This window comes from Miscanthus floridulus, chromosome 11 (assembly GCF_019320115.1).
Source record: "Miscanthus floridulus cultivar M001 chromosome 11, ASM1932011v1, whole genome shotgun sequence".
Classification (NCBI taxonomy): Eukaryota; Viridiplantae; Streptophyta; class Magnoliopsida; order Poales; family Poaceae; genus Miscanthus; species Miscanthus floridulus.
The window spans coordinates 89,311,499-89,383,587 of NC_089590.1; the positions used below are offsets into that span (position 1 = coordinate 89,311,499).

A 72,089-nucleotide genomic window follows, 5' to 3' on the forward strand; every position below is an offset into this window, starting at 1 on the left:
TGTGTGATCCTCATCTTTTGTTGATTGTGTGGCACCATATTGAGGGTTTGGCGTGTGATGCCAATTAGCGTGTGAACCTCCAAGTGAGTAAATCGCCACAACGAGGAGTAGCTTGCCGGCTAGCAAGTGAACCTCGGTAAAAAATTATTGTGTTCATTATTTGATTCCAATGTGATTGGTCTTCATTGATATTCATTCTTGTGATTGATTGGCTCCTTCCTTGACACGGCGGTATAAACAAATTGCTCACTCCCTTTACATTACCACAAACTAGTTATCAAACTCTTTAGTGTAGCTAGTTGTGGGAGCTTGTTAGTTTGATTAGTGTGGCTCTTTAGTTAGCGTTTGAGAGCACACTAACTTAGTGTAGTGACATAGTTTTTGTGTGGATAGAAACTACATAAACTAGAATTGTGGTAGGTGGCTTGCATTTTTAGTAGGCTAGCGTAACACTCACTTTGCCTCATAATTGTCTAATCAGTTTGTTAAGTGTTGTTGTAGAATTTTTTGATAGGCTATTCACCCCCCCCCCTCTATCCATTAGGACCTTTCACATGTGCATGACAAAGAGGGAGCCAAGGCGAGCTAGTGGTGTAGAGGAATTGGCGTGGGGTGAAGTGGTGGAGGCTGGCCACGACTTGGGTGGTGGCAGGCCTTAACGGCATGGTGGCAGGCAAAGCTCCAAAATTGGAGCTCGGTTGAGCCGCAATCAAGGCAGGTGGGGTCAACTAGAGAGGGGGTGTGAAGGTGGAGACGCGAGCACGAGGAATTGATGAGAGGCACTCGCTCTCTGACTCGCCGTGACGCGACACGACAGCGGCGGAAACAGAGGGAGAAAGAGGAAAGAGAGAGACGGCATGGCAGGTGGGCTCGGCTCGTCCATGCCTTGGTGGGATGCGAGCCGCAGGATCGAGAGGCCCACACACTCGTGCTAGCCGACAGGCGTGCGCACCCAACCGATGTGGCCCGCGCAGCGGCAATGCCTTAAACGACAAGGCGATGGTGGCTCGCCCACGTGCGTGTGGCAAAGACGACATGCACAGGGCCAACAACAGCACAGAGATGCAGCGGACTAGCATGGACGCGATGATGATGCGATGGCAGTGGCAGCGTTGTGACGCGAGGAGCAATGGCGGACGCGATGGCAGCGCAGCCTAGGACAGGGCAGGTGGCAGCAGTAGCGGCTCCACGTGGAGGGCTGGCGGCAGCTAAGCCATGGCTAGGCCAGAGGCGGCCACGGCTAGCCGCATGCGGTAGCACGCGCAAGCACATGCGTGACCAACACGGCGACGCTGAGCGCCCGAGCGCGATGATCGCAGCCACGTGACCAACCAGCCTGAAACCGGTAACACGCACGAATTTTAAAGCGCTCAACACGACCAAACGGTTGCTCCTAAACCTAAATCATCTTCACCATGGTCAAGATGGCACATGAGACTACCAAATCGAGCTATAACACTACATCACTCCTTAACCCAATCTCTCACAATAAATTGCTAAACATAGCAGTGTCTAACTGTTGGCACATTTGAAATTTTCTAAGTTTTTGAGATGAATTTGATTTCCATTTGCGATTTCTAAGCTAGTGGAAATATTAGCTAATAATATCATTTTTGGATCACAAGTATTTCATTGTCATCTACAAAGTTTGTACTTCAAACTTTATTTAAGTACCACATACATGTTCTATAGCATTTTTGCTTAATAAAAATTGGTTTTAAACCCTAAGTGATATAACATGACTATTGAATCAACTTTCGTTTCACATTTTTGTTGATCGTTTTGAGTTACGAAAATTGATCTACACACTTTATCACATGCATTAACACATAAACATGATGCTCATGACATGTTTTAGTAAATGATTTACGGTGTAACACCTGCGCCTCGTGCTGGACTCATTTCGCGCCGCATGCCCTAGCACCTCATGCCTCACGTGGATCCACCTCGTGCCGTGCACCTCGCCCACACCTCGCGTTGCGCTCCCCCTCGGCCGTATCAACGAGCCTTCATTAGACGTCAGCAAGTAGATGAGCAAATATTGCAACGGTATGTTTCATGCGTTCAGATATATGCTGCATATATTTCATGTGGATGTTGTAAAAGTAGATCTGGTGTTGTATATGTTGTAATGGCTATACATGTGTGTTGCAAGTATATGTTTTAAATGTTTTATCTATTTCAAACATATGTTACAAGTGTTTCATCTGGATGTTGCTTATGTTGTCGTGGCTATACACGTATGTTGCAATGCAATTGTGTTTTCAAAATGTTTCAACTGTTTCATCTGGATGTTGCATGTTTTCATCTGGATGTTGCATATGTTGCAGTGGCTATACATGTATATTGCAAATGTATGTTCCAAATGTTTCACCTATTTCAGACATATATTGCAAGTGTTTTATCTATATGTTGCATATGTTGAAGTGATTATACACATATATTACAAATGTATGTTATATATATAATCAATCAAGTAGAACAATTTCACGTGTGAATCCTATCGTATAAATGTGATAAAACTGATAAAATACATATAAAACAAATCTACAGATCAGATCGATTCTAACAAAAAGTATAATATTTCTTCAGCGGTCCACGTTGTGTAGCCGATTCAAACCATAAAACAAAGATGAAAATCATTTCCCAACTAACCAAAATCAACCATGCACGTGTCTTGCATCCTCCAGCATGTGCATAAGCAGTCACCTCCTCTGGTTCCTCCAGCACGCCTCACATATGTGCCTCCAGCTGCTTAGGATGGTGAGAGAGAAAGGAGAGAAACAAAAGTTGTTCACTGGTTCACTGTTGTGAGAGGATAAGAAATAAGGAGGCATGGAAATTGTTGCTGCCTGCCAGCAGAGTGGCTATGAAAATATTTGTAGGTGGACAAGAAATAAGTGAAGTGAATTTTTGTTTTTATGGGGAGAAGTAAAAGAAAAATTAGGGTCCGCTAACCAATATCATGGATTAGTCATGTTCAGCTGAATGTCGTGCTACCTTCTGTCTAAAGGATTTTAGTAGAAGTAAAAAAAATGGTAAGTTTATCTAAATATATAAAAGATTATATCCAAATTTCAGATACTTCGGTCTTTTCTTTTTAATTCTTAGAATGTTCTCGTGTCCTTGGTCTTTATATGATTGTAACTCGAGTTCAAACAACTCGCGTCTAGCGATGATACATAGTCCGATCTCAAGATGTTTCATGCACCATTGCAACGCACGGACACGATTGCTAGTTAAAATAATCCGTATAATGTGTAGATCTACGAGACTTGATATATTTGTGATTGTGATGCACCAGTAGAGAAATGACTTTTTGTCGATGGCCAAAAAACATTTAGTCCCGGTTTCAAATTGCAAACTAAGACTAAAGGAGGCATGGGACCTTTAGTCACGATTTGTAATACAGACTGGGACTAATTCCACCCTTTAGTTCTGATTTGTAACGGTTATCAAGACATGTCAATGCCGAAAGCTTTAGTCCTGGTTTGAAACATGAACCCAGATTAAAAATGTTACTTTTAGTCTCGGTTTGAGACACGAACCTGGACTATTCCCGGTTTGTGTCTCAAACCCGGACTAAAGGTGCCTCTAGAGTGAATTTAAAAGGAAAGCGTATCTTATCTAAGTTAGATGTGTGGTGGGAGTTGAGATAGCAATGCGCGTAAGGGCTGGAGTGGGAGATCTTGAGTTCGAATCTCCACAGTCACACCTTTTATGAAGACCTTTAGTCACGATTGCGTAGTCTCGATTAAAGGGGGTTGGGAACCCGGGCTAAAGCTAGCTTCTCTACTAGTGATGCGATGATGATAATGTTTTTGTAAGTCCATTGATGAACATAACAAATTTGAATTTAGATGGATGGAAGTTGAGAATCGTTGAGTGAGTGACTTTTTGAATACAAATTCGCACTGCCTAGTGACACTGGTTTAAGAGACCCACCAAAGACTTGCTTGTGTTGGTCTCCACATAAAAACCCTTGGGTTCTCGTTCTCAAGGAACTGATTTGGCGTAGAGTCGACAACGATAAAAATTCCAAAAAGCATATGACCCGCTCCAAAACCAAATGCATATGACCCGCTAGCCTACGTTCATTGAACGCCACCGTGCAGTCGTCGTCTCCATCCGCATCCCCTGCTCGCCGATGAATTGTGCGGCTATCGACCAAGGCTCTCCACCACCACTCGAGGAAATAATAGCGTCGGTGCCATCCCCCAATCCATCCTTGTCTCACTAAGGTACCAAATCTGCTTTGGATGTGAGATTGTTTCCTATCCCCTCGAATGTTTTGATCTATCGATGGCGATTAGATGTGCAAATAGATGCTTCCTAGGAAATCCTAGAGATGTGGGTCTAGGTTGGATCAATGGGCAATCAAAGGGGAAACCTAATCCCCACATGGAAATTGGTTACTTTTACTGAAGACAAGAGGATAATCGTTCTGCTCACGTTGTCAAAAGTTTTAGAATCTATCACAGGAATTAGCTTTCACTCTGTCGAGGACCTAATACTGGGGTACCTAATAAGGTGGAACTAATAATCATCGAGCGTTGATGCTTCTGGTCAGACAAGAACGCTACTATGCTTCTTGCCCGAATGATAGAAGATTGGTTCCACCTCGCTCGACCCCCGAGGGCTAGACTCCACCTCGCTCGACGTCCGAGGGCGGGTTTCGCCTTACCCGACCTCTAAGGATAGGCTCCACCCTGCCCGATGGTTGAGGGCTGGCTCCGCCCCACCCAATGTCTGAGGGCTAGTTCCGCCTCACCCGACGTCCGAGGGGGGGCTCTGCCTCGCCTGATGGCTAAGGGCACGCTCTGCCTCACCCGACAACCGACGGCCAGCTCTGCCTCGCCTAACATCCGAGGGCTGGTTCCGCCCCACCCAATGTCCGAGGGTGGGCTCCGCCTTGCCCAACGACTGAGGGCTGGCTTCACCTCGCTCGATGATTACACCCTGCTCCTTCTTGCTAACAAGCATAGGGTACGACAAGACATTTGAGTCAACCGCAGTACTGAGGACCATGCCCTGTATGCCTGCAGGAAGGTACCGTCAGGATACGATGGGACGGGCGCTTTAAGCCCTTTCTGACCTAACAGTGCTCAAATAGTGTTGTAGGCGCCGACTTTTATGCCATAGTGTTGTAGGGGCCGCCATTAGCCCTCGGGCGCAGATACTAACACAGGCATACGACAACCGCTGTAATCTAAGGAAGAACTCACATCATCTATAGTGACAGGCGTATAGTCATTTCCCTATCTACTCCCCGCAGAGTCATGGCTCGATGCCCTGACGCACTGCACCACACCATCTGCCGAGGAAGGATGGGACATGACCACTCACTGAAACAAAGTCAGAGATCGGCCCTATCAGGATCGGGAGAACATGCTATCCCTAGTGTGGCCTACCATGTTAGCAGGGTAGGCTCAAGGGAAAAGGAAGACCTAGTGCCCTCGAAGGACCTTCTCTGCCTTTGATTTTTTCCTCTTTCTCTCATCTGTAACCCCTGCTCCCCCCTTGGTCTATAAAAGGGAGGGCAAGACACCCCATGAAAGGGAGATTAGTTCGACACATCACACATAGCCAAGCAGCGACCGAGGTCTTGGTGTCCTTTCGACCATTCCATCAGAGAGTTGGGACCTTCCCCTCTCTTGATCGTTTGTATCCCCTACTGTGAACCTTTTTCGGCACTGATAACATGAGCAGCAGCAGACTGGACGTAGGGACATTCAACCCGAACTAGTATAAACCTTGTGTCCTTTAGTGCACCATCCGAGCCTAACGCGCAACAATTATAAATTTACTAGTCGGTGTTTGTTCAAAACACCAACACACTCTATTGTAGCAGTACACTATATTTTATTCTTCATGCACCAGATAATTTTCTCACCCTCCATGCTCATTTTCTTTTTGGCAGCTAAGCGGGGACAATGGAGCTTAGGTCCGAGCGTTGTTTAATGTGTAAAGTAATCCGCTGCTCCCCTAGGTCTGAACACGCGGCAAGGATAGGTGTCAAAAGGGCTCCCTGCTACTGCACTGTAGCCATGGTAGGGGCAGGCACCGAAAGGCTCCCCTATCGCACTGTAGCCACAGTAGGGGCATGCGCCAAAGTCAGCTCTGCTGTCACATCTAGTCACTATAGCAACATGGTAGCGTGACATGTCTGTGTACTAGGATTAGATGGGTAGAGTTATATTTATAGCTTCCCACTGCAACTCAGTAAAAAGAGTGAGTTAAGTTTTGCCATCTCCTCTGTAGAGCTCCAGCCAATGTTGGTGCTTGTGCTTTGTGTGTGCATACTCCGTTCTCTCTCCCTTCTTCTACCTCTAGCCATAGTGTGTGGTCGGCAACATCGATGAGCAGCCAGCTCACCCGTGTGGAAGATCCAGGGGCCAACAAGTGGTATCAGAGCGGCATGGCTGAGTGCAAGCCGTGCGTGACTCTGATGGAGGATCGGCTGAAGTTGATGAAGGCCAGTATCACAGCAAAGGTAGAAGTAACACTCTACCGGAGCATTGTCTACGGTCTACACTACCTAGTCAACACGAGGCCGAACATTGCATTCATCGTGGGCTACGTCAGCTGCTCCATGGAGGATCCTCGAGAGGATCACTGGACCATAGTAAAGCGGCTGTTGCGCTACATCAAGGAGACGGTGGATCAGGGGATCGTCTTCCCCAAGACCGGTGGAAGTGGGCTATAGCTTACTATGTTCAGTGATGCAGACATGGCGGGGGACACCGATGGATGGCGGAGTGTAACACCCTAGGTGTTTGTCACTAGTTAAGCAACAGGTTTAAGCTCAACCATGACATGTTAAGTGGTGTTGGAGATGTCAAGGTCAAACCTATGGAAATAAGCCCCAACCTAAACTCGGATATTACACCCTTGCTTTACATATAGGCCCATTTTAAGATATATGCTTGGCTGGTGTTATTGGAATATCTTCATGTGTCTCACATCAATACCCATCTAGATGGATCACTGGAAAAGTTTCATGAAGTTTGGAATCAAAAAGTCACATGAAATGATAAGTCATATCTTTGCATGAATTACTTTATCAAGTAGATGGAAACCTATGATGTCAACCAAACCTTGTAACCTTGCTCCAACAACTCTAATTGAACTCTACAACAAAAGTTATGAAGGGTTCGTGTTGAGCAAAGATGGTGAAAATATCCAAAAATCATGGAAACCCTAGATTCTATAACAAAAAGGGCTTTGCGTTGACCGAGAAATAAAGTTGACTTCTGGACCAGATATGAGGTTTGACCAAAAATGAAAATTGAATAAAAGTTTGATCATAACAAACTTTGTTAAAAGACCAAGTCATGATTTGGTTTCAAAATGGATCAAAATAAGGCTCAAAGTCTAATAGAAACGCTGAAATCAGCCCGACAGTGTTTGCAGTCCGGAATTCACTGACATCGACATTGACATCCCGCGTTCTCCAAATTTTGCTAAGCAACTTGAGTTGGTCTAAAAATAAAAGTTGAAGGTTATATTATGGAGAGGAGCATACAAAAAGTTGCACTGAGTTTGACCGAGTTTCGACCTCCAAAAGCGAGTTTCCGTGATCGCTGTTAACATATTGACACTATCATTTTGGAGCTTAATTATCCGCTGTTACATAGCTCCAATGGCCGGGCACCTTAAATAAGAAACATAGAGCAGGCCGAGGTGTACAAACTTCGTTTATGGTCCAATGTCTAATTCGGCCTGGAAGCGGCCCAAAACGGTGTTCCACTTTGCCCACGTCGCTGCCCACCACGTGCTCGGTTAAATGCCCCAATGGGCGGCGCGTGTCCAGGGCATGGCCGCCATGCATAGAGCACTCCCACCATGGCTGACGCACGTCCAAGCGCTACGCCACACGCTACCTGATGCCCTGCTCTTCCAAACTGAGTGCCCGAGCTGCTTAGCACTCATTCTCTCACCTTCTCGTCGCCCCTCTCGCTCCGACCGCGCGCCTGCTCGCGTGCCAGAGCGCGGCCGCCATGGCCGTCGCGGCCGAACTCCCTTGTGCCACTGTTCCTTCTCTTACAGCCCTCCTTCATTGCCTCCATGAATGCCTATGGCTCCGTGACCGACTCCCCAAGCCCTAGGCCGAGCCGTGACCCGTGTGCTCGCCGTCGACGAAGCTGCCACTGCCGGCAACGCTGGCCTGGCGAGGCTCTGTTGCGGTGCTACTGCTAGCCACAGCCAACCAAGGCCAGGGCTAGGCGTGGCCACGGCGGTCCATGGCCAAGCCCCAGCACGCCCCTCTGTGGCCGCCGACGCCCCTCCAGCCGGCCGAGTTGGCCGCTGGCCGGCAACAGAGCGTGCTCTGCGTCCGTCTGTGTGTTGGAGAAGAAGATGGACCTCGCGCGGCAATAAGGGAAAAGGCAGGGGGTTTTGTGAAGACTAGTGACTCCCATGAACAGTGCCAAAAAGGATCAATGTGTTCGTATTTAATTTGTGTTTTCCGCAGGGGCCCCGATGCAAGATTTCAATTTCCTTGTTTTCTCTGGTTTTTACAGTTTTGAATGCTACACTTTGAAAATCCGTATTAATTAGTAGAAAAATCCTAAAATAACAAATGTGGACTTTTTGGAATCCTTGTGAGATTCTCTATGTACTAGATCAATAATATTACATGTTTTAGTGTAAAGGTTTAGCCATAAAAATAGATTTAGGAAGTTAGGTTCTTAATGCTAGTCATGTCTTGTTCTTTTTATAACTACAGTTATTTTACTCAAATAAATGTGAAATTTTTATGGAGTGTTACTGATGTGATTAGTGATGTCTGGTAAAAATTTTAGTATTTTAGGCTTGAAATTTTTAGATCTATAAAAATAACAAATTACCTGTATTGCCTTACCCCTATTCTGAATAGGTCTGCAAGATTAAATTAATTGGCTTAGTTAAGTTATGAATCATGACTTTATGATAATACATGAGTTGTAGTACTTTTATTAAGATTTTCAAAAAGCTAAATATCATGGTTTTTGGTTAAGTAGATCTTGAGTTATACTTGCTTAAATATCAGTGGCTGTTTCTGCCCAAACTCTGACAGGGTTACTTTGTTGGTATTGTGGGGCCTTCTTAGTAGTAGAATTAGCTTTAGGTGCTTACAACAAAGTTGTTTATAATTTGCTAAGGTTTCTAAAAAGTCTAGAACCATATTTATTGGATATGTATAACTCCATTTATAGCTGTTTAAAGTGGCATGTCAGTTTCTGTTTATGTTTTGGACAGAGATGCAATTATTGGATTAATTGACCCTTCTAACTATAGAATCATCTTAAGATGATAATAACAAAGTTGTAGATAACTCACCTAACTAGCTTGTGTTAAATTTTCATGGCATGTGTCCAAGTAGTTTGTGAGTTATGACTGTTCTAAGTTGGTCTTTAGAAATTGTAGCTTTCTAGAATTTCTGTACCAGCCTTGATAAATGTGCCTGTTTAACCTTGTTAACTTTGGAATCATGCTGATAGGTTTAAATATGAATTGTAGACAATTTCATAAGATTTCTAGAATGTCTTCTTGCAAGTCATTTGGATTTATGTAGCTCCAGTTATAGCTAAATCTTGTAGCTGCTGTTTGCATGTCCAGAAATTGGCAGATTCCAATTATAGTGTTTGCTTGTATATTGTTAAGTGTGACTTATGCCTTGAATGATGACTGAGTTAGAGCACCTGAGATCTTGGGAAATTTGTGTCATGCTTGGTGTTGTCATCTTCTTTGCTATCATGGGATGATAAATTGTGCGATATTTAAAGTAGACAATGCGAAGTGCTTGTGCATGTTAATGTAACCTTGTGCTTGTCTTACTTACTGCATTGCGATGCATTGTCTATTGCACTTCCATGTATTCATACACTTGCATCTTGCATCTCACCTAGGTGCGCTAGATGAACCACGTGAAGGATGAGATGTTGGAGCCAAACCCAAAGACAGCATTTGATGGATCTATCCCAAAGATGGAAGGACTAAGCAAGTGCTAGGACCTGAGATGTCGCCAGGACGGTGCAACCTAACTGAACTGACTTATGTTGAATCCCAGGTAAGCCCCGGAGCATTCTAAGCCTCCAATGTTTTTACAAATATCTTGAGTCTCTTTTATTGTTGATGATGCATTAAGTATAGGAATTGGTTGGAACCAATTGTTGCGTTATATCCTTACCCTATCCAGATAAAATCCTATGAACCCTAATTAAGTGTAGGATCGAATGATGCTTAGTTATGCTTAGACCGGTAGAAGTCGGGTGATTTCCTGTCACCTGTGAGATGTAGGATGAGCTCTGGTCATGGTTGGCTATAATTGCTATCATAGAATAGAACCATGTGTTAATAATGAAAAGAGACCGAACGGGATGATGATAGTGCAGCAACAAGGCATGGAGGTCTTGGGTGTGAATCTATCCCCGTCTGTGTCGTTTAAGGACCGATTCGCTGTACGTCCTCATGTCATGTTGAACGCATGCCTATCACTTAGTTGGCCAGATAACTCATTCTGACCGCGAAGCCGAGTAGTTCAACTCAGGCCGGAAGACCGAGAAGTGAAAGTGCGTACCCTGGCGGTAGTAAGGATGTGCGGGGAGCTATTGGCGTAAGTCCGAGGTGAGATTGACCACCTGGCAGAGTGGACTCCCTGAGGGTGCGACGCTGCTCGGAGCCGCGATTCCTGAGATGTACCAAAGGTGACCCAAGGAAACCCTTGATCAGGTGGATTGGGTGAGTGTTAGGAATACCCCTCCAGCTGGATAGGAATCGATTCGAATCGCCGTCTCTCCCGGATAGTGAGAACTTGACTGAGCAGCGGCAACGTAGATTCACTAAATTTAATGATATGGTTAAATGATGATGATGACTATGATAATGAGCCATGAATTACCTAATATGGTTATTATTGTTTGTAACTTAATTAAGTGATTGATTAGTACAGGTGCTAATATAGATGGTAGGTAATGGCTAAAAGTCGATGCTAGTATAGGCGGATAATGCTAATGATTACTCAAGCTTTTATGCAAAAAGGTTGTCAGCTCTGCTCCATCAAATAAAGCCTTGCATAATCCTTGGTGTCACTTTATTTTGGTTTATGATGGGTAAGTCTAGCTGAGTACCTTCTCGTACTCAGGGTTTATCCCACCATGTTGTAGGTGAAGTTCTCGGCCTATTGAAGATGGTGGCTAACCACCGGTGGCTCGGTGATTCTATACTTACTTCTCATCTCCATGCTTTTGTCGGATGATGTCACTTATGCTAGCAATATATTTGGAACTTATATTAATGTAATCAATTGAAAGCTATGTTGTTTTCACTAAGCGGTTTTGAAACTCAAACTCATACTATTATTTGCAAATCCATTTGTAATATTATTTCTACTGCAACCCTGTGTATGTGATATGTATTTGCTTAATCCCGCGATCTTGGTTGTGATGTTGATTTACTGAGGTCTTTCGGGACACTCGGCGGACTACCGGGTTTATATGAGTGAAAGTATGTGCATGTCAATGTGTTAGCGGGGACAGCCGTACTTGATCTTGTATAAATTGAGCGGTTCTGTTACACGGAGCACCCCTAGCATGCTCGTCTTTCTTGGGTCGGCTCCAATCTCATGGCTGTCGTTGAAACAGAAGGTTGTGGCATTATCCACGTGCGAGGCAGAGTACATGGCGACAGCCACAGCAGTGTGCCAAGCTATGTGGCTGCGCCAGCTACTGGGAAAGCTGACCGGTGTGAAGCTCACCCACCAGCACTAATGGTTGACAACCAGCCCGCCATCACCCTCACAAAGAATCTAGTTCTCCATGACCGGAGCAAGCACATCGACATCAAGTTTCACTTCCTTAGGGACTGTGTCGATGGAGGGCAGATCGTTATCGAGTTCGTCAAAACTGGTTGACAACTCACAGACGTCCTCACCAAGCTGCTAGGCCATCTTCGGTTCACAGAGCTGAAGAAGATGATTGGCATAGTAGAGGTTCTAGGGTTAGCAGTAGGATTAGGGGAAGAATTATAAAGTAATCTGTTGCTCCCCTAGGTCTGAACGTGTGGCAAGGGCAGGCATCGAAAGGGCTCCCTATTGCTGACAGAGGAGGAGTGGGCTGTCCAGATGAAGAAGTCTGGGGAAGCCTCCTCTAGCCGTGGTGGTGATGGCAAGCGCTGTTTTCAAGGCTTCTTCTTCGAAGAAGAAGAAGAAGAAGAAGGTCGACCCCAACGCCTGTCGGTGCTACAGGAAGACGGGCCATTAGGCACAGGAGTGCTCAAATCATAAGCAGAAGAAGAAGGCTGAGGCTCATTTAGTGTAGGCTGATGAGGATGATGATACCACTCTCCTGATAGCAATGTCGTACATAGGTGAGCTATGTGACAGCTGCCTAGCCAGGAAGTAGAGGAGGCTACCGTTCTCAAAGGTGGCCAAGTATCGCGCGGCGGATGCTCTCAAGCTCATCCATGGTGATCTCTGTGGGCCAATCGCGCCAGGCACAAATGGTGGTCAGTGGTATTTCCTTCTTGAAAGGTCCTAATGGCTAGAGAGGGGGGTGAATAGCCTAATAAAATTTCTACAACAACACTTAACAAAACGGTTAGACAATTATGAGGGGAAGCGAATGTTGCGCTAGCCTACTTAAAATGCAAGCCACCTACCACAATTCTAGTTTAGATAGTGTCTATTCACACAATAGCAAAGACACTACCCTATGTTAGTGTGCTCTCAAAGACTAACTAAAGAGCTACACCAATCAAGCAAACAAGCTCTCATAACTAGTTACACTAAAGAGCTTGACAACTACTTTGCGGTAATGTAAGGAGAGTGATCAAGGAGGTTATACCGTCATGTAGAGGAAGGAGCCAATCAATCACAAGAGAGAATTATAATGGAGACCAATCACCTCGGAATCAAATGATGAACACAATGATTTTTACTGAGGTTCACTTGCTTGCTGGCAAGCTACTCCTCGTTGTGGCGATTCACTCACTTGGAGGTTCACGCGCTAATTGGCTTCACACGCCAAACCCTCAATAGGGTGCTGCACAACCAACATAAGATGAGGATCACACAAGCCACGAGCAATCCACTAGAGTACCTTTTGGCGCTCCACCAGGGAAAGGTCAAGAACCCCTCACAATCACCATGATCGGAGCCGAAGACAATCACCACCTCCACTCAACGATCCTTGCTGCTCCAAGCCGTCTAGGTGGCGGCAACCACCAAGAGTAACAAGCGAAATCCATAGCGAAACACGAACACCAAGTGCCTCTAGATGCAATCACTCAAGCAATGCACTTGGATCACTCACAATCTCACTATGATGATAAATCAATGATGGAGATGAGTGGGAGGGCTTTGGCTAAGCTCACAAGGTTGCTATGTTAATGAAAATGGCCAAATATGTGAGCCACAGCCGGCCATGGGGCTTAAATAGATGCCCCCACGAAATAGAGCCGTTGTACCCCTTTACTGGGTACACTGCACTCTAACCAGACCCTGGACTCAGTGTCTGGTCCACTGATGGACGCCATGCGTCACTAGCTTCAAACGTTGTTCGTTAGATTTCAACGGCCACGAAGCTGATCGGACGCTCTGGCAAAACTGACCGGACACTGAGGCCCCAGCGTTTGATCGTTTCCAGTAAGCTCCCCGAGGCGTATTTCTTCGACCGAACATGTCTGGTCCACCTTGACCGGACACAGTCCAGCGTCTGGTGGTTAACCCTAGGCATTGTGCCGTCTTACCAGTCCGATCGGACATAAGCAGCCAGCGTCTGGTGCTTTCAGACCCAGCGTCCGGTCATGAGACCAAAACGCACGTCCTCTACTGCCACTGATCGGACACTCCGGTCCAACCGAGGCTAGCGTCTGGTCACTTACAGTGACCTCCGTCTTTTCTGTCTAGGGTGCCGGTGGCACCGTCGGACTGTCCACACTCTACAAGCGGACACTCCGCCGATGGAGTTTCTTACCCTTGCACCTAAACTTCACCACCCTTGATCAAATGTGCCAACCACCAAGTGTATCACCTTGTGCACATGTGTTAGCATATTTTCACAAACATTTTCAAGGGTGTTAGCACTCCACTAGATCCTAAATGCATATGCAATAAGTTAGAGCATCTAGTGGCACTTTGATAACTGTATTCTGATACGAGTTTCACCCCTCTTAATAGTATGACTATCAAACCTAAATGTGATCATACTCTAAGTGTCTTGATCACCAAAACAAAATAGCTTCTACAAAATATACCTTTGCCTTGAGCTTTTTGTTTTTCTTTTTCTCCTTTCCAAGTCTAAGTACTTGATCATCACCATCATCATGTTATGATCTTTGTTTGCTTTGCTACTTGGAGTGTGCTACCTATCTCATGATCACTTGATAAACTAGGTTAGCACTTAGGGTTTCATCAATTCACCAAAACCAAACTAGAGCTTTCACTTCTGCTGTGGATAATTGCAACTCCTAACGAGCAAGGATGAGGTGGCAGAGGCGATCAAGAAGTTCAAGGCACGCGTGGAGGTGGAGAGCGGCAAGAAGCTACGCGTGCTGCAGACTGGTCGCGGTGGTGAATTCACTTAGGTTGAGTTCGCTATGTACTACATGGATCTAGGTGTGGTGCGACACCACACCATGTCATACTTACCATAGCAGAATGGCATGGTGGAGCGGTGGAATCAAATGGTGGTCGGCATGGCTCGATCCATGATGAAGGCCAAGAGCATGCCGACAAGGTTCTAGGGTGAGGCGGTCACCACAGTGGTGTTCATCCTCAACCGCACGCCCACCAAGGCCCTAAAGGGCAAGACGCCATTTGAAGCTTGGTATGGGCGCAAGCCAAGCATGTCCTTCCTCTAGACATTTGGCTACATCGGCCACATCAGGAAGACGAAGCCAGTCCTCACCAAGCTGGAGGACTGGAGCACACCAATGGTGGTCCTAGGCTACCAGGAAGGTACCAAGGCGTACCGGCTCTATGACCCACATGGAGGTGTTGGGAGTATGCCCTAGAGATAATCATAGAGATGATTATATTGCCTTGTATCCATGATATATTATGAGTTCATTGAATTTCCATTAAAGATAACCTATATCGATTAGCAATTATGTGAATTGTTTATGAAACTCTTTTACTTGTATGGTTATTCTAATGTTGTCCCTGGTCAGAGTTCGTATGAGGATACACATGAATAATGGATCAGCACATTATTAGTTGATGACTATGTTTCACAAGTCATAGACATGGAGATGTCAAACTAATAATGTGGGCACATGTATGACATGGGGCTGGACTGACCCAACATGAGATGTTGTTATTATCTCTATTCACATCATGTACGTTATGTCCTTAGACCTAAGATTGTTGTATGTATTCAAGATGTGAAACGACCTACTTAGGGACTATCAAACGCTACTCTGTAACAGGGTAGTTATAAAGGTGGTTTTTGGGTTTGCCGGAAAACATGCTATGAGACATAGACAATCAAGATGGAACTTGCCCCTCTATATATGAGAGAGATATCACTGGATCACTCTAATGATTAGATCAAGAAATACATGGCCGTGCTTGGGTTAAGTGTTAACCTATGAGTTGGACCAAATATCGTGAGGCAAGGGAATAACAAGTATGTGGTTTTATGGTGGTTTGTCTGATATGATCTTTGCGTACACATAGGAGTTGACATGCCTTGCTAGAGGCCGCTATCAACTAATGGCCGAGTAGGAGTACTCAGGCCATGTCTATGTGTGCGTGAACCCATAGGGTCACACGCTTAAGGGGCTGGAAGCATAATTCGGATTGGATCCGAGTTAGACAAGGCTTAGGGTTACTAATGGGCCTCCAACTTAGGAGCTCATTAGGGACGCCTATAAATATGTGGGGTGGGCAACGGGGCTAAGTAATCCCACGCCTTTTGGCAGACGCTACCACCGCTGCCCATCCTACGCCCACGCCTGCTGCTCCTCGTGAACCAAGCAGTCTAGAGGTGCGACGCTTCCTCCCTATACATGTGGATACCTCGGAGGTGCTGCATCTGGAGCACAAGGATGAACCGCACGAAGGGGACGGACGGACGAATGACCTTGCAACTGCACGACACTGCTACGACGTGTTCGACTACATCGAGTCGCTTCCGCTGCACCTACGTGTCTAGTGGTAATCCCATGATCTATAACTAGCAGTAGATCCTAGTTTATGAGGTCGAAATCTTTGTTTTCCCGGTAGCGTAGCATCCTCATAACCCTAACAAGAGGTAAGGTGGTTGTCTCGCACGACATCATGTTCGTCGAGAAGGTAGCCTAGGACTGGGACAGTCCAAGCATGGGGAAAGCTGGCGGCTTCACCAGTATCTTCGTCCTCGAGCACTTGGTCATCCACGGTGGTGGAGATGTTAGAGAGAAGGTGCTGACCACTCCAACAATAGAGCTGAGCACTCTTGGGGCAGTGCCGAGCACTCCGGGAGGGGTGTCGAGCACTCTAAGAGTGGTGTTGAGCGGTCCTGTAGTGGTGCTGACCACTCCAGGATGGGTGCTGAACACTCCTGTAGCGGAGCTGAGAGGTCTTGCAGTGGTGCTGACCACTCCAAGACTGATGCCGAGCACTCCTGCAGTGGTGCCAATCACTCTAGGAGTGGTGACAAGCGGTCCAGGAGTAGTACCGAGCACTTTAGCCAGGGTGCCGAGCACTCTAGGTGTTGTGCCGACCACTCTGGTGGAATAGGTGAAAGTGCATTTGCTCCCTATGTGGGTTTTGGTGTATTGATGATATCCAAGTTAGGGACTAATGTGATCTTAATGAGATTTGTCACAGCTATTAGTCCCATGAAGATTTAAAGAGTTGATAAAGATGAAATGGTATCCCTTAATTCTTGAAGTTGTAATGGTGGACAAACTCAAAACGCTCTCCAAAGGTTTTATTTTTGTTTTTGAGTTTAGAATCCGCCGTACTATAAAGATGGAGGCAAACTTAGTTGGTCTGAGAAAGATAGATTGCTCAAGCATAAAAATCAAAAGAGAGACACTCTAGCACTCCACGAGCACGTAGATTATTTTTTATGATTGTCGGTGTTGGAAGTCCTGATGTAAGTCGGAACTCCCGACCGTTGGAAGTCACGACTCATGCCGGAAGTTCTGACTCCCAGTCACTTAGCCTACGCGGTGACTGTGGATGTCGAAAGTTCTGACATGAGTCGAAACTCCCGACAGTCGAAAGTCTCGACCCAAGCCGGAAGTCCTGACAGTTGTGGTTCTGTTGGCTGGCTGTCTACGCTCGTTGAAAGTCCTAGACCTTGTCGGGAGTCCCGGACCTTGTCGGGAGTCCCGACACCTAGAGCTTTACTGGTTGACTGACTGCGCACGTCAAAAGTCCCAACGTACGTTGGAAGTTCCGACCGTTAGAAGTCCCGATGTTTGTCGGGAGTTTCGACATTGACTTGCACACGCGGACTTCTGACCCTGTGTGAATAGTGCTTTATGTTAACGTCGGAAGTCCTAAGATCTGCGTCGAAACTTCCGATGTAGATCTGATGGGTTAGATTTCTACTAAGAGTATAAATATCTCTCTCTTCACTTCTAACAGTTATGGACTCATTCACAGCTGACCTAACTTTGTCCCAACAGCCCCCAAGCAAGAAAGGCATCCCTCTCCTCCCTCCTTTGCTCCAATCTATGATTCCCTTAGGGTTTTAAGTGAAAGGAGAGTGGATTAAGTAAGAGAGTCACTTTGGTAAGCTTGAGCACTTGATTTTTTCATCAAGCCAGTTGATTTTGCGTCTATTACTCTTGGGGCTTTGCCCCTAGCTGGCTAGGCGTTGCCCAAGAGCTTCCATCTTGTGGAAGAGCCTTGGGAAGTTTGTATTACCCTTTGATTTCTTAGTGGAAAGCTCAAGTGACCATTGTGGTCGCTTTGAGAGAGGCAAGGAGGTGGAAGAGACTCTGACCTTGGTGGTCACCTCAACAATGAGGACGTAGGAGCTTCTTTGTGTGGTTGCCGAACCTCGGGATAAATCCTTGTGTCTCATGTGCTTGTTGTTGTGATTGCTAGAGATTACTTGTATTTGTTTGTCTCTTTCTCTCCCAAACTTTATTTTAGGGTTTAGACTCGATCTGCGGTTTGGAGGCATTACCGCATCAAGGGAGTGACCCAACATCTTCACCAAACCACTAGGAAGTAGGATTGTAAGATTATTTATCCGTAAAGTTAAATTTGGCACTGCTTTTGTAGTTCACGTAGGCGTCGAGACTGCTAACGTTTGTGCCGGAACTTCTGACGGCGTCAGGAGTTCCGACCCAAACACCAGAACTTTCGACATTGACTGACAAATTTGAACTTAGCATTTGTAGTTAATTTTTAGATACACCTATTCACCCCCCCCCTCTAGGCATTGTTAGATCCTTTCAACAGGAAACTCTATCAACATCGATCGAGTTCGCCTCACCTCCAAACGATATCATCGAGTTTGTGGATGCCTTCCACGACGGTGAGGAGGTGCGGTTCCGTAGGGTGGATGACATCGTCGGCGGCACAGGGTCCTCGGGCCTGACAGGTCGGCTGCTCAATGACCCAGAGCTGCTTCTCGTCAGTGTAGAGGAACCACCCATGTTCGTGCTGGCCGAGCACGATACAAATTAGCGACGGACGATGCTGGAGGAGATGAAGACGATTAAGGAAAATGAGACTTGGGAGCTCATCAATCCACCTTCAGGATGTCGTCCGATCAACCTGAAGTGGATGTACAAGGTCAAACGGGACGAGCGCGGTGCCATTGTCAAGCACAAGGCACGCCTCGTCGCCTAAAGCTTTGTCCAGCGCGAGGGCATCGACTTTGAGGAAGTCTTTACGCCGACAGCGCGCATGGAGTCTATCTAACTGCTGCTGGCTTTGGCAACAGCGAAGGACTGGCGCGTCCATCACCTGAACGTAAAATCGGTCTTCCTCAACGGTGAGCTAGCGGAGACAGTCTTCGTCAGGCAACCTCTAGGTTTCACCATCAAGGGAGCGAAGCACAGGGTGCTCTAACTGCGCAAGGCGCTCTACGGGCTGTAGCAGGCCCCGCGAGCGTGGAACAGCAAGCTTGACGCCACGTTGGGCGAGCTTGAGTTCAAGCGGTGCACAACCGAGCACGTGCTCTACATGCGGCGACGGGGAAGGAGGAGCTCTTTGTCGGCGTGTATGTCGACGAGCGCATGGAGCAGGCCACAGCAACGATGGACAGCGGCAAGCTGCTGCTGACAAAGGAGGAGTGGGCTGCCCGGATGAAGAAGCGGTCTCCAAGTACCTTCACTCTATGCCGGTGAAGTACATCCAGATCGCTCTCTGCATAGAAACAATGCTGGACTTGTCCATCCTCACCATTGAGGATGTGGTAGGCCGTCTGAAAGAGCTTCCTGCTGCTGCACTGTAGCCGCGGCAGGGACAGACGTCGAAAGGCTTTCCTGCCGCACTGTAGCCACAACAGAGGCAGACGCCAAAATCAGCCCTACTGTCACATCTAGTCACTATAGCAACATGACAGTCTAACATGTCTGGTACTATGATTAGATGAGTAGAGTTGTATTTATAGTTTCTCACTGCAACTCAGTAAAGAGAGCGAGTTCAGTTTTACCATCTCTTCTGTAGAACTCCGACCAACGCTCGTGCTTATGCTGTGTTTAGGCTCTATTCTTCATCTCTTCTTTACTTCTGGCAAACGCCGGTGAACGATCGGCTCACGAAGATCAGGGGCCAACATAATGTACCCACCTTCGGAGCAGCAAGGAGGTGGCCATCGCCGCCGGTCTCAGCAAAGCTTAGGACAGGATCAACAGCCTCCCTGAGGACCTACTCCTTGAGATTCTCGTCCATATCAGGTCCGTCGCTGAAGCTGCATGCGCCGGAGCGGTATCCCGCGGCTGGCGCGACCTCTGGACTGAGCTTCCTGAGCTCACGTTCTGGTGCGCCAACCCTCTCCTTGTCGTGTCAGCGCTCTCTGGGATCACCCGTTCCTCGGTGGACCTCATTGACATCAATTTGTCGTCCTCGACGGGCTGGATGGAAGAAGACTGGGGTGGGGACGTATCCTTGCTTCTCCGCTCCGCTGCACTTGTGTTGCCAGAGAAACTCATCATCTCTGTGATGATCCACCCCATAAAAGACTACGCCGTCGAGCTTCCTTGCTTCGAGCGCACCTCCTACCTTAGTCTTGAGTTGATGGGCAGCCTCCCAATTACTTTGCCACAGTCCGGTGAGTTCACTGCACTCAAGAGCCTTCACCTGCAATCGTGCTGCATCGACCTTGGCGCCCTGCTCCCCATCTGCCCATGTCTGCGCATCCTGAACATCCTGAACGTCAGCGATCTCAAACATGCTGACACGGTGATTGTTCACTCGCCGTCGCTTGAGGAGTTCAGCTTGGAGATAAATATCCATGACATCTGCCGCATTGACATCACGACCCCAGTGCTTAAGGAGGTGACATTGGAGGTCGATATTGCCAAAGGCTTCGGCTTGTCCTTCTCGGCCCCAATGGTGAAGAAACTCAGATGGGGTTGCTCTTATTCGTGCGTTACTGTTGGGTTCGGACAGATATGGCGCCTCGTGAGCATAAGGGAGCGTGAGCTAGATGAATTTCATGTCGTCTCGCTAACCATAATGAGTTCTGCTAATGTGCGTATGCTACTTTTCTACGCTTCTCTTCCAAACTTTTATACCGAAATTATTTATGTTATTATATGCAGCCAAATGGTTTTCTCCATGTGATGAAAATTTCCTCTGTCGATAACATTGGACACTCACTTTGTTGAATGCAGTCAAATGGTCTTCTGGATGCAGAATGGAGCATTACACAACTGATAGCTCATCTTCCAGTGGCTGTTTTTACTGTTTTAGAGCTGGATCTCGAAATAGAGGGGCATGCTTTTGGACCAATGATGTTGTGTCTGCTTCGGACTCAACCAATTATGCAAAGACTTAAGGTGGTCCTAAAACGTGACAAAGGTAATCATTCGATTGTTGATCCTGTACTTATGTATTCTGGTTGGCTACTGAGTTTCGATAGCAGTGAATTGTCCTTTAGTTATGTATTCCGGTTGTTGATCCTGTACTCCAGTTTTCTTTCAGGTACGAGTGCCGTGCCCAGTAAATTGTCCTTGTGAACATCCTATCAACTGGAGAAGTGAAGATGTCTCTTTGTTTAATCTTGAAGTCGTTGAAATTCATGGCCTGCAAGGTGAAGATGATGAAGTTGATTTCCTAAAAGGCACACTCCGATGTGCAACAGTGCTTCGGAGATTGACAATGACTATTTCTGATGACATCTCACCAAGTAACAATGGCTACGAGAAGATCTGCAGCATTATGAAGGAGTATCCTGATGTGGAATGCCATATTATGGCATCCGTTTCTGAGGGGTTCTTTATCCATGAATAGAAGAATATTTGCAAATGGCAATTGGTGACATCCTTATGCTTTAATCAGTTTTTATCTTTCTGATATGTTTTGCTGGAGAATTCTGCATGCAAGTTTCATGACTTGATAAATTTGGTGGTGACCACTGGACAGAAGGTGCCATTGCCTATTAGTAGATCAATGATTTGTATGCAAATCAAGTACCTCTAGTTTAATGTGTCTCACAGTAACTCAGTAAGGTTCAACTCCTTTGTATTGCCTGTCAGGCAAGCTAGACAAGGAAACACGGCCTTGTCTGTAGTCTGTACTCATTTCAAGCATGGCTGCGCTCTTTGCAACGTAATATGCAAAGAGCACTTCAAAATTCCCAAATGTGAATGTTTAGCCCCATCTTTTCACTATGCCTTCAATGAAATGAAATCCAGTTTAACCTTTTTAAAAAAAGAACTCTTTGTAATTCATGAACTGAATTACAGGTCTGGTAGCATGTGGTTTACTGGTCAAGATAGGGCAAGTTCAGTTTGTCGATGCTGTTTTATTAGTTTTTTTTTTCTATGTATAAACTATAAATAAAATGCATATTAGAAGCCTGAGAGCTTTCATGGAAAAAGAACTTTCATCTAGACGAACAGTTCTGCATGATTTGTTCTCAACAGGCCACCAAGGTTCTTCAAATTACCTTTCATTTATAGATTCTGGTGTTGTCCTCCCACAACATTCAGAACATCCAGGTTTTAGTATTCTTTTAATGCATTGGCAATGGAAAACAAGTCATTGCTTACATTATTGTACGGATTTATGGTGGGAAGTTGGTCTATCTGTTCTGGTATACCAGAGAAAGGAAATTTAACAATGAAGAGTTGCATAGTAGTCTTTATCGCATTCTGTTCTGTTATCTGACGGCTACAAATGCATGCAATTAACCGTTTTGTTGTGAGTCCAGTTGCTTCGCGTTGCAGTAGGTCAATCTATAACCAGTACATTTTTCCTGCACGTTTTGGTTTCTACAACATTTTTTTTATTGATCAGGTGTACTCAAATTGAATCGGACACTCCCATCCCAAGAGACCGTGTTATCTGGTTTAAGCCATCAGAAATATCGCTCGAAATTGCAGTAAGATATACGCGGTCAAATGCCATGCTTTGTTCACGGAAAATAAATATCCCACGTCATTACCCGGTCAAGTCTGAACTTGAATAGTTCTCTGGAGTGGTACTGAAGTAGATGTAATCATATTTGTCAGATAAATTCGCAACATCCAGTCAATGCATGTTCCCGCAGTGCTATATATATTGCCAGCAAGATTACACTTCCTTTCTTTGTTTCCTCTAATATAAAAGGATGCTATTGGGGCTGGGAGCCTGAGATCATGCATATTAGAGAGACAACATTATATTTTGCGTTAAGATAAAGACCACCCCAAATGCAGGGGTAACCCAGCAGCATCTCTGCCTCAATTCATACAGAACCTGCCCTTGGAAGTTGGGACTGCGATACAAGTTTAGGAAATGGATGGTGGATGGTGGGTAATTTGTTCTTCCAACTTTGAACTGCCTTTGGATGATATTGTTCTCCTTGGTCATCCACTATTTTCTTCCGTTCTTAGAGAAAAGAATAAAGTTCAATCTAATCCACATCGATCTATTTGCATTTTTGGGGAAAACACGTTCTCAAGCCTATCTATGGTTTTGTCTGACAAAACAAAACAGCATGGGGTTCCTCCTGTTCTTTTCACACTGTGGCCCAGATCCTGACTCCCGAGGCCGAGCAGCTACTTCACAGTGTGAAGCAAACAGGCCCGCCCACCAACAGGATCAGTGCGCCATCTTGCTCCAGGCCATTGTAATTGCAAAAACAAAATATTGTTGTATTTCGTTGCCTATGTTACCAAAAATAATTTCGGTGATGTAAAAAAAAGTCTAAATATCAGGCCCCAGAAACTCTACCTGCATGCTCAAAAATGAGAGAAGAAAACTCACCCAAAAAAAAACCACCTTCGTTTTCTAAAATTCGGCTCCCTCATCAAGCATATACGGTGCAGCTGTACGAGTCGAAGCAGGCCTATGTGAATCTTTAATCTTCCTTTTACTCTCCTCGCTCTTTAACTCTCCTCGCATTACATGTACAGTACAACAACATAGCGAAATGAACAGCACAAACAGTATACTCTACAGCAAGTCAGATCCTTCCTACCAGTCAACGCTAAATCGAAAACCTGTCAAAAAGTTTAACAGGGCTGGGCTACCAAAACTGTCACTGAGATTGGGGATGGAAGTATTGCATCCGAGGAGGTGGCTGCATGGGCCTGAAAGGCGGCACGCCAGGCGGCTGAAGGGCGAACTGCATGTGAGGCGCTAGGTTCATTGGCATCTGCTGCTGAAGCATCGGTGGAGTTGGCTGGGTCTGCGGCATGACAGCCATTTGAGGCTGTGGAGCTGAAGGTGAGGGCCTTCCTAGGTTCATCATCTGGGGCTGTGGAGGCGGCGGCGGCGGGGCCATGGTGCTCATGTTGTAAGGCATGCCCATCATTACACCTCCAGGCTGAGGGACAAACTGCTGGGGAGAGGCCTGGTAGATATTGTACTGTGGCTGAGATGCAGGGGCTTGGCTCTGCATAGGTGCTTGTTGCACTAAGATTGCCTGGGGCTGCTGCTGAGCTGTTGTGGCAACCACTTGTGGCATTGGAACGAAAGCAGCAGCATTTGCGACGCTTGGTACCTGCGAAAGTTGGTCAGTTTTCTGCCTCTTATCTGAGCGTGTTTCAGATGAATTCTTCGCTTCTTCAGCAGCAAACTTGGAAAGTGCAGACTGCAGAATCTGCTGAGAGTTTGATGATGCTGCAATCTTGTCCGCAAGGATAGCAGCAGCTGTCTTCTGCTGCTCCTTTACTTGCCCATTGGAAAACACCTTTCTTGGCTCTACTGAAGATGCTGATTTGGGCAGAGGAATGGTTGGCTCATTCTTGAGTCTCCGCTGCATGTTGGAGGCTTCATGTACCATTGCTTCAGCTAGCTGCCGATTGGAAAATTTAAAAACATAAGAATGACAAGTGTTCACATCCTACAGAAAACTATAAGCATGTATCAACATTTCCATGGTTTGGAATGGTTGGAAAACATTACCTGTAACTGAGTGCGGACTTTCTCCAGTTCAGATTCCTGAGTAACATAAACAAATAAGATTCCATAGCTCCATTGACAAAATACAAGTAACAATGACAAGCTAATACATATTCGAAAAGACAAAATCCAAGTTGTTCTGACCTGTTCCTGCAATGTCTCCTTCAATTCAGACACAACAGCTGCTCTATTTGTCTCAACAACTTTTAGCTTTTCGATGCATTTTTTCATGTTAGCCTCCTCATCCTTTAGTTCTGTGCAAAGAACCTCACGACGAGGATCTTCGGCTGCATACAGAGGACGTCTTAAGAATGTCTACTAAGGTAGCAAAAATGCAGGACTCCACCCAGGCCGGCAACAAATATTACCTTTGCTACAGGCGCTGTCGACGTCCTTCTCCATCTTTCCAACATGACGCATAGAAGTCTTGCATTTTTCGAGGTCAGCATCCTCATCTGCTTGTTCACTGAGAACAGTATGCAATGCAGATACAATCCTCTCTGCAGTGCCTCCGATGCCTAGTCTCTGATCAAAGATGGCGATAATATTTGAGAGAATTTCATAGCAAAGTATAAGTGTTAAAAAATAGTCTTGTAGGAAGAGTAGAAAATCTTACAAGTTTCACAGAACGCGAATCTCTTTTAACAATCCTTATTGATGAACTGTGAGAGCGCTTTTTGGTCATATCTAAAACAGGAAGGGGAGCTGCGCCAAGCATCACATCCTTGATGCCCCCAGCACGTGAGCCAAAAACTCTCCTTTCTTGCCATATGTCAACCTAGGACACATTTGTGCGTTACTAATAAGTTTTTGCAGCTACACGACAATATTAACAGGATACACGTGTATTTTCAGAATAGATATGCAACAGCTGGGAACTCATAACATCGGATATACAGCACTCACCAGCCTAGATGCCACCTTCTTCCCACGGTCATCACCATTCTCACTTACATTTTTAAGCGCCCCAGGGAGAACCTTCCAAAATTCTTCTACAAACTCTGTCCCACTGCGCTTGCTGTTCTGTAAGATGTCATTAGCAAGATGAAGGAAAGGGACCTTCTGCTCCATGCTAGAGCTGTGGAACTGCTTGTCCCAAGTCTGAACAATTTGCTCTGCATTCTTTCTATGGTAAATGCACCAATGTGACAGCGCTAGTGGCCACAAAGAGCAAAAGTCAAGGCAACAACCGGATAACTAAAATACATGTTTTATGATAAAGAACTCAATCTATTTACACCAACTGAATAGGTTAAAAGATTTTAAGTCAAGACATTTTCAGTAGGCAATATAAAAAGAAGCAAACAGAGAGTCCCCAGTGAGTCAAGAATCTATCTGCTCATGGTGCAGAACGGGCAAATTCTCCCTACCGGCTATTCAAAGATACATCCTTTTGAACGAACCTGACAGCAATTCGATGGACGCGAGATTAAGCACGGAAAAGAGATGTATCTACGGTCTAATCGTACAGAAAACGCGAGACCAAGCGCACAAGTTGCAAATTCACACAAAACTTCCTGGAAGCACCGCAAACAGTCCAAAATCCAAAAAATTCAACGGAGAAAAGTAGGGAAAGGATACTTTCAATGCATTGCTGCGTGTTGTTGAGCTTGGCGAGCTTGTCAGCGAGTATGTCCTCGCTGAACGCGCTGTTCATGGCCGCCCGAACAGCACGGAGAGCTCAAATCGTCGCGCAGATCTTGGGGGCGGGGGGAGGAAGAGGGACCGACGAAACCTAGATAGAAGAGCTGCTAGCCGACCACGGCGGCGATGGCGGAGGCATCAGCCGCCGAAATTTCGAGGTGCGGTGGATCAGGGAGGCTAGGGTTTGGAGAGGTAGGAACTAAAGAAGAGGAGTGTAAGCGTGAGATCGGCCGAAGCGTTTTCCTTGTGTGTTCTTTTTGTTTCTTTTTTCCTTTGATTTAGATAGAGATACGTACCTTTTAGAAAAAAAAAATAATAAACAACTTAATTATCATTTTAATCATCAAATTATTATTATTATTAAAAAATAAATATAGATAAGAATGGCATTTGCAAAATAAGTAAATAAATATAACAACAGGACCCCAAGTGACATCCGGTCTTACAAGAGAAATAAGAGGTTTAGGTCACCAAATAGTAAAAGATTAATATCTCATCTCCAAGCCCATTAGATTAGGTTATTATTCACGGTCGCTCCCGCTTTTTTATACAACCATATTTAGTAGTAGCACAACATCATGACTTGCCTCACTGACACGTTCTCTCTCCTTTAAAGGCAACACTCATCGCTTAGTTGGAGTACTATAATAGTGCATCACCTTCTTTCCCATGTTCACCCAAGTTTCCCAACATGGAAACCCACGTGCTAATGTCATGCTACTTCTAGTTTATAACATATGATTATCGCAAACTCTAATACGTGATGGGTCGCGCGACTCGTCACCCTCCTCGCTCTCGCCTCATCCTTGCGTCCTTCTCCTTCCTCCGTTGCCTCTCTTCCTCCCGCCTACGCCCGCGCTCGCACCTGTGCTCATGCCCACGCCGGAAAGGGAGAAGAAACTGCCTAGGGTTCTGGCATGGAGCTCGTCAGAGATGATGATGATGAGGTCGCTAAACAGATAGAAGAAGCCAACTTCGGCAGGCTTTAGAAGGAATGGGCCCCAGGGAGGCCGGCCGGCCAGGCGGTAGGGAAGGAGGCCGGGTGGTTCGGGGCCTTAGCGGCTGCGGTATTGGCCGGGCCAGGTCGGGGCGGGGGCACCATGGCCGAAGCTCTGAGATCGGCATTGCCGGCTAGCGTGGCCATGGCGGAGCTCCGGTAAGAAGGGGAGGGAAAGAAGGCGTCCGCCATAGGCGCGCTAGGGTTCACCGGAGCTCCAACCAACCCTAGCGTGCCGCGGTGGGGCGGTGGCCATCGGTGGGGGCGAGGGCGAGGGCGAGGAGGAGGGCGGGGGCGAGGACGAGCACGGGGAGGGAGAAGAAGACCGCGGGAGCATGCTCGTCGTGAGGAGGACTGTAGAGAAGAAGCCGTTGCGAGGAGGAAGATGAGGTCGCGCGCTTCCTGAGGGCACAATGGGTCGCGGGATAACCTCCCCTATGATTATAGTTAATTTCTGGATATCTTAGCTCTAGGACTATACGGTTGAGAATGGGTAAGTCTATTCTCGTCTATTCCCTATTCAAACCCAGATCCTCACCTCTAGATTTTCTCTTGAGTCACCTACAAGTAATATATCAGATAAAACATTGTGGTACATTACCACTGATGCAGAAGTAAGAAGAAGTACAAGGCGAATTCTACTCTATGAATATTTTCTTTTGAAAATATGCGGTTTATGTATAGCACTAGATGTGTTGGTGTCGAATTTCCTTTCGTGTAAAGAACAAATGGCACACATTCAAGACATGCATGCAAAATATGTGCTGAAAAGGTACTTTATAAAAAATGCATTTATTTTTTTATAGTAATCGATCTATCCATATCAAAAAGTCTTAAGTTATGAGCCCTCACGACCTCAATCAAGTATGCAACACTCAATCCTTATGAGATAGTACTAAATAGCAAACATTAGGCTAAAACTTTGACTTAGCACAAGAAGATGTGGTTTATCGTGTATGAAGCTCTGTCTCGGTAAGGTGGTGTGACTTAGTGGAGAACCACTAGCCATCGCCCAAGTCGAGACATCCATAATGGTGAGGGTAATGGAGGGTAGGTTCAAGGTGGTGGTGACGACAACGGATGATGACATGAAAGGTGAAGGCATGTGTTGTTCTAGTGAGTCTGCACAACTAGTGTGGCAAGAATGATGGTCAAGAGCTGGATTAAGATACTTGAAGTAGCCACTAGACCCACGTGTCATTGACTCATATGGTAAGGCGTGTTGATAACTCAAGTGATACGTCATCTTAGATGGCAAATCTATAAAGTCATCAAGGGGCACTAGCAAAAAAACGAATATGGAGCTAGAAACCTACTTCCTACATGGTCCTAAAAGAATTTATTTTGGATAGTGACACGGTCTCCAAAGCATAACTTTGACTTCTTGTTTTTATAAAAATATTTATTGAAAAGTGATGTATGTTATGAAAGTATTTTTCAAAACAAATCTATTCATATGGTTTTCACGTTTCCAAACTCAACAACTTACGAGACATGTTGTTAAGACAAACACATGAACAATACAAGTTATTAATGAGTTATATTCCCAATGTTTGACTCAAGCTTTCTTCAAAACGACTTCTTTTAGAAACCTGGAGGGAGCAAGAGGCTAAGAGGAATACACGAGGCATGTGCTTGTACTGTTGTACATCCTAAGGCTTTGTTTGGTTTGGTGAAGATTGATCCCTTGTGAAGGGGATTAACTGAACAAGCCCTAAAGGAGGATTATTGTTAACACAAACACATAAACGACACAAGTTGGCCGCTTGTTTGAGAGCTTCAAGCCGGAAGATCTGATCGGAACGAGAAGCTCAAACGTTGTTCAGCTCTACCATCCCTTTTACCTAAAAGTCTGTATGCACTTGTCTGGCTTCCAGTGGCTCCGTAAGCCATAATCACATTGGCCATCATAACCATTCTATTTCAGAATGCTACCAATATAGTATAAACGTACAATTCACACGAAGCTGCCACCATGCCAAGATAATTCACTATTGAAGGAACGCGATCAACCAGGGCCCCATCATTGATTCCATACGAGATAAAAGAGATGGCATATTCAATCTCGAGGCTTTCATCACTCAGGTTGAATTATGTTAGCGAAACATCTGTTCGACTCCACATAAGCAAGCAACAATGACATAGAGTTCTCCCTAATTGCCTCAAATCATAAAGCTCCTACAAGCGCACACGTGCTGCTGAACGGGTGGAGCCTTCTTAACTCTCTAAGGGAAAGTTCAAATGCGAGGATATGACGAAAAGCGAACCAGAACTCAGTACATGGTAACTAAAGCCGGAGCGAAGATCTTCACTTCTTCCTCTTCTTTGGGGGCTGGAGTGAGTCTTCATCATCATCTTCCTCCTCCTCGTCCTCGTCCTGGTCGTCGTCTTCCTCATCCTCACCCCCTTCCTCCTCGTCATCCCCGTTGCCATCCCCATTGTCGTCGTCCTCGTCATCCCCATTGTCATCGTCGTCGTCGTCGTCGTCATCGTCGTCGCCGCCACCACCCTCCTGGTCTTCTGGTTCTTCCTCATCTTCCTCACCGTTTTCCTCAGCATCACCTCTTTGCTTCTTCTTGTTCTCATTGCCCTTTGGGTTGTCATATCCCTCCCCTTCAGAGATGTCCTCTTCACCCTCCCCAAAGTCACCGTCCTCATCCCCGTTGTCATCACCGTCATCTTCATCGCCAGCATCAACAGGTTCAAGCTCATCACTCTTCTTTCCGCTCATTTTGAAGTCAGGCATGCCACAGATAGGACCCTGTACAATGATTAGTATTCAGGTGTCAACGTTCTGAACAAAGTTAAACACTGAAGAAACAGAAATTCATATAGCACAAATGGTAATTTGGATTCACATCTTAAGGTCACGCCGCCATAGCATGCTTGAACACACATATATCAAATATGGAACAAGGTGGGAAGAAATGACAAGCAAACCAGATGTACCGATGCAAATAGGTTGCCAAGAAAAAAAAAAACTTTAGCCGCAGCACACGCAGAAGATTAGTAGGTTACCATGATAAACTGGACATGTCAAGAAGCAAGAACATGAACTCATTCCTCGATGTGCAACTATACTGTCCAAGACATTCTGCTATAGTCTTCTTGGCAGAAAATAACTGAATGCTTAGCCAGGTTTCTCGCTTGAGAGAGACTTTATAGATACATTTTCCATTTTTACAGGGTGGGTTCTAAATGCTAAACGGCTAAGCCTGGTAACTAAGGAGGCTATAAACATCAAAGATGAGTGTACTAAAGTACTACATTCTTTTAAGTTTTTCGGTAAGGTGTTCTGTGCCGACGAGAGGAAACAGGATTAGTTAGCTGCAGAACTAGCATGGTACGGTCAACAGCTGGCATGTGGAGATACAGTATCATCGACCAGTCGACACGGTAGCTAGATCTAAGAAAGAAAGGAGGCAAAGACTTGGATCTGCTGCGACTGTTTATGCACCGGTTGTGGAGGGTAAGCTGAAGAGTACACACAGCTACCCGGTCCACCCCTGAGCCTGAGACCAAGGTAGGACACTGAGCATGACAATCTGGCCCCACCAGAAACTCTCACAAAAGGCTTGGACAACGAATGAAGGAAAGGACCTCGTCGAAATATCTCTATAGACAAGGAACTCTGGTGCTAAATGACTCTATGGACCTCGCTGTAAAATAACTCTGGGCCAACCTGTCAGTCGCTACTCTACTCGCAGCGCCTGCGGGCTGGCTGCAGCAAAGTAAAAACGGCAAACACGCGTCCATGGAGTTATTTAAGAAAAGACTTTTCTCGTCCTTATTACGAAATGACTACTACAAAACCGTGTGCAGAAAAAACTTAGATGCATATTAATTTTCTCTGACAGAGAGAGATCTACTACAGTAACCAGATCACTGTGCAGTGTCTAAATCATCTTGCTTAGAAGTTAAGCCACTGAAACGGGACTGCAGTTTCTCACCGTTTTCTAGATGGGTAGGAAAAAGAAAATCCCACGAGTTGTTGACGAGGGAAAAAAAAATATCTTCCGGAGATCGAAGAGGAATCTTTCGGTGTCATGGGAAGCGAATATTCGGGGGCGCGGCGCGGGGGGCAGGCACGTAATTAGCAAGCAACAGGGAGGCGCTTTTCCATTTCGTTCGTATCCTGTGGCCCGGTGGGCCCCCACCTTCACCACCCCTCCCACGGAACTCAAATCCCGGACCCCGGCTGCAAAAACCACACCCTAAACCCGCCCAAACAAATCCGCATCCGAAAAGTCCAAAACAAAGAACAATATATCCCACCCACTCAACTCAACGGCCCAAAGCAAGCGGGCCTTGCACCAGTAGGATATTTTCCCCCTTTTCTAAATTAAAAAAAAAAACAAATTAAAAGTGCAAGCTAATCGAGGAGGTTAGAGATAATAAAGAATAAAGAACAGCCGAATCAAAACCGACTAGAACGACAAGATGATGAACAGGGACATGGCGGTGATTTTTACGGAAGTTACCTCGGCGGCGGCGAGCAGCAGCTTCTCCATGACGGCAGCGTCACCGGCGCAGGCGTGTGCGGCGGCGGCGGATTGCAGCTGCAGGGGCGCGGGCGTCACGGTGTCCATCTGGACGGCTGCAGAGGAGGCCACGTGGGCGGGGCACAGGGAACAAGGTCCGTCAGATCAGATGGGACAGCATACCGTTGAGGAAAACTTAAAAACTGGCAAGCGGTTTTACTTTCCCAAGGCCGGCCGGCCAAGGCCAAAGCAGGCAAAGTGAGATTTCTGTGCTGTGCCCCCCCTAATTTTAGCAAAAACCCAATCTTAGATTTGCTCGCAGGCAAGCACAACAACTGTCAGCCAAAGAAAAGCTCTTGGGAACTTGGAGTGACCAAACCAAACTGCGGATGGAACAGAACAGAAAGAAACATGGGATGATGAACAAGAGGGCGCTACTACTTTTTCAGTTTCTCTCGTGATGAAGATAGAAGAAACTGCGAAACTGCAATGTTTGGTACACATGTAGTAGTACTAGACTAGAAGTATCTGTTCTGCAAGGGAGATATATTATTCCATAAACATGCATATAAAAAGGTACAGACTTTGCAGGAGAGGAAAAAAAAACTAACATGAAACAGTTCATGAAACGACAGACTAATTCAGGGTGGGCAGGAAGAGAGCAGGAGCAGGGAGGTTACCTTGTCTGCCGAGGAACGGGGCCTGGGAGGCACAGATCTGGAGGTTTCAGGGAGGCTGCTAGTGCTCAACGGGCACAACTAGGCAAACTCCAACTCCATGGCTGCAACGGGAGGGAGAGGAAAGGAGGAGACTTTTTCACTCTCTGGAGCCTGGAGGAGCCTGGAGGGTAGAGGCGCCGGGCAGCTCGGGCAGGGCAGGTGGTGGGCGCAGGAACGGCCGTGCCTAGCCTACTGATGGCTGGAGGAGGGCATACGCGTAGATCGCTTCTTGCCCCGGGTTTGACGAGAGATTTTGTGGACTGTGGACTTCAACGGTGCAAGGGGGAAAAAAAACTGAGTTAGTTAATGGAGACGAAACAGACGGCTAGCGTTAAGAGCGGATGGATGGGATTAATTAATCGGTGTTAATCTTGGACCGCGCCATCGCGTGGTTCTCCGCTGCTTTTTCTGGCTTTCCAGTGGCCTCTCTCTTGCAGTCTCGCCTCAAGAGGCCCGAATTTTTTTATATTTTAGCATTTTTTTTAAGTTTCTCATAAATATATCTCTGGATGAAAGATTTTTAAAAATGAACCCTTACCTCGGCGCTATTGATGCTGACGCCGAACTAACACGTCTCGGCGCAAGCGTCCCTGGCGCTGAGCTCCTGAGCTCGGTAGGTGACATGGCAGGGAGCTCGGCACCAGCCACTCTGGCGCCGTAGATCTTGGCGCCGAGCTCAGCGTCGTAGATCTTGGCGCCGAGCTCCCTGCCATTTAACCTTGGCCCAACCTTCCTGCCCGAGCGTTCTTCCTCTTATTTCTCCTCCCTCTCCGGTTTTTTCTCTCCCCACTTCACCCTACCTCACGAATCGGCATATTGGACTTTGAAAACTTTGGTTTGATCCGTAGATCTTCGAGAGCAAGGTATCCTCGCTCCCCTTCTAATTTTTTCGCATCGATTCGGTATATATTAGTTGGATTTTTTAACGTAATAATCGTCATCACTTAGGGTTTCATTCTATTCCTCAACATATGTATTATACAACCGTAGGATGATGCCAAGACGTGAAAAAACTAGTAAATTCAGGCACATGTAGTTATGTTATGGGTTCATTGTTGTGCATCAAATGAAAAACCCTAGGTTTAGGATTTAATGTTAACTGCTTTCGGTTCTTAGAAAGAATTTGGTTGTTTTGGAGTTACGGTTCTCATTGATATTTATTTATGATATTTTAATTTATATTTATTAAATTACATCTGTTTTGTTAGATGCAAGAAATGTTTTGGGAGGAGTTTTGGCGAAAATGGGGTCGTCCTCGAGAATTATACCCCGACGCGTCTAGCAAAGATGCCATCGTCCCTCCTGCCCTCCCTGTCCCTAACGGTGACTGTGGTTTTCCGGCCCATGTTTTTCAATCGAAACATCTGGACATAGTGGCGCGTTGCTTCTACACATGCAGTCGTTTTAATGTAAGAAATTATTTTCACTATCATTTTTCTTTATGTGTAAGTATGATACTAATATTTTGTTGGAATCTCGTTGTGTAGGACCATGAGAGGTGCTTTTTCTTTCAGCAGATCGACGGTGCAGACAAGTTTGATCCTAGGTACCTCCTTTTCGACGATTGGTTTAGAGGAAGACATCCACGTGAGCACTTCAAGCGGTGGGTTCTACCCCCTAACCCTCCGCCATTAACGGCTAAGGAGAAGCACCTAGCCACAGTTAGACGACTCGAGGAACCTTCTCTGTGCGATTGTGGAGATCGAGCTGTGATAAACCCTAAGAATATGTTGGAGTTTGTGTGTCCAAACAAGCATAAAGTAAGTGTAAAGTGTATGTGTTGAAATGTTGAGCTATATATGTTCATGTACTAATGTCTACTTATTTAGGTGTTTTCAATGGCGAAGTGTCATTTCAAAGAGTGGTTGTATGGTCCTAAGAACCAATAGCCGGAAGAACCGCGAAAGGTTAAGGAAAAGAAGAAAGAAAGGGTAATTTACAAAGCACCTCCTATCATGTGCGAATGTGGTGTTAAATCTAACTATGACCTAGTCCCTTCGGAGCTTGGAATAGGCCATTATTGCGGCCATATGGTTGAATATGATGAGGTTAGTTATTTTTGTGGTAAACATGAAATCGTATTTTGTTTCTTTTGCAAAGACATATATGATATAATTTTTTGTTTGAACAGAGCACTAGGAAATGCAGGTGGGAATGTTATGATGGTCAAGCTAAGTTCTTGGATGAACTAAAGAAGAGGCAAGTAACTACACAGAAGAGGGGATATGGACCTGACTATGTCAACCTATTTATTAAACAACACAAAGGAAAAATGCATAAGTTTGCTAGACAACGCGGTATTTGTAACCCGATCAATGTTGGACTTAACAAATAGGGATTGGAGAGACGGATGATGTTAGAGTTGGAGAGAGCAAGGAATGAGGCAAGGGAGGAGACAAGAGTACAGATGCAAATCTTGAATGAGCATGTTGTTGCATTATGTGCCAGTAAGTGCTTGAAAGCATTTTTTTCATTACCTGATTTTAAATGTAATATAATCGCGTTGCTAAATTAAAAGGTCCTAATGGCTAGAGGGGGGTGAATAGCCTATTAAAATTTTCTACAACAACACTTAATAAACTGGTTAGACAATTATAAAGCAAAGCAAGTGTTGCGCTAGCCTACTAAAAATACAAACCACCTATAATAATTCTAGTTTATATAGTTTCTATCCACACAAAAGCTATGTCATTACACTAAGTTAGTATGCTCTCAAAAGCTAACTAAAGAGCCACACTAACCAAACTAACAAGCTCTCACAACTAGCTACACTAAAGAGCTTGATAACTAGTTTGTAGTAAGATAAAGAGAGAGAGAGCAAGATAGTTATACCGCCGTATCGAGGAGTGAGCTAATCAATCATAAGAATCAATATCAATGAAGACCAATCACCTCGGAATCAAATGATGAACACAATGATTTTTTTATCAAGGTTCACTTGCTTGCCGGCAAGCTACTCCTCGTTGTGGCAATTCACTCACTTGAAGGTTCACGCGCTAATTGGTATCACACGCCAAACCCTCAATAGGGTGTCGCACAATCAACACAAGATGAGGATCACACAAGCCACAAGCAATCCACTAAAGTACCTTTTGGCTCTCCACCGGAGAAAGGTCAAGAACCCCTCACAATCACCACGATCGGAGCCAGAGACAAACACCAACTTTCGCTTGATGATCCTCGCTGCTCCAAGCCACCTAGGTGGCGGCAACCACCAAGAGTAACAAGTGAATCCCACAGCGAAACACGAACACTAAGTGCATCTAGATGCAAACACTCAAGCAAAGCACTTGGATTCTCTCCTAATCTCATAAAGATGATGAATCAATGATGGAGATGAGTGGAAGGACTTTGGCTAAGCTCACAAGGTTGCTATGTCAATGCAAATGGCCAAGGGAGTGAGCTTGAGCCGGTTATTGTGACAGAACCGCCCAATTTATATAAGATCAAGTACGGTTGTCCCCGCTAACACGTTGACACACCCATACTTTCACTCATATAAACCCGGTAGTCCGCCGAGTGTCCCGAAAGACCTCGGTAAATCAACATCACAACCAAGATCGCGTGATTAAGCAAATACACATCACATACATCAAGTTGCAGCGGAAATAATATTAAAAAGGGGTTAACAAATAATAGTACAAGTTTGGGGTTTTAAAACTGCTTAGTGGAAACAACGTAGCTTTCAAATGATTACATTAATATAAGTTCCAAATATATTGCTAGCATAGTGACATCATCCGACAAAAGCATATAGAGGAGAAGTAAGTATAGAATCACCGAGCCCACCGGTGGTTAGCCACCATCATCAACAGGTCGAGAACATCACCTGCAACAAGGTGGGATAAACCCTGAGTACTCGAATGTACTCAGCCAGACTTACCCGTCGGAAACCAAAACAAATAACACCAAGGATTATGCAAGGCTTTCTTTAGTGGGCTAGCTGACTTGTTTGCGAAAAGCATAAGCTATCATGAAGAAACCATTTTAAGTACTTTGCATCATCTTTATTATGGCCTATCCATCTAGGTAAGCACCTGTACTATAGCAATCACTTGATTAACCAATAACATCCAGTTACCAATTTAGATTTAGCATATCCCGTAACATCCAGATAACCATCATTGTTCCATAATAATTACTACGATGAAGTAACTCGAGTCAAGTGCTCACTATCCAGGAGCGATGGCGATTCGAATCGATTCCTAACCAGCTGGTGATTTATTCCTTACACAAACCTCACCCACCCGCTAAAGTGAGATATTGATCACCGAGTCAACTTTCCAGGAATCTCGAGTTTGCCAGGAACCACATGTACCCGGGGGCCGACCGACTGCACTTTGGTCTTATCATCTCGCCCCCGTGTCCTACCACACCTGCTCCGGCACAGTGCGTTGCGGGCAATCTACTCGGCCCGAAAAATCTCCCAGCTTCACGGTCGGAAGGTACTTTATCCGGCCAGCTAAATGTAAGGCATGCGTTCAACATGACTCGAGGCCCAACAACGGTCGGTCCTTAATCGACACAGACGGGGATAGATCCACACCCAAGACCTCCATGTCTTGTTGCTTCTCTATCGACATCCCGTCCGGTCTCCATTTACATTACCCCATGGTTACTTCCAGGATATCATTCTTTCCATAGCTAAATTCTTCCAGTAACCACCTATAATGTAGGTGACCGGATATCACCGATCGCTACCGGTCTAAGCAAGGCTAAGCAGTTATTCGATCCTGACCTAACAGGGTAAAAAGGTAATAAGGTAGGCAAGGATAGTAATAAATGCATCAACGGTTTCAACCAACTCCTACAACTTAATGCAACAATATATAACTCATATATAGAAAGAATTGCTTTTATAAATTAGGAGGCTTATAATGCTCCGGGGCTTGCCTGGGATCCGACACAAGTCAGTTCAGTTAGCTTGCACCATCCTGGTGACATCTCAGATCCTAGCACTCGCTTAGTCCTTCCATCTTCGGGACAGATACTCCATACATCGTCTTCGGATTCGGCTCCAATATCACGTCCTTCACGTGGTTCATCTAGCGTACCTAGATGAGATGCAATATGCAAGTGCATAAATATGAAGAATAGTACCATGAGACACATCACAAAATAGCAAGCAAGACAAGCATAGTTTACACTAACACACTTAAGTACTTTGCGATGCTTAACTTAAACATCACATAATCTATCATGCTAAGATGGCAAAGAAGACGACAACACCAATCATGACACAAGTTTCCCAAGATCTCAAGTGCTCTAACTCAGTCATCATTCAAGGCATACGTCACACATAATAATATACAAGCAAGCACTATAATTGGAATCTACCAATTTCTGGACATGCAAACAGCAGCTACAAGATTTAGCTATAACTGGAGTTACACAAATCCAAATGACTTGCAAGAAGACATTCTGGAAATCTTATGAAATTGTTTACAATTCATATTTAAACCTATTAGCATGATTCCAAAGTTAACAAGGTTAAACAGGCACATTTATCAAGGCTGGTCCAGAAATTCCAGAAAGCTACAATTTCTGAAGACCAACTTAGAACAGTCATAACTCACAAACTACTTGGCCACATGCCATGAAAATTTAACACAAGCTAGTTAGGTGAGTTATCTACATCTTTCTTATTATCATCTTAAGATTATTCTACAGTTAGAAGGGTCAATTAATCCAATAATTGCATCTCTGTCCAAAACATAGACAGAAACTGACATGCCACTTTAAACAGCTATAAATGGAGTTATACCTATCCAATAATTGTGGTTCTAGACTTTTTAGAAAGCTTATCAAATTCTAAACAACTTTGTTGTAAACACCTAAAGCAAATTCTACTATTAAGAAGGCCCCACAATACCAACAAGGTAACCCTGTTAGAGTTTGGGCAGAAACAACCACTGATATTTAAGCAAGTATAACTCAAGATCTACTTAACCAAAAATCATGATATTGAGCTTTTTGAAAAGCTTAATAAAAGTACTACAACTCATGTATTATCACAAAGTCATGATTCATAACCTAACTAGGCCAATTAATTTAATCTTGCAGGCCTATTCAGAATAAGGGTAAGGCAATACAGGCAATTTGTTATTTTTATAGATCTTAAACTATCAAGCCTAAAATATTGAAATTTTTACCAGACATCACTAATCACATCAGTAACACTCCATAAAAATTTCACATTTATTTGAGTAAAATAACTGCAGTTATAAAAAGAACAAGACATGACTAGCATTGAGAACCTAACTGCTTAAATCTATTTTTACAGCTAAACCTTTAAACTAAAGCAGGTAATATTATTGATCTAGTACATAGAGAATTTCACAAGGATTCCAAAAAGTCCTCATTTTCTATTTTATGATTTTTCTACTAATTAATACGAATTTTCAAAGTTCATCATTCAAATCTGTAAAAAGCAAAAGAAAAGGAATGTAAACTTGCATAAGGGTCCCTGTAGTTTCCACAAATAAAACCCGCACGAACAGATCCTTTACTGCACTATTCATCAGAGTCACCACTTCATCACTTAACCCCCTGCCTTCTTCCTTATTCGAGCGCGAGGTCCTCCTTCTTCTTCCAACCGAACCGAGCAGAGGAGGACATCATGACCGGCCGGTGGCCGCTCCGGCCGGCTGGAGAGAGGCGTCGGCGGCCACAGAGGGGCGACGTGCTGGGGCTTGGCCGCAGCCAGCCGTGGCTGCGCTTGGCCTAGGCCAGCCACGCTGCAGGCAGCAGCAGCGCAGCAGCTGAGCAGCGCCAGGGCACTGCCGGCAGCGGCGGCTTCGACGACGGCAAGCGCACTGCGGTTCTCGGCTTCGTCTAGGGCTTGGGGAAGCGGTCGCGGAGCCATAGGCGTACTCGGTGACGATGCTGGAGGGCTGCAGGAGAAGGAGCAGCGGCGGCAATGGAGTTCGGCCACGACGGCCATGGCTGCCGCGCGCTGGCACGCGCGCAGGCGCGCGGTGGGAGCAAAAAGGGCGAGGGGGAGCCAGAGGGAGTGAGCGGGAGTAGAAGGGGAAGCCTCAGGCGCTCAGTTATGGCGGAACAGGGGCGCAGGGGCGTGGATGCACGTGGCAGCAAAGCTCGGCAATGGTGGGGCGCGCTCGGCGGCATGGTTGCCACGAAGTCATTTCATCGAGTACGTGGCGCGCGTTGCTGTGCCCGACTTGGAGTCCGTTTTCGGCATATTCGGTGCAGATTCGGACCTTGGCGCCTATAGAAAAGTTGTTGTCCTCAGAATGCTCTTCGACTTTGATTAAGGGTGCTCGGCCATTAGGCTGTTGGATTAGCAGATAATTAGTACTAAACTTGATAGTGTCAGTGATTTGACAGCGACAAGCAAACATCCAAAATTGATGGTCGAAATGAAATGCAACTGGTGCCATCTTCTTGTATGTTCTTCCCCATCATGTAAGCTCCAACTTTTACATTTGGATCAACTGAAGTTGCTTAGCAAAATTTGGAGAACGCGGAATGCCAACGTTGTTGCTTAGCGAAACTGACTTAGAATAATTCTAAGTGTTGAAATCAGCAGCAGGTTCCAACTTCGAGCCTCTGTTTGACTTATTTCCAAGTTGATCCAGCTCTTGGTCCAAAAACAAAGTTTGTTCTACATGATATGTACTACAACTTTCATTTTTGGTCAAACCTCATATCTGGTCCAGAAGTCGACTTTATTTCTCGGTCAACGCAAAGTCCTTTCTGCTACAAAATATAGGGTTTCCATTATTTTCGGACATTTTCACCACCTTCGCTCAACACGAACCCTTCATAACTTTTGTTGTAGAGTTCAATTAGAGTTGTTTGAGCAAGGTTACAAGGTTTGGTTGATTTCATATGTTTCCATTCACTTGATAAAGCAATTCATGCAAAGATATGACTTATCATTTTATGTGACTTTTTGATTCCAAACTTCATGAAACTTTTCCACGGGTCTAGATGGATGCATGTGGATGTAATGTACATGGAAGAAGCATGTTTAGAATTACTCTTGCATAATCTTAACAAGGGTCCATATGTAAGCAAGGGTGCAATATCCGAGTTTAGGTTGGGGCTTATTTCCATAGGTTTGATCTTGACATCTCCATCGTCTCTTAATCTGTCATGTTTAAGCTTAAACCCATTGCTTAACTGGTGACAAACACCTGAGGTGTTACAGCCCTCCCCCCTTAAAGGAATCGCGTCCCGAGATTCGATGCGAAAGACTTTTAAGGGAAGAGAAACATGTCATCCAGTTTCCAACATCAGTGATAACATTAGGCTACTTAACTTTGGAGCATCAGAGAGGCTAATTTGGTCATGACACTTTCTGATACTTGCTCTTCGTCGTAAGCTGTTGTCTGAATAATTTCCTTCTTTGGCCTTCATGAAATATTGTTATTTTGGGAGGAATCCAAGATAGCAATGTCCTACGTACTTCGTCCTTGATGTACGAAGAGCGATACAAACGTAGACTAAATACTTGCAGCATCTACTTCCCAAGTGGATATAGCACAGACCTTATGGACTTTGCACTAGATGATAATCTTCTGAAGGATACTCGTTGCAATGGTTCCATGTGTGCAGTTCTCTTTCTCTGATAACAATATTGTATGGTCTGAGTCTACCGAGTGAGTGGTAAACGTAATAGCTGACTCTGTCGTTCTCGATGATCATTCCTTAGGGAGCCTTCGTATCCAAGTTGCAACAGTGATCTAGGTGGAATCTAATGCAACCTCTTGGGTAAAAACACATATAAGGTACCAAAGGCATGTCAGCATTGGAGAACCATTGACGTAGAAGGATGTTAGTGAGGCTTGGAGGACAACATAAGTTGCAAGTAATCACAAAACTAGGGACTAGTTCACTACCAAGCAGGTTGAGCACAATTTGCCTTCGTGGTGCAGTTGCACAGCAAGTTAGGTTGACTTGCATCGTAGCAAAACCAGCCTTCTTACTACATTTGTCTTCGAGACTTCCATTCCAAGGCCAATCAATATCTCAAAAACCATAATCCAAAAATCTGCGGTTTGACATCTTTCCAATTGCTTTCGAATTGCAAGGGCACAATTTTGACTTCTAGAACACCTTGACTGCTCACGCATTGCTGATCTAAGAGGGCAAAGGCAAGGCACATAGGGGTGCAATTAGTCTTCTCAAGGGTATGGAGGGTTGTCTAATCAGCAATACACCTACAAGTTGTAATTTCTTGGCATGAATTACAAACACAACCGTTTAATGCAAATGATGATCGCAGTCACAGCGAAATTGCAGATTCTGTACCCTTTTGTTTTCTATTCATATCTCACAAACTACTGCTCCAATATGCACAAATTTTTGTGGACATGTAGATCCATGGGTCTTCTAACTACTCACCAAAATTCAACTCAAATGGGCACCATTTGACCATCCAAACAATTCATCTACCAAAACTGCTGTGTTTGAAAATGGCAGCAACCAAGCCGACAAGATATCTCTCTAATCCGATGTTTTACTCAACCAATACTCAAACTAACTTAAGACATTGAAGGGTCCTAAGCAATGAATGAGATCACCAAGTTTGGGGTCAATCCAACTTCGTTTGAGTCACTAACCGCCGGCTTGAAGATAACCGGTTTAGTGCCACAAAATCTGGACAGATTTCGTGTCCTCCCTTTTCTTCGCTCCACACGTTGAGGTGTGTGTTTGGCACTCTCTAACCTTTCTCATAGCAGCAGCAGTCTTTCTCTAGCTGAGGATGGAGGCTAGAGTTTTCCTTACATGCTTCTCTAGTAATACTTCAACCATCGTTTTAGGCACCAACTTGACTATGCACAAGCATTGGACTTGTGGGCTGTTTTCGCAGGGCACAAAACATTATTCCACATGTAGGGCATTTCTACATTGACAAGGAACCATTCCTATATATCCTTTGGCACTTCATCCAATAGAGTCCGGACACATGTGTAATTGGCACCTTGGGGCATAAAGATGCTAACTAAAATCAGGGACGTGCTTTCACTAGCTCCTACCTAGCCGATACCACATCTTGTACTATATACGTGATTGTCCAAGATGGAATTGACTTGATAGCACATTTGGAGAAGAAGTAGCACTTGCATTGTAGGGCTAGGTTTGCTGTTTCCTTGATCAACTTTGTTCTGTGAGATCTGGCCTTCATAGTTACCAAATAGTCGTTACCTAACTGAAGACTAACTTTCCTACTGGTAACAAATCAGTTGTCCCTCAACACTAAAAAGGTTCCAAATCTTTACTCTTGACAATAAAAATTTTTAGTCGAAGCCTACAGATGGTCGCCATTGAAGTCAGTAGAAAGGGGTCACACCAAAGGAGGTCGGTTTGTCTACGTCATCCTTATGCACCTAAAGATTGAGAACTTGGACAGGAATCTCATATATACCAGGTGACCTATTACAGCACATAATCTCCTAGTCCATTTATCATCCGACTGATAACTTGTTCAACCTTAAGTGTGGTGCACCTTTCTGATCCAATGAAAATGACATAAGTTGCTCACTAGATGATCGACGTCATTACAGGGACAGTCACGTCGAGTAGAGTCACTTGTCTACCACCTCTTGCAGTCTATTTATGTTCCTGTTAGTGACCTGTTCTTCAAAGGTTAACCGTTGGACTACTCCAGAAGGAAGTCCTATTGCATCTAGTTCGACATATAGATCGCTTGACATGATAAGGAGAGATAACCAAGGAAGAGCTCAAGTGAGAATAACATATTGGTGTAGTTCTGCAATGGATCATGACTAGAAACCTCGATACCAGCGCGTGCCGAGCAGCACAGCCTTGTGTGTGCACCCACAGGAGGCTCTCGGTTTCGTCGCGGCACCAGAGATCGCTAATCGTGGCACCATTACTGAACATACAACCCACAAGAAATCTCACATGGCATAAATTGGGTTGCATAGGAGCAAGCACTATGCGAAGGAGGGATAGCAAACAAAGGTAGTCACAAGGTTAGGAGTCAACAAGCAGGGGATCCGAAAATCAAAACACAATGCAAGAGAGCATAGCTTAATTTCCAAGGACAACTGAGCAGGGGACTTCTTGCCGAATTTCCACATACGTCTTGTGTCCACCAAGTGATTACCAAAACTTGGACGTGGTTCTAGGATAGCGCTCTTCAACACTCGTACGCTTACCGAGGACAAAAGGGTGACAACTACGGCACTACCTAAATAACAAGCATACATACCCACCACTTGGCTAAACTAGAGGACATTATAGGTTTAAGCATGTAACCACAATTATTTCTAGCAAGGCTAAGCACACACTTTTCTCAAGCACTTCCTATTCAAGCAACATGGAACAAGGCATTCTTGTTTAACTTCACACAGAGAAGATAGTAACATCACATTGATCACAAGTTACTTAGTATTAGAACAAGGTGAGGGAAAGCATATTTATGCACAAGCACAATCATGATGCATGCTCGTCCTATTCGTTCTCACAAAATTGCCAGCCTAAGGCGACAATCACGTTTTATGTCGGTGGCATAACACGTACTCTCTCGGTATATAGCTAGTCGTTAGCTACATTCAATCTACGCATTCGTGGTTAGCGTACCTGCAGGCAAATTCATTGCAGCCCATCCCCACAAAAAGATAAATAAGCACACAATGAAAGTAGTAAACTAAGATACTCTCCATATATACATCCCCAGATGTATATACTTTGATATCCATAGCTACCCGACAGATATACCCACAATTAAGTACCTTCATATATACATGTGTGTAACATGTAAATATTCCAGTAACCACAGCTAACTCTCCCCTAGACCGATAGTTGGACGGTCATACTCTCACAACTCACACTTACCTGGGCGTAGAGGCAATTGATCCATACAGTACCATTCAAGCGAATGGCATCCATACAATAGCACGCCGTATGGACGACGAAAGAAAAATTGCAATAAAGTACATCCCTTAAAGTTAGTACTTAGATAGCCACCTAATAGTCCTTAACTGGGCATAAAGGAAGATGTCGCTAGCATAGTTTTGCAATTAAGTTTTGACAAATTTGCCTGTAGCTAAAGTTTTAGTTAAAATAGACCTTTTAAAACCAAAACTTAGCTTTTAAAACTATGTACCTGACAGTATTATGCTTAATCTCGCTCTGATACCAGCTATGACAGAACCGCCCAATTTATATAAGATCAAGTACGGTTGTCCCCGCTAACACGTTGACACACCCATACTTTCACTCATATAAACCCGGTAGTCCGCCGAGTGTCCCGAAAGACCTCGGTAAATCAACATCACAACCAAGATCGCGTGATTAAGCAAATACACATCACATACATCAAGTTGCAGCGGAAATAATATTAAAAAGGGGTTAACAAATAATAGTACAAGTTTGGGGTTTTAAAACTGCTTAGTGGAAACAACGTAGCTTTCAAATGATTACATTAATATAAGTTCCAAATATATTGCTAGCATAGTGACATCATCCGACAAAAGCATATAGAGGAGAAGTAAGTATAGAATCACCGAGCCCACCGGTGGTTAGCCACCATCATCAACAGGTCGAGAACATCACCTGCAACAAGGTGGGATAAACCCTGAGTACTCGAATGTACTCAGCCAGACTTACCCGTCGGAAACCAAAACAAATAACACCAAGGATTATGCAAGGCTTTCTTTAGTGGGCTAGCTGACTTGTTTGCGAAAAGCATAAGCTATCATGAAGAAACCATTTTAAGTACTTTGCATCATCTTTATTATGGCCTATCCATCTAGGTAAGCACCTGTACTATAGCAATCACTTGATTAACCAATAACATCCAGTTACCAATTTAGATTTAGCATATCCCGTAACATCCAGATAACCATCATTGTTCCATAATAATTACTACGATGAAGTAACTCGAGTCAAGTGCTCACTATCCAGGAGCGATGGCGATTCGAATCGATTCCTAACCAGCTGGTGATTTATTCCTTACACAAACCTCACTCACCCGCTAAAGTGAGATATTGGTCACCGAGTCAACTTTCCAGGAATCTCGAGTTTGCCAGGAACCACATGTACCCGGGGGCCGACCGACTGCACTTTGGTCTTATCATCTCGCCCCCGTGTCCTACCACACCTGCTCCGGCACAGTGCGTTGCGGGCAATCTACTCGGCCCGAAAAATCTCCCAGCTTCGCGGTCGGAAGGTACTTTATCCGGCCAGCTAAATGTAAGGCATGCGTTCAACATGACTCGAGGCCCAACAACAGTCGGTCCTTAATCGACACAGACGGGGATAGATCCACACCCAAGACCTCCATGTCTTGTTGCTTCTCTATCGACATCCCGTCCGGTCTCCATTTACATTACCCCATGGTTACTTCCAGGATATCATTCTTTCCATAGCTAAATTCTTCCAGTAACCACCTATAATGTAGGTGACCGGATATCACCGATCGCTACCGGTCTAAGCAAGGCTAAGCAGTTATTCGATCCTGACCTAACAGGGTAAAAAGGTAATAAGGTAGGCAAGGATAGTAATAAATGCATCAACGGTTTCAACCAACTCCTACAACTTAATGCAACAATATATAACTCATATATAGAAAGAATTGCTTTTATAAATTAGGAGGCTTATAATGCTCCGGGGCTTGCCTGGGATCCGACACAAGTCAGTTCAGTTAGCTTGCACCATCCTGGTGACATCTCAGATCCTAGCACTCGCTTAGTCCTTCCATCTTCGGGACAGATACTCCATACATCGTCTTCGGATTCGGCTCCAATATCACGTCCTTCACGTGGTTCATCTAGCGTACCTAGATGAGATGCAATATGCAAGTGCATAAATATGAAGAATAGTACCATGAGACACATCACAAAATAGCAAGCAAGACAAGCATAGTTTACACTAACACACTTAAGTACTTTGCGATGCTTAACTTAAACATCACATAATCTATCATGCTAAGATGGCAAAGAAGACGACAACACCAATCATGACACAAGTTTCCCAAGATCTCAAGTGCTCTAACTCAGTCATCATTCAAGGCATACGTCACACATAATAATATACAAGCAAGCACTATAATTGGAATCTACCAATTTCTGGACATGCAAACAGCAGCTACAAGATTTAGCTATAACTGGAGTTACACAAATCCAAATGACTTGCAAGAAGACATTCTGGAAATCTTATGAAATTGTTTACAATTCATATTTAAACCTATCAGCATGATTCCAAAGTTAACAAGGTTAAACAGGCACATTTATCAAGGCTGGTCCAGAAATTCCAGAAAGCTACAATTTCTGAAGACCAACTTAGAACAGTCATAACTCACAAACTACTTGGCCACATGCCATGAAAATTTAACACAAGCTAGTTAGGTGAGTTATCTACATCTTTCTTATTATCATCTTAAGATTATTCTACAGTTAGAAGGGTCAATTAATCCAATAATTGCATCTCTGTCCAAAACATAGACAGAAACTGACATGCCACTTTAAACAGCTATAAATGGAGTTATACCTATCCAATAATTGTGGTTCTAGACTTTTTAGAAAGCTTATCAAATTCTAAACAACTTTGTTGTAAACACCTAAAGCAAATTCTACTATTAAGAAGGCCCCACAATACCAACAAGGTAACCCTGTCAGAGTTTGGGCAGAAACAACCACTGATATTTAAGCAAGTATAACTCAAGATCTACTTAACCAAAAATCATGATATTGAGCTTTTTGAAAAGCTTAATAAAAGTACTACAACTCATGTATTATCACAAAGTCATGATTCATAACCTAACTAGGCCAATTAATTTAATCTTGCAGGCCTATTCAGAATAAGGGTAAGGCAATACAGGCAATTTGTTATTTTTATAGATCTTAAACTATCAAGCCTAAAATACTGAAATTTTTACCAGACATCACTAATCACATCAGTAACACTCCATAAAAATTTCACATTTATTTGAGTAAAATAACTACAGTTATAAAAAGAACAAGACATGACTAGCATTGAGAACCTAACTGCTTAAATCTATTTTTACAGCTAAACCTTTAAACTAAAGCAGGTAATATTATTGATCTAGTACATAGAGAATTTCACAAGGATTCCAAAAAGTCCTCATTTTCTATTTTATGATTTTTCTACTAATTAATACGAATTTTCAAAGTTCATCATTCAAATCTGTAAAAAGCAAAAGAAAAGGAATGTAAACTTGCATAAGGGTCCCTGTAGTTTCCACAAATAAAACCCGCACGAACAGATCCTTTACTGCACTATTCATCAGAGTCACCACTTCATCACTTAACCCCCTGCCTTCTTCCTTATTCGAGCGCGAGGTCCTCCTTCTTCTTCCAACCGAACCGAGCAGAGGAGGACATCATGACTGGCCGGTGGCCGCTCCGGCCGGCTGGAGAGAGGCGTCGGCGGCCACAGAGGGGCGACGTGCTGGGGCTTGGCCGCAGCCAGCCGTGGCTGCGCTTGGCCTAGGCCAGCCACGCTGCAGGCAGCAGCAGCGCAGCAGCTGAGCAGCGCCAGGGCACTGCCGGCAGCGGCGGCTTCGACGACGGCAAGCGCACTGCGGTTCTCGGCTTCGTCTAGGGCTTGGGGAAGCGGTCGCGGAGCCATAGGCGTACTCGGTGACGATGCTGGAGGGCTGCAGGAGAAGGAGCAGCGGCGGCAATGGAGTTCGGCCACGACGGCCATGGCTGCCGCGCGCTGGCACGCGCGCAGGCGCGCGGTGGGAGCAAAAAGGGCGAGGGGGAGCCAGAGGGAGTGAGCGGGAGTGGAAGGGGAAGCCTCAGGCGCTCGGTTATGGCGGAACAGGGGCGCAGGGGCGTGGATGCACGTGGCAGCAAAGCTCGGCAATGGTGGGGCGCGCTCGGCGGCATGGTTGCCACGAAGTCATTTCATCGAGTACGTGGCGCGCGTTGCTGTGCCCGACTTGGAGTCCGTTTTCGGCATATTCGGTGCAGATTCGGACCTTGGCGCCTATAGAAAAGTTGTTGTCCTCAGAATGCTCTTCGACTTTGATTAAGGGTGCTCGGCCATTAGGCTGTTGGATTAGCAGATAATTAGTACTAAACTTGATAGTGTCAGTGATTTGACAGCGACAAGCAAACATCCAAAATTGATGGTCGAAATGAAATGCAACTGGTGCCATCTTCTTGTATGTTCTTCCCCATCATGTAAGCTCCAACTTTTACATTTGGATCAACTGAAGTTGCTTAGCAAAATTTGGAGAACGCGGAATGCCAACGTTGTTGCTTAGCGAAACTGACTTAGAATAATTCTAAGTGTTGAAATCAGCAGCAGGTTCCAACTTCGAGCCTCTGTTTGACTTATTTCCAAGTTGATCCAGCTCTTGGTCCAAAAACAAAGTTTGTTCTACATGATATGTACTACAACTTTCATTTTTGGTCAAACCTCATATCTGGTCCAGAAGTCGACTTTATTTCTCGGTCAACGCAAAGTCCTTTCTGCTACAAAATATAGGGTTTCCATTATTTTCGGACATTTTCACCACCTTCGCTCAACACGAACCCTTCATAACTTTTGTTGTAGAGTTCAATTAGAGTTGTTTGAGCAAGGTTACAAGGTTTGGTTGATTTCATATGTTTCCATTCACTTGATAAAGCAATTCATGCAAAGATATGACTTATCATTTTATGTGACTTTTTGATTCCAAACTTCATGAAACTTTTCCACGGGTCTAGATGGATGCATGTGGATGTAATGTACATGGAAGAAGCATGTTTAGAATTACTCTTGCATAATCTTAACAAGGGTCCATATGTAAGCAAGGGTGCAATATCCGAGTTTAGGTTGGGGCTTATTTCCATAGGTTTGATCTTGACATCTCCATCGTCTCTTAATCTGTCATGTTTAAGCTTAAACCCATTGCTTAACTGGTGACAAACACCTGAGGTGTTACAGTTATAGGGCTTCAATAGAAGCCTCCACGAAATAAAGCCATTGTACCTCTTCACTGGGCACAACACGGGGTGACCGGATGCTCCGGTCATATCGACCGGACGTTGGACCTCAGCGTTTGGTCACGCGATGCGTGCCACGTGTCCCCTCTCTTCAAATACTGAGCGCCCGATCCCAACGGTCAAAAGGTGACCAGACGCGCTGCTACGAAGTGACCTGACGCTAGACCTTAGTGTCCGGTTATTTCCAGTAAGCATCTAGAAACGTTTTTTTATGACCAGGCGCGTCCGATCACTTGGCGACTCCTCTGTCCACTGCCACGTCAGCAGGACCGGACGCACCCTGTCAGCGTTCGATCATTGAGTGACCCACCGACACTACGCGCCCTCTGTTGCCACTGACCGGACACGCTGGTCCAATTGAGATCAGCGTCCGATCACTTACAGTGACCTCCGTCTTTTCTATCTAGGGCGCCGGTAGCACCATTGGACTATCCACACTCTACGGGCGGATACTCCATCGGTGAAGTTTCTAACCCTTGCTCAAATGTGCCAACCACCAAGTGTATCACCTTGTGCACATGTGTTAGTATATTTTCACAAACATTTTCAAGGGTGTTAGCACTCCACTAGATCCTAAATGCATATGCAATGAGTTAGAGCATCTAGTGGCACTTTGATAACCGCATTTCGATATGAGTTTCACCCCTCTTAATAGTATGGCTATCGAATCTAAATGTGATCACACTCTCTAAGTGTCTTAATCATCAAAACAAAATAGCTCCTACCATTTATACCTTTGCCTTGAGCCTTTTTATTTTTCTCTTTCTTCTTTTCAAGTCCAAGCACTAGATCATCATCATGGCATCACCATCATCATGTCATGATCTTTATTTGCTTCACCACTTAGAATGTGCTACCTATCTCATGATCACTTGATAAACTAGGTTAGCACTTAGGGTTTCATCAATTCACCAAAACCAAACTAGTGCTTTCAATCTCCTCCTTTTTAGTAATTGATGACAACCCTTTCACAAAGATATGAATTGAAATTCAATTGAATCCATGTTGCTTGCCCAAGCATATTTACCATGTGCAAAAGGATATGGACAAGTTTCATGAACCCTAAATGGTAGCAATTGCTCTCCCTACATATGTGATAAGAGTTTGGATTGAAGCTTGCATATTTGCTTAGATAGAAAATATAGGAGACATTGTCTATTAAATGATGCTAAGGTATAAAAGATGGACCTTTAAAGTATGATACCAATCGAAGTGCACCATTATACCATCCTTAGCACCATGGTTAGCTCGATACCACTTGAAAACACTTGGAATATCTTTGTTTTTCTCCCCCATTATACCATCCTTAGCACCATTAGTATATGTCTCCCCATATACTAATATCTTTATTTTTCTCCCCCTTTGTCATCAATGACCACAAAGGTGCAAAATATAGATAGGTTGAGATTATCAATGTCAATCAATGGGGTGAGGATCATATTTCCAAATTTGATTCAATCTAAAATACTTGCCAAAGATGTTTAACTCGGTTTGATCTAAGGACAAGCTTCTTCACACCTTCAAATAAGGGTTATCTTGTATCATGTTGAGTTAAACACTTAGAGCTCATTTTCTAGATTAAACACTAGGTTTACAAGCCCATAAACATGTCATATGCTACCACTAGATCAAGCCAAGCATAGAAGCAATAGTGGTACCATACAAATATCAAATTCATTTGATTTTCATGAATGAGCCTATTAAAATTGAGAGATGACTAGATGCACTAATCATGTCCTTAGCAAGGATGTATGCCATGCCAATTAACTTTTACCTTGGATTGCTCGAAGGAGAGGCATGCCATATAAGTGAGCGGTGCATCAACACATATTTGAGAAATCCAATATGTTCAACACATTCCTTAGCTTACAAAACATTTTCTCATCCAATGGCTTGGTGAATATATCGGCAAGTTGATCTTTGGTGCCTACACTCTCAATGCAAATGTCCTATTTTTGTTGGTGATCTCTTATGAAATGGGGGCAGATATCAATGTGCTTTGTTCTTGCATGTTGAATCGGATTGTTGGTCAACTTGATTGCACTCTCATTGTCACATAGCAATGGCACTTTCTTGAACTTGATTCCAAAGTCACTCAAAGTAGCCTTCATCCAAAGTACTTGAGCACAACAACTACCGATGGATATATATTCGGCTTCGGCGGTTGATAATGCAACACTATTTTGCTTTTTTGATGACTATGAAATAAGTAATCTTCCCAACAATTGACATGTGCCCAAGGTGCTCTTTCTTTCAACCTTGCATCTCGCAGAATCTGAGTCGGAGTAACCAACTAGCTCAAACTTTGCTCCTTTGGGATATCACAACCCAACATTTTATATATGCTTCAAGTACCTCAATATTCTCTTTGCAGCCTTCAAATGACTTTCTCTTGGTGAGATTTGAAATCTTGTATACATGCATACACTAAACATGACATCCGGTCTTGATGCGGTCACATAGAGTAGGCTACTAATCATAGATCGATACAATTTTTAATCCACCATATTGTCACTTGCATCACTATCCAAGTTGTCATTTGTTCCTATTGGTGTGCTAATGACTTTACTATCACTCATGCCAAACTTCTTGATCATGTCCTTAATATACTTGCTTTGACTCATAAATGTACCATTCTTCAATTGCTTGATTTGAAGACCAAGGAAGTAATTTAACTCTCCAATCATGGACATCTCAAACTCACTAGCCATTATCTTTCCAAACTCATCACAAAAGTCTTGATTGATTGATCCAAATATGATGTCATCAACATAGATTTGCAACACAAATAAATCTTTTTCAATCTTCTTGATGAAAAGAGTGGTGTCAACCTTGTCTATCATGAACCCTTTAGAGAGTAGGAAGTCCCTCAATGTCTCATACCATGCTCTAGGTGCTTGCTTCAAGCCATATAATGCCTTTTTTAACTTATACACTTGGTCGGGCTTCTTGTCATCTTCAAAACTGGGAGGTTGCTCAACATATACTTCTTTATTGATGTAACTATTAAAAAATGCACTCTTAATATCCATTTGGTAGAGCTTGATATTGTGGGCACAAGCATAGGCTTGCAAGATTCTAATTGCTTCCAATCTAGCAACCGAGGCATATGTTTCTCCAAAGTCAAGACCTTCAACTTGTGTATAGCCTTGTGCTACTAATCTTGTTTTTTTCCTTACTATTATCCCATCTTGATTTTGCTTGTTTCTAAAGACCTATTTTGTTCTAATCACATTGTGTCCCTTTAGTCTCTCTACTAATTTCCATACTTGATTTCTTATGAAGTTATTCAATTCTTCATGCATAGCATTCACCCAATCAATATCCTTCAATGCTTCATCTATCTTCTTTATTTTAATAGATGACACTGAAAGGATCAAGATGCCCAATAGGGGGGTGAATTGGGCTAATTCTAAATTTTCTTGTAATAATCAAATTCTACGGATAGCCCAATTAACCCCTTATGCCTAGAAAAGTGTTTCTATCAAATCAACGCACAAATGACTTGCACCCTATGTTCCAAACTTACTCTAGCATAGCAATTCTAAGAATGTAAAGCAAGTATTGAATTGCTCAAAGTAAATACTCAAAGTAAGTGCTCAAAGTAAATAGGGAGAGAAAAGAATGCGGTGATGTTTTGCCGAGGTATCGGAGAGTCACCACTCCCCACTAGTCCTCGTTGGAGCACCTGTGCAAGGGTGTAGCTCCCCCTTGATCCGCGCAAGGATCAAGTGCTCTCTATGGGTTGATTCTTCGACACTCCGTCACGGCGAATCACCCAAAGCCGCTCACAACTTGAGTTGGGTCACCCACAAGCTCCGCCGGGTGAACACCAAACTCCCAATCACCACCAAGCCGTCTAGGTGATGGCGATCACCAAGAGTAAAAAGCACGAACTCTCACTTGACCACACGAAGCCTAATGAGAAGATGGATGCACACTTGTCTACTCTTGATTCACTAATGAGGTTTCACTCTTGGATTCTCAAATCACAAACACCCCACTAGGACCTTGCTCTTCTTGGCACTCATAAACGTGTTTCTCAACTGTTGGAATGAGCAAAAGTAGCTCCAATCACAAGTGGAGCTTCTATTTATAAGGCAGCCTGAAAAACGAACCGTTATGAGCTTCTGCGGGGTGATCGGACGCTCCGATCGTTTTGACCGGACGCTCCGATCAGTTCAACCCGTGAACAGTTTTCAAGTGATGACCAGACACTGTCAGGGTCCGGTCAATACTGACCGGATGTGTCCGGTCGCTCTTGGATGCTTACTATAAACGACTAGACGCTGGATACTTAGGGTCCGGTCACCACTGACCGGACGCGTCTGGTCGCACTTTCTCAAGTCTGGACCCTTACTGGAGTCGACCGGACGCTGGCCCTCAGCGTCCGATCACACGACATTCCAGCGTCTAGTCACACCAGACTTGATCTTCATGGTCAAATGAACTGACCGGACCCTACGGCCAGTGTCCGGTCGCACTAGAGCCAGCGTCCGGTGAGTATTTAACCCTTCATTCACTTCCAACTCTCGATCATATGTGAATGAAGTTTGCTCCAAAGGATCTTAGGCATTTATAGGAGCTACCTAGAGCTAGTTTTCATAAGTGTGCACCACACCTAACTCACTAGACTCAACTAGATCAAGCTACCCATTCATACCCCCCTTAATAGTACGGCCAAAGGAAAAACAAAGTCCTAAACTACTCTAAGTGTCTCTCCAACTTCAATTGACACTTAGAACTAGTTATCCTTAACCTTGTCGTCCATCCTTTGAAAACCGAAACGATTTCCATCGTAGGGGCATGACAACCTCGATTGCCCAATCGATCTCCATTACCATGACCTAACTTAATTACCTCTGCAAAACACACGTTAATCATAGTAATCTTATATTGACATTTATCACCGAAATCCACTTAGGGGCCTAGATGCTTTCAATCTCCCCCTTTTTGGTGATTGATGGCAATACCACCTCGAGTATGTTATGGAGTGAGGTTTTTGAAGGGCTTGGTTCATATAAGCTTTTGTCGATAAGAGCAAAAGAGTTAGGCAAGCTTATATGACTTAAACCAACACAATGTACTCAAAGAATATGAATTAAGCATGAGTACGAGTAACAAAGCTCATTTGCTTCGAAGTATAAGCGCGGAAGCAAAAACAAATGAGCATCACAAGTGATATGACATATAGATAATGCAAAGTAGAAATCACACATGTCAACTATCACAATCACGTAGATAGCACTATCACATATATATAATAGTATGCATGAAAGTAAACACACGAATGCATAAGTAATAGTGTATCACACAAATAAAACTCCAAATGTATATAATAAACTAATACTAGATAACTAGCTCCCCCTAAAACTCGCTCCCCTGAGTCTACATACTCAAGCCCTCTCCCCCTTTGGCATCAAACACCAAAACCTAAGGATCGGTCGGCAGGGCTACAGCGGACGAGTCGAGCGCTGAAGTACATGGAGCAAGATGGAACTAGGCGCCATCATCATCTGACCCTGAGCTCTAAACTGACTGACCCTCTGAAGTAGGAAGTGTCGCTGAAGCGGTCTGGGTCTGAGCTAGGGCTGGTGCTGCCTAGGAAGCTACTAGTATGTCTGTCGTAGAATCTGACGAGGCGACAGATGAGGGGAGCCTCTGAGTAGTCACTGTGACTAGAGCTGCTGTAGACGGACCGGCAGTATGCATATGAGGCAGAGTAGGCATGCCGGTCAACTCACTGAAGGATGCTCCAAGACTCCTAGAGACTGACGTCTTAGGCACGAATAGCGAGGAAGACTGCTCTGGTGTGAAGCCCGTCTGAAATGGAGTGAACTGCGAGGCTACCATGGGTGAGGCTAACCACTAGGACACCTGTATAGGAGGTGAAGCAAACTGAGCTGGAGGCTGTGCCTAACTCTAGAGCCCACTGGGCTGTACTGCTGGAGTCGTCGAAGTGGTAGGAGGCTATGCAAGCTAGGGCGAAGGCTGTGGCAGTGGGATCCCAATAGCTGTCACTATATGCTGCATGAATCCCATGAGCTGCTGCTGCATAAGTAACTGCTGGTGCTGAAGGAGCTGCTGCTGCCGCTGGAACTCGTCCTGACGAGCCTCAAACTATGCGAAGTTGGCAACTGTCTCCTATGCCTGTCGTGTCTGATCTTGCTGCATTCGCTCAAGAATAGCAATGAGAGCGGGGTCTATCTATGGAGCAGGTGGAGCAGAACTGGAGCTACCAGCCTCTGCATCATGTCTACATGGAGGCATCTGAGGTATAGGCTGGTAGTCGTCGTTAGAGCTGTCACTGTACTTGCTCACCTCCTGCTGTGCCTCTAGCTCCTCCTCCTCAGTGGCGGCAATCCCTCTGATAATCTCATCCTGCTGAGCTATGGACTCTGGCACGTCGGGACGATGGCTAGGCTGTCTGGGTGCCTGAGGAGTGGTGTGTCTGATCCTCTGTGACAGGTTATAAGCTAGGAACTCTATGGTGGCACATGAATACTCATCCATCATGCCAGGGGGCTTATCAAGCACTACTCTGTGGATGAGGAACATGATCTAGTGAGCATAGGGAAGCTGCCTGCGACCCTTGAATCCTTCAGCTATTGTGTCCTCCATCTCTGAAAGCAGGAGATCCCAGATATCAAATACTATCTACTGCATGATGGCATTGAGAAGCCATAGCTGTAAGCGAGTCAGGCCCTCCCTATATCCCAACCTAGGAAGCAGTGTCCTCCTGATGATGGCCTCTAGTACCCTCGCTGTAGGAGTCAAGTCACTGGTGTTCCTGCTCGACCCCTCTCCAAACGGCTCCTTGAAGCAATGTCGCACTAAATCTGTAGGGGGCACCAACCCTCCATGAGGACGCCTGGGAGGCTCCTGCTATCCATAACAGACCTCATGCATCTTGATAGGCTGCTCCTGTAGCCTCAGTATCTCTCTAGCTCTGCCACTCGTCACTCTATAGTCTTTGCCTTTGAAGGCAAAGTGAATAAATCTATGATGTGGATCGATGTAGAGCGAAGCATAAAACTGACGGACCCAAGATGGTACATATATTCCCGTCCGTCCAATTAGATCTGACAGTCCTAGCAAATATGACAAGTATAGCCAAATGCTCTCTCCGACTGCTGCCACAATAGACTCTATCTGACAGACTCTCTAAGATCTGAACACTGCCTCACTATTGAGATAAGCATTGTAGAAATTCTCCTGCAGTGGCATGTGGAAACCCTCAGCTGCTCTCTCATCCCTCTTCGGAGGAAACCAAACCTCAAACTCAACAAATTGCAGCTGCTGAACATGTCTAGCGGTGGCGGCCCTCAAGTCGAGGTGAACCACTGGAGGCGGCCCCTAAGGTCTGGGCGGAGGACGTGAACCTCTGCGCTGTGTAACTGGCCTCGGTGGAACTGTAGCACTGGTACGACTCGAGCGGCGTAGCTGAGGTGCCGACTCGGTCTCCTAACCCTCCTGAGTCTCCTGGGCTGGCTGAGGCTCTACTGGTGGGGGCTGCTGCTGAGCTGACGGACCCTCCTCAATGGCAATCCGTCGTCCTGCAAATGTGGCAGTCCTAGCTGGACTCCCGTGACGACGCTCAACATCCTCAATCGCAGCTCTCAGTGCTGGTGAAACTGGCTGATCTGCAATGATAACTCTGCTGCAGGCACCACCTCTCTCAGCATGCTCTACGGCCTCTGCAACAGCTGCTGCTCTTGCTGTCTCTGCATCGCAGTACTTCTGCTTCTTGGATGTCACCTGCTTGGTTGACTTGCCCTTAGATCCGGCTGGCTGGCGAGGCGGGGGCCTCTGATCATCATCACCTGGGCTACCACCAACGTTCTTGGTGTGAGCCATCTGAGCTAACAAGATGGTGAACTACCGCTGATGAAGATCAACTGTCAAACTGCCGCTTTTGAGGCTTGGCCTCGATCCTTACTCACGAGCTTGGCTCCGAGTTGACTGCCAACTGCCACAAGAACCACAATGGAACCGACTCGCTGCACGATAGAATAGATGGATATACAAATAAATACCATATGTCTAATAGATGCGAGACCCTAATAGAGAAAGCAATGTAGATGCGAATTTGAATCGAATGGCTTTCTACCTGACGATCAGCGATCCGAGAAGAGATAAGATGTCACGCAAGGGATCCTCGGAACCGAGCTAGGGTTAGGGTAAAAGTCCTGAATGTAATGGGGAATCAGATACTGCAATTCGATCTAGGTCATTGAGAGGATCAAGATTGAAAAGTCTGGTCTTACCAACGATGGAGGAGGTAGGACTAGGGCACGACGATTCTTGATGACCCTAGAAGACTGGAGGCATGGTGGCATGCGGGGAGTCACGGCGGCGCTACGAGTTGTGATGGCACGGTGACACTGGCGCGGGTGAGCAGTGGCGGCAAGGGAGGCTCAGTGGCTGCGACGGGCAGGCGCGGGGTTGCGCTGGAAAGCTCGGGCGAGGCTGGCTAGACAGTGGCATGGTGAGCTTGGGCGCAAGGTGGTCGGCGTGGTGCTGCAGAGGCGCGGCGAGGCAGTAGCTTGGTGGCGCGGCGAGCTTGGGTGCGAGCAGGCGGCGACGCTGGCTAGGGCTCGGTCACGGGGATAAGGCGGTGCGGGTTAGGTCAAGGAAAGGGAACACAGAGGCGCGGTTATATGAGGATCCGAAGCGAAACAGAGAAGGAAACGGAAAAGAGTCCTAAAAACACGTGAGATCCACTGACTGGACACTCCGGTGGTAGCGACCGGACGCTACCACCCAGCATTCGGTCGATTCCAGAGAGGTCTAAATCCTCTTGAATCAGGACCGGACGCGTCTGGTGGTCCATGACCGGACGCTGGCAGGGTTCGGTCAGTACAACTTGTGTACCCTTCGATCGACCGGACGCTAAACCCTTCCTGACCAGACACATAGACGTAGCGTCCGGTCACTCCTTTACCAGTAGTTCACCTCCTATGAACTGACCGAACGCTGGACAGCAGCGTCCGGTGCAGCGTCCGGTGCACCTTTTCCAGCAAATCTTCAAACTTCCTTCGCGCTGCCTGTTCCCAATCAAGTCCCAACTTGAATAAGATCCAAATAAACACCAATTGGGACTGATGTGAGTGACCTCTCTCAAACCCTCATATTTTTCAAAATATTTTGCCTTAGGCTATAATTCTTTTTAAGAAAATAGGCAACAAGAGGGCAAATAGAACAAAACGACAAAACAACATTCATGCATATGTAATACTTGTAAGTAAATCTAGTTGCTTATCAAGTTTGATCCAAGGTTAAGCTTCTTCACACGTTTTTCGGCGGTTATCTTAACCATGTTAGACAAGCCCTATGTGCATTGCCACAAATTAAACATGTTGTATATTACAATGAATGCAAGGGACAACATGAGCTCAATTTTTAGTGAAGTTACTAAAATCAAGTACATTGAGCTCATTCCGCAATCTACAAAATGTAGCCTCATCTAGCGGTTTAGTGAAGATATCCGCTAATTGATCTTCGGATCTTACACCTTCTAGTGATATATCATTTTTAGCTACATGATCTCTTAGAAAGTGATGGCGGATATCTATATACTTGGTGCGAGAGTGTTGAATCAGATTATTTGCAAGTTTGACCGCACTTTTATTATCGCACAAAAGAGGTACTTTCTCTAGAACTACTCCATAGTCTAGCAAAGTTTGTTTCATGTATAATATTTGTGCACAACAAGCACCCGCGGCAATGTATTCCGCTTCAGCGGTGGACAAAGCCACACTATTTTGTTTCTTGGAGGACCAAGACACAAGCGATCTACCAAGAAAATGGCACCCTCCGGATGTGCTTTTTCTATCAACTTTGCATCCGGCGTAATCCAAATCGGAATAGCCAATTAATTCAAATAAAGCTCCTTTGAGATACCAAAGACCAATGCTTGGTGTGTGCTTAAGATACCTAAGGATTCTTTTTACGGCAATCAAATGTGTTTCCTTAGGACTAGCTTGAAATCTAGCATACATACACACACTAAACATGATGTCAGGCCTAGATGTGGTTAAATATAACAAGCTACCAATCATAGAACGGTAGAGAGTTTGATCAACCAGGTTACCTCCCTCATCTAGGTCGAGATGTCCATTTGTAGGCATTGGTGTCTTGATTGGCTTACATTCATCCATCTTGAATCTCTTGAGAAGATCTTTTGTGTATTTCTCTTGAGAGATGAAGATGCCTTCTTTCATTTGCTTGACTTGAAAACCAAGAAAGAATGTAAGCTCACCAATCATTGACATCTCAAACTCCTTCGACATCAATTCACCAAATTCTTTACATGAGTCTTCATTTGATGATCCAAAGATAATATCATCAACATATACTAGACAAATGAAGATATGCCCATCAAGCTTCTTGGTGAATAGTGTGGTGTCGACCTTCCTAATGGTGAAGCCCTTCTCAATGAAGAAGTCCTGAAGGCGCTCATACCAAGCTCTTGGGGCTTGCTTAAGCCCATATAGTGCCTTGGACAACCTATAAACATGATTAGAATATCTAGGGTCTTCAAACCCAGGAGGTTGATCAACATAGACTAGTTCATTTATAAAGCCATTTAAAAATGCACTTTTCACATCCATTTGATATAGTTTCATTTCATGATGTGATGCATATGCAAGAAAGATACGGATGGCTTCTAATCTTGCAACCGGTGCAAAGGTCTCTCTAAAATCCAAACGTTCAACTTGAGAGAACCCCTTTGCAACTAGTCTTGCCTTGTTCCTCACAACAACACCTTGATCATCTTGCATGTTGTGGAACACCCACTTCGTTCCTATGACTCTTGCACCTTTTGGTCGCTCTTCAAGAGTCCAAACTTCATTGCGAGTGAAGTTGTTCAACTCTTCATGCATGGCATTGATCCAATCCGGATCTTTAAGAGCTTCTTCTACCTTGGTAGGCTCATAGCAAGAGACAAAAGAGTGATGAGCAATAAATGAAGTAAGTTTTTGAGATTGAGTCATCACACCCTTTGTTGGACTCCCTATGATGAGATCTTATGGATGATCTTGTAGGAGAGGTGTATTTTTTCTATTGACCACTTGAGGAGGAGGTTGTGGAGCATCAACATCTTGTGCTTGTACCACCATTTGCTCATGGGAGATATGAGTATCTTCATTTTCTACTCTCCCATCTTTTTCACCATCTTGTGGTATATTTGATGAAGAAGGTTGGTCAATGACTTGTACATCATCTTCATCATTTTTTGGCTTGATGTCTCCCACCAGAATATTCTTCATAGCCTCCCTCAATGGTTCATCACCTACATCATCAAGATTCTCATGTGCTCCTTGAGAGCCGTTAGATTCATCAAACTCCACATCATATGTTTCTTCAACTAAGCCGGTGGCATGATTAAATACTCTATATGCTTTGGACTTCAATGAGTAACCAACAAGAAAACCTATATCACAATATCTTTGAAACTTCCCTAGGTATTGCCGCTTTTTGTAGATATAGCACTTGCACCAAACACCCTAAAGAAGGAGACGTCCGGCTTCTTCCCATTGAGCAACTCATATGGTGTCTTGACAAGGAACTTTTGAAGAAATAGGCGGTTGGATGCATAACATGCGGTGTTGATTGCTTCCGCCCATAGAGCTTTGGGGGTGTTGTACTCATCTAGCATTGTCCTAGCAAGAGTGATCAAAGTCCGGTTCTTCCTCTCAACTACACCATTTTGTTGAGGAGTATAGATTACGGAGACTTCATATTTGATTCCAACTTCATCACAATAAGCTTCTATGTTTGTGTTGTCAAACTCTTTGCCATTGTCACTTCTTATCTTCTTGAGCTTCACTTCAAATTCATTTTGAGCTCTCTTGACAAACTTCTTGAAACAAGATGCAACTTCGGATTTGTCATGAAGGAAGAACACCTATGTATACCTTGAATAGTCATCTATAATCACAAGACAATAGAGATTTCCTCCCAAACTCTTATATGTTGTTGGTCCAAATAAATCCATGTGTAGGAGTTCTAGCACTCTTGTGGTTGACATGAAAGCTTTGGTTGAATGAGTGTTTGCAACTTGCTTGCCGGCTTGACATGCACTACAAAGCTTGTCCTTCTCAAACTTCACATCCTTCAACCCTTTCACCAAATCATTCTTCATAAGCTTCTTGAGTGAGCTCATCCCAACATGAGCAAGTCTTCTATGCCATAGCCACCCAAGTATTGTTTTGGTGAATAGGCAAGTCTTTAAGTTTGTATCTTTAGAGGTGAAGTCAACTAGATATAAGTTGTTGTATCTAAATCCATTGAATATCACTTGTTTATCATCTACTTTGGATACAACAACCTCCTTCTCGGTGAATAAGCATTGGAAGCCAAGATCACACAATTGCCCAACGGATAGCAAGTTGAAACTCAATGAGGCAACATAGAGCACATTGGAGATGGAATGATCATTTGATATTGCCACTTTGCCCAATCCTTTAACCTTGCCCTTTGAATTATCTCCAAAAGTTATTTTCTCTTGTCCATCTACCTCTTCATCTAGTGAGGTGAACATATGAGGATCACCGGTCATATGTTGAGTGCAACCACTATCAATAACCCAATGACTTCCACCGGTCTTGTAGTTCACCTACACACAAGAGATTCAAGCTTTAGGGATTCAAACTTGTTGAGGGCCCTTCACCTTCTCAACAAGTGACTTAGCCACCCAAATCTTCTTAGGCCTACTCTTGTTGGGGGGTCCTAAGAACATGACTTTTATCTTTCCACTAGAATCTTTTCTAAGCATGTAGTGAGCATTGAAAGCAAAGGGTCTAGCATGCTTGGGCAAGGGTTGTGGTGGTGGAGTTTGACACTCATGAGCAAAGTGGCCTTCTTGTCCACACTCAAAACATCTCTTTGGCTTTAGCTTTGGCTTTGATTGTTGGTGTTGAGCTTGAGCCTTCTTCTTCTCTACACTTGCCATATATCCAATGTCACTTCTATCCATCTTCATGACGGTATTCATGAGTAGCTCACTTTGGAGATGCTTGCCTCTAGCAAACTTGCTCAATCCCACCTTGAGATGCTCTTTCTCCATCTTGAGCTTCTTGTTCTCTTCCTTGAGAATATCATTGTTCTTCTCTTCCTTGAGTTTCTTGTTTTCTTCTTTGAGCTTCGCATTCTCAAGGATCAACTCTTTGTCATGATCAAGAGTTTCTAGCACAATGGTGTTGTGACTTTTCATCTCTTTAAGATATTTCATGAGCTTCTCATGGTCACTCTTGAGCTTGACATACTCATCATAGTCATTGCACTCAACCACTTGCTTGCTTTTGCTACTAGATCCATGCTCAATGCTCTCATCAATTAAATCATCACATGAGGTAGCTATATCAATCTTAACAACATGGCTAGTAGCATCATGTGGCTCATTTGGTAAGAATTCTTGTACAATAACAAGAGTATCATAATTGATCTTTAGAGTTGTATATTCATCTTTTAGCTTGTTGTGACTAGTGATAAGCTCATTGTGCACCCACTCAAGTTTATCATATTTATCTTTAAGCTCTTTCTTAGAAGATTTGAGCTCCTTGAGTTTGGATGATATAGAATCATTTGTTTCTTTGAGCTCATCATTAGCCTTTTCTAATGTATCACACTTAGCTAAGAGTGAATCATTTTTAGCATCAAGTTTTTCATTTGTAGCTCTACTCTTTCTAATGATCTTAGTGTATTTTCTTAATATTTTGACAAGATCATCATATGTGGGTGAATCATCATCGCTATCACTATCATCATCACTAGCTTGCTCATCATCACTACTATCATCACTCTTAGTTACCTTGCATTCACCCTTGGCCATAAGGCATAGGTGTGTAGAGGATGATGGCGATGGTGGCGGTGAGGATGCAAGATCAATAGCAATGGCGGCCACCTTCTCATTGTCACTCTCATCATCGGATGATCCACTTGATGAATCAATGTCCGTGAGCCAATCACCGACAATATAGGCCTTGCCACTCTTCTTCTTCTTATAGAAGTCTCTCTTTTTGCCTTCTCTCTTCTTGTATGGCTTATTCTTTTTCTTTTCATCTTCATCACTTGAATCATCTTTCTTGCCCTTGTTCTTGAACTTGTCTTTCTTGGGCTTTGTGCATTGATGATCTAGGTGACCAAGTTTGCCACAATTGTAGCAATCCATCTTGGAGATTGGCTTTCTTCTTGAGCTAGTAAAAAACTTCTTCTTCTTGCCATCAAACTTGATGCCACTCTTGTTTAGCTTCTTTAGCATCTTGGCGGTCTTCTTCACCATGAGAGCAAGACTTTCTTCATCATCTTCATCACTTGAGCTCTCATACTCAAGTCTTGCCTTGCCCTTATCTTGGCTAGCTTTGAATGCTAAGTCCTTCTCTTTCTTCTTTGTAGAGGATGAGCCATCTTGTGGCGTGATGTGCATGTATATCTCATGAGCATTGATCTTTCCCAAGATTTGTGTCGGTGTAGCGGCAGAAAGATCACCTTGATGTAGCACGGTCACAATGTGCCCATATTTGTCAATGGGGAGGACACTTAAGATCTTTCTCACAACGTCGGATGGTGACATTTGAGTAAGTCCAAGCCCATTGACTTCCTCTATAAGAACATTTAAACGAGAATACATTTCATTAGCACTTTCTTTGGGAAGCATCTCAAAAGAATTTAGCTTTTTAATCACAAGATGATAGCGTTCCTCATGCTCACTCTTGGTTCCCTCATGGAGCGCACAAACGTCCGACCATAGTGCATGGGCGTCTTTGTGGTTCCTTACATGATTAAACACATCTTTGCAAAGGCCTCTAAAGATGGTGTTGCGAGCCTTTGCATTCCATTTTTCATAGTTTACTTCATCGCCTTGAAGTTGTGCGGCATTCTTAGGTGTTGGGAACCCTTGAGAGGCGGCTCTAAGAATTCCAACATCTAGAGCTTCTAGGTAAGCCTCCATGCGAATTTTCCAATATGGAAAATCATCCCCCTCGAAGATAGGAGGAGGTCCATCCCCGTGAGACATCTTGCTCTAAGCGGTTAGGCTTAAAAACGTGAGCACGAGGCTCTGATACCAATTGAAAGGATCAAGATGTCCAAGAGAGGGGGGTGAATTGGGCTAATTCTAAATTTCTTTACAATAATCAAATCCTACGGATAGCCCAATTAACCCCTTGTGCCTAGAAAAGTGTTTCTATCAAATCAACGCATAAATGACTTGTACCCTATGTTCCAAACTTACTCTAGCATAGCAATTCTAAGAATGTAAAGCAAGTATTGAATTGCTCAAAGTAAATACTCAAAGTAAGTGCTCAAAGTAAATAGGGAGAGAAAAGAACGCGGCGATGTTTTGCCGAGGTATCGGAGAGTCGCCACTCCCCACTAGTCTTCGTTGGAGCACCCGCGCAAGGGTGTAGCTCCCCCTTGATCCGTGCAAGGATCAAGTGCTCTCTACGGGTTGATTCTTTGACACTCCATCACGGTGAATCACCCAAAGCCGCTCACAACTTGAGTTGGGTCACCCACAATCTCCGCCGGGTGAACACCAAACTCCCAATCACCACCAAGCCGTCTAGGTAATTGCGATCACCAAGAGTAACAAGCACGAACTCTCACTTGACCACGTAAAGCCTAATGAGAAGATGGATGCACACTTGTCTACTCTTGATTCACTAATGAGGTTTCACTCTTGGATTCTCAAATCACAAACACCTCACTAGGACCTTGCTCTTCTTGGCACTCACAAACATGTTTCTCAGCTGTTGGAATGAGCAAAAGTAGCTCTACTCACGAGTGGAGCTTCTATTTATAAGACAGCCTAAAAAATGAACCGTTATGAGCTTCTGCGGGGTGACCGAACGCTCCGATCGTTTTGACCAGACGCTCCGGTCAGTTCAACCCACGAATAGTTTTCAAGTGATGACCGGACGCTGTCAGGGTCTGGTCAGTACCGACTGGACATGTCCGGTCGCTCTTGGATGCTTACTGTAAACGACCGGACGCTGGATACTCAAGGTCCGGTCACCACTGACCGGACGCGTCCGGTCGCACTTTCTCAAGTCTGGACCCTTACTAGAGTCGACCGGACACTGGCCCTCAGCGTTCGGTCACACGACCTTCCAGCGTCCGGTCACACTAGACTTGATCTTCACGGTCAAATGAACTGACCGGACCCTGCGGCCAGCATCCGGTCGCACCGGAGCCAGCGTCCGGTGAGTATTTGACCCTTCATTCACTTCCAACTCTCGATCATATGTGAATAAAGTTTGCTCCAAAGGATCTTAGACATTTATAGGAGCTACCTAGAGCTAGTTTTCATAAGTGTGCACCACACCTAACTCACTAGACTCAACTAGGTCAAGCTACCCGTTCATACCCCCCTTAATAGTATGGCCAAAGGAAAAACAAAGTCCTAAACTACTCTAAGTGTCTCTCCAACTTCAATTAACACTTAGAACTAGTTATCCTTAACCTTGTCGTCCATCCTTTGAAAACCGAAATGATTTCCATCGTAGGGGCATGACAACCTCGATTGCCCAATCGATCTCCATTACCATGACCTAACTTAATTGCCTCTGCAAAATACACGTTAGTCATAGTAATCTTGTATTGACATTAATCACCAAAATCCACTTAGGGGCCTAGATGCTTTCAGACACAAATGAGAAATGATCACAAAATGAAGCCAATCTTAATTTAGTTTGCACACATCTTGAAATATCACCAATGATAGTGTCCAATGGATAATTCCTTGCAATATTGGTTGATTGAAGGATTAAAACTTGATTGCTTGCACTTACTTGATCATTGGGCTGAGATGATGTACTAGCCACTTGATCTTGTTCATTATCATGAGAGCCACTTGTACTAGCTTGATTTGTATCATCTTATATATTTGAGTTAGGGAGAACTTGCACTTGATCATCTTCATCATCATTTATTTGCCTAGGCCTCAATTCACCAACATCCATATTTTTTATGGCATTTGAAAGTTGAATGCCTCTAACATCTTCCAAATTCTCATTCTCTACTTGTGAACCCTTGGTTTCATTAAATTCAATATCATAAACTTCCTCAAGAGTACCACTATCCAAATTCTAAACTCTATATGCTTTCCTTATAGTGCAATAACCAAGTAGGAATCATTCATCACATTTCTTGTCAAACTTGCCCAATCTAGTGCCTTTCTTCAAGATATAGCATTTACAACCAAAGACCAAAAATATGCAATGTTGGGCTTTCTATCATTCAAGAGCTCATATAGTGTCTTCTTTTTCAATGGGTGACAATAGAGACGGTTGCTACAATAGCAAGCCATGTTGATAGCTTCGGTCCAAAAAGATTGACTAACATTATACCCACTAAGCATAGACCTTGCCATATCAATGAGTGTTCTATTCTTTCTCTCAACAAGGCTATTTGATTGTGGAGTATATTTGGCCAAGAATTGATGTCTAATTCCAAATTTATCACACAACTCATCAATTCTAGTGTTCTTAAACTCACTATCATTGTCACTTCTAACTCTCTTGATGGTTGTTTCAAACTCATTGTGAATGCCCTTGATAAATGATTTGAATGTTGCAAACACATCACTTTTGTCCACTAGAAAGAATACCCATGTGTATCTAGTATAAGCATCAACTATCACAAAGCTATATTTGTTTCCACCAATGCTAGTATATTGAGTTGGCCCAAACAAATCCATGTGCAATAACTCAAATGCTTTACTAGTACTCATCATGCTTTTTTTAGAATGGGTGTTTCCAACTTGTTTTCTGGCTTGACAAGAGCTACAAAGCTTATCCTTTTCAAACACATCTTTCAAGCCTTTAACTAAGTCATGCTTAACCAATCTATTCAGTTGTTTCATTCCAACATGACCAAACCTTCTATGCCATAACTAACCCATGTTAGACTTAGTGAACAAGCATGTAGATAATTTAGCTTCACTAGCATTGAAATCAACCAAGTATTGATTCTCATATCTGAAGTCTTTGAAGATCAAATTAGAGCCATTTACACTTATGATCTCTACATCATCTACCCCAAATATACATTTGAATCTAAGATCACACAATTGAGCCATGGATAGCAAATTAAAGTTCAAGCTCTCTACTAGCAACATATTAGAAATGCTCATGTCATTGGATATTGTAATCTTACCAAACCCTTTAACCTTGCCTTTGCCATTATCACCAAATATGATACTATCATAACTATTATTGTCATTAGTGTTAATTGAGTTGAACATTCTTGCATGCACCGGTCATGTATTGAGTGCACCCACTATCAAGAACTCAATGCCTTCCTTTGACTTTATAATTAACCTACAAAAGAAGATCAATTCCTTTTAGGTACCCAAACTTGCTTGAGTCCTTGAAGGTTAGTTACTAAGCTCTTTGGTACCCAAATAGCTTTTTTCTTTGAGCACATCCATGGTTTATCAATGAACTTAGCCTTCACATCATTTGTACCCTTAGTAAGCACATAGAAATAATTAATCTTAATTGAGGATACATTAGCATTTTTGCTCTTGTTCTTGTACTCATGCTCTTTATGACCAATTTGCTTGCAACTAGTGCAAAACCGATCATTGTTCTTCACAAAACTAGTCTTATGAGGAGTAAAAGTCATCTTGCCTTTCTTAGGGGTAAGCCCAATCTCTCTTTGTAGAGAGAAGCTCTTTGGCTACCCAAGCACATAAGTAAGCGGTCCTCACCACCATAGGCCTTAGCTAAGGTGAGTGAGCTTATTGACCTCCTTCTTAAAGTTCTTATTCTCAACCATTAGTGAGGCATCATAAGTGAGACCATCACTACTAGATGAGGTGGAAGTAAAAGTACTACAAGAAGGGTTAGTGGGAGCAACGATGATAGGCTAGATAATGATTCATCAATTATATCACAACTTAGTCCGATATCACAAGTCTCAGCATGCTTCTTTTTATCTTGCTCATTAAGCAAAGAGGAATAAGTCTTTTCAAGCTTTTTATGAGCCTTGCCAAGCTTCTCATGGGCTTCCTCTAGCCTCTCATGAGTTGCTTTGAGCTCATCAAGGGCTTGCTTAAGGGCTTTTATCTTTTTATTCAAGCTCTTGCATTTCCTTCTCTTAATGTCAAAGTATTCTTTGACATCTTCTAGCATGTCAAATAATTCATCTTTAGTAGGTTCATCATCATCACTATCACTATTATTTTCATTATCATGTTCATCATCACTTCCATCATCATCATAAGTTTGTATCTTAGTGGCCTTAGCCATGAAGCATGATGAATTGTCGAAGAGAGAAGGCTTCTTATTGATAGCAATGCTTGCAAGTGCCTTTTTTTTGGTGATCTTGTCATCATCACTATCATCATCATCACTTGAGGAGGCATCACTATCCCAAGTGACCACATATGGACCACCCTTCTTCTTCTTGAAGGTCATCTTATCATTCTTCTCTTTCTTGTCCTTCTTTTTGTCATCATCATTGTCGCTATTGTATGGACATTGAGCAACAAGATGATCTTTGCTTCCATATTTGAAGCACATTCTTGACTCTTCCTTGTTCTTGGATGAAGATTTCTTTCTTCTAGCATGGTACCCTTTCTTCATCATGAACTTGCCAAATTTCTTGACAAAGAGAGCCATCTTCTCATCACCATCATCATCATCCCATGAGCTATCATCTTCACTTGATGTTTCTTGCTTAGCCTTGCCCTTGGATGATGTGGCCTTAAATGCCACACTCTTCTTCTTCTCATCCTTCTCCTCTTTCTTCTCTTTTTTTTCTTCCTTCTCATCATCATCTCTATATGTATCATCGGTCATTATATCTCCCAATACTTGGTTTGGTGTCATGGTATCCAAACCACTCCTCGCTAGAATAGTGACCAATGTACCAAATCTTGAAGGCAAACATCTTAAGAACTTATGAAAGAAGTCCTTGTCCTTCACCTCTTCTCCAAGTGCTTTGAGATCATTGACAAGCACTTGAAGCCTATGGAATATCTCCGGTACACTCTCATCCTTCTTCATCTTGAAGCTTGCAAACTTCTCTTTGAGAATATATGCCTTTGCACCTTTCATGGCTTGAGTGCCTTCAAATGATTCTTCTAACTTCTTCCAAGCCTCATGAGCCATCTTAATATTCTTGATTTGCTTAAATGTTCTCTCATCAATTGCATCATGAATGACACTTAGAGTAATATCATTGTTTTGGAGAAGCACTTCTTCGGAAGCGGTGGGATTCTCCGGATCACCAATCTCAATTTTGGTTTCTACCACCTTTCACACTTTTCTATTGATTGACTTGGTATGTGTGGTTATCTTTGATTTTCAATATAGATAATTTATGTCATCAAATTGGGGTGGCTTTTTGGTGTTGTTGATTTGAACCATTTTTACACCGAAAGTTGTTAAGCCTTAAATTACGGTGACCTTGGCTCTGATACCACTTGAAAGGTTCTAATGGCTAGAGGGGGTGAATAGCCTATTAAAATTTTCTACAACAACACTTAACAAATCGGTTAGACAATTATGAGACGAAGCAAGTGTTGCGCTAGCCTACTAAAAATATAAACCACCTACCACAATTCTAGTTTATGTAGTTTCTATCCACACAAAAGCTATGCCACTACACTAAGTTAGTGTGCTCTCAAAAGCTAACTAAAGAGCCACACTAACTAAACTAATAAGCTATCACAACTAGCTACACTAAAGAGCTTGACAACTAGTTTGCGGTATGGTAAAGAGAGAGAGCAAGATAGCTATACTGCCGCATCGAGGAGTGAGCCAATCAATCACAAGAATCAATATCAATGAAGACCAATCACCTTGGAATCAAATGATGAACATAATGATTTTTTATCGAGGTTCATTTGCTTACCGACAAGCTACTTCTTGTTGCGACGATTCACTCACTTGGAGGTTCACGCGCTAATTGGAATCACATGTCAAACCCTCAATAGGGTGCCGCACAACCAATACAAGATGAGGATCACACAAGCCACGAGCAATCCACTAGAGTATCTTTTGGCTCTTCGCCGGGGAAAGGTCAAGAACCCCTCACAATCACCATGATCGGAACCAGAGACAAACACCAACCTCTGCTCGACGATCCTCGCTACTCCAAGCCATCTAGGTTTCGGCAACCACCAAGAGTAATAAGTGAATCCCATAGCGAAACACGAACACCAAGTGCCTCTAGATGCAAACACTCAAGCAATGCACTTGGATTCTCTCCCAATCTCACAAAGATGATGAATCAATGATGGAGATAAGTGGAAGAACTTTGGCTAAGCTCACAAGGTTGCTATGTCAATGCAAATGGCCAAGAGAGTGAGCTTGAGCCGGTCATGGGGCTTAAATAGAAGCCCCCATGAAATAGAGCCGTTGTACCCCTTCACTAGGCACAACACGGGGTGACCGAACGCTTCAGTCATGCGATGCGTGCCACGTGTCCCCTCTCTCCAAATACTGAGCGCCCGATCCCAACGGTCAAAAGGTGACCGAACGTGCTGCTGCGAAGTGACCGAACGCTGGACCTCAGCGTCCGGTCGTTTCCAGTAAGCATCCAGAAACGTTTTTTCACAACCGGACGTGTCCGGTCATGCTCGACCGAACACACCCAACGTCCAGTCACTCGGCGACTCCTCTGTCCACTACACGTCAGCAGGACTGGATGCACCCTGTCAGCGTTCGGTCACTGAGTGACCCAGCGTTCGGTCAGAGACCGACGCTGCGCGCCCTCTGCTACCACTGATCAGACGCGTCGGTCCAACCGAGACTAGCGTCCGGTCACTTACGGTGACCTCCGTCTTTTCTATCAAGGGCGCCGATAGCACCGTCGAACTATCCGCACTCTATGGGCGGACACTCCCCCGGTGAAGTTTCTAACCCTTGCTCAAATGTGCCAACCACCAAGTGTATCACCTTGTGCACATGTGTTAGCATATTTTCACAAACATTTTCAAGGGTGCTTGCACTCCACTAGATCCTAAATGCATATGCAATGAGTTAGAGCATCTAGTGGCACTTTGATAACCGCATTTCGATGCGAGTTTCACCCCTCTTAATAGTACAGCTATCGAACCTAAATGTGATCATACTCTCTAAGTGTCTTGATCATCAAAACAAAATAGCTCCTACCATTTATATCTTTGCCTTGAGCCTTTTGTTTTTCTCTTTCTTCTTTTCAAGTCCAAGCACTAGATCATCACCATGGCATCACCATCATCATGTCATGATCTTCATTTGCTTCATCACTTGGAATGTGCTACCTATCTCATGATCACTTGATAAACTAGGTTGGCACTTAAGGTTTCATCAATTCACCAAAACCAAACTAGAGCTTTCATAACTGATTGCATTTCATACATAAAGGGATTGGTTGCAGTGAGAAACATGCCGTAGAGCTGGCTCATACAAGGTATGAGGAGAAGAAGTTAGATGATCATAGATCGTGAGTTGGTCGCACCGTTCAATCATCGATTGTGTTGTCTGATGAGGGAGACGAGGATGAGGACGACACTAGCAGACTGAGTGAGCTCATTGCTTTAGCAAAGGCGGGCTTGCAGGCACAGGAGGCTGAGGACGATACTAGTAGACTAAGCGAGCTCATCGCTCAAGCAGAGACGGGCTTGTAGGCAGAGAAGGCTGAGGAAGACACTGGCACACTAAGCGAGCTCATCAGTCTAGCAGAGGCGGACTTACAGACGGAGGAGGATGGCGATGCGTTCTTCACTCAGGCTGTAGCGACCGTAGATGAAGCGGAGGCCGCTTACTACAGGCGATAGGCAGGTCAGAGCAACGCAGATGAGCTTAGCCA

At 44.3% G+C, this 72,089-nt stretch overlaps 3 protein-coding genes and 1 pseudogene across 3 annotated transcripts; 2 read left to right on the forward strand and 2 right to left on the reverse strand.

Moving 5' to 3' along the window:
* The first annotated feature begins 19,188 nt into the window (after positions 1 to 19,188).
* Positions 19,189 to 21,388, forward strand: LOC136492416 (FBD-associated F-box protein At2g26860-like; annotated as a pseudogene).
* A 2,046-nt stretch (positions 21,389 to 23,434) lies between these two features.
* LOC136493799 (uncharacterized) lies at positions 23,435 to 26,560 on the reverse strand. The gene is made up of 7 exons (XM_066489944.1): positions 26,069 to 26,560; positions 25,394 to 25,641; positions 25,104 to 25,265; positions 24,856 to 25,012; positions 24,632 to 24,774; positions 24,491 to 24,526; positions 23,435 to 24,380 (listed from the first exon to the last, which is right to left on the reverse strand). The coding sequence occupies exons 1-7, from the start codon at positions 26,142 to 26,144 to the stop codon at positions 23,622 to 23,624; spliced, it is 1,581 nt and encodes a 526-aa protein (XP_066346041.1). The 5' UTR covers positions 26,145 to 26,560; the 3' UTR covers positions 23,435 to 23,621.
* A 2,619-nt stretch (positions 26,561 to 29,179) lies between these two features.
* LOC136491842 (protein bfr2-like) lies at positions 29,180 to 32,641 on the reverse strand. Its single transcript, XM_066488061.1, has 3 exons — positions 32,290 to 32,641; positions 31,610 to 31,725; positions 29,180 to 29,889 (listed from the first exon to the last, which is right to left on the reverse strand). Exons 2-3 carry the CDS (start codon positions 31,715 to 31,717, stop codon positions 29,437 to 29,439), a joined length of 561 nt encoding a protein of 186 aa, XP_066344158.1. The 5' UTR covers positions 31,718 to 31,725; positions 32,290 to 32,641; the 3' UTR covers positions 29,180 to 29,436.
* An 895-nt stretch (positions 32,642 to 33,536) lies between these two features.
* Positions 33,537 to 57,093, forward strand: LOC136492417 (uncharacterized). The gene is made up of 3 exons (XM_066488436.1): positions 33,537 to 33,737; positions 33,816 to 34,088; positions 56,947 to 57,093. The coding sequence occupies exons 1-3, from the start codon at positions 33,537 to 33,539 to the stop codon at positions 57,091 to 57,093; spliced, it is 621 nt and encodes a 206-aa protein (XP_066344533.1).
* The last annotated feature ends 14,996 nt before the right edge of the window (positions 57,094 to 72,089 follow it).

Excerpts from the sequence above, each read along its gene's own strand:
- LOC136493799 (XM_066489944.1), bottom strand. The coding sequence starts at position 26,144 with ATGAACAGCGCGTTCAGCGAGGACATACTCGCTGACAAGCTCGCCAAG. Across the intron at positions 25,266-25,393 it reads AGAAGGTGGCATCTAGGCTG|GTTGACATATGGCAAGAAAG; the intron begins GTGAGTGCTGTA and ends AATGTGTCCTAG. Across the intron at positions 24,775-24,855 it reads CGACAGCGCCTGTAGCAAAG|CCGAAGATCCTCGTCGTGAG; the intron begins GTAATATTTGTT and ends CTCTGTATGCAG.
- LOC136492417 (XM_066488436.1), top strand. The coding sequence starts at position 33,537 with ATGCAAGAAATGTTTTGGGAGGAGTTTTGGCGAAAATGGGGTCGTCCT. Across the intron at positions 33,738-33,815 it reads ACACATGCAGTCGTTTTAAT|GACCATGAGAGGTGCTTTTT; the intron begins GTAAGAAATTAT and ends CTCGTTGTGTAG. Across the intron at positions 34,089-56,946 it reads TGTGTCCAAACAAGCATAAA|GCACCACCTCTCTCAGCATG; the intron begins GTAAGTGTAAAG and ends ACTCTGCTGCAG.
- LOC136491842 (XM_066488061.1), bottom strand. The coding sequence starts at position 31,717 with ATGGACACCGTGACGCCCGCGCCCCTGCAGCTGCAATCCGCCGCCGCC. Across the intron at positions 29,890-31,609 it reads TGCTGCTCGCCGCCGCCGAG|GGTCCTATCTGTGGCATGCC; the intron begins GTAACTTCCGTA and ends ATCATTGTACAG.